Raw genomic sequence first — 57,482 nt, 5'->3', positions numbered from 1 at the left:
GGCCAGCCCGACTCCTCGGAATGGGGTTGGGCGTGCAGGGTCCGGGGTGGGAGCTTCGGGGCACATGGCGGTGCCAGGGAGTACGGGCTCTGCAAGCCTGGGAGTGGACCAAACCGCCTCGCCCAATCCCAAAATCCCGTCCTCCCCCCGAGCAGCGCGCAGTGTCTCGTGGGGGTGCAGCGAGCGGGGCTGCAGGTTCAGCGCACAAATCCCCTTGGGTGGCAGGTCACTCATCTCACTGGAGTTGTCCTGCTTTGGCCCAAGCTCCCAGAAGTACTCCCGGAGCTGCGGGGCAGGGGCAGAGCAGCATTTTGAAGTGTGTGGGTTCACCCTCTGGATTTTAGCAGCACTAAATAAGTAAGCAATTTGTTGAAATAGATGGTGTTTTTGAAAGAACGGACTTGAAAGCACAGAGAACACAAGGAGGTCAGACACATTCCCATCCTTGCAGGACCCTGCTAACATTGTGCATTGACACCATGGAATTGCACTGAGTTGCGTGGTAGCCACACGTGTGCTGTGGGGAAGGCTTCCCACAGGGCTTATGGGAGGTGGCAGGTCCTTCCACAACCTCTCCCATGCCAATACTGTGACATTACTTGTGCTAGGGATGGCCTGTGCCTTTCTCATGACTGTGTGTATGGGCATGGAAGTGGCAGCGACCTCCCTTCTCAACCTCCTGTGTGTGGCCATGGTGGTGGCTACAACCTTCTCCTTTCTCATGGCCATGCCTGTGGCCCTCACTGTGGCAGTCACCTTCTTTCTCATGAGGGTGGCGTGGTGTCTGTTTCACATGCTACAGAAAAGCTGAAGCAAAAAGGGAGAGTATTAGATCGACAAGTATCCTATAACTCCTGCTAATCCTCTAGCTGCTTAGAATAAGCCCTTCCTGCCTTAATGACTTAAACGCCTGATACATCTAAGAACAAAAATCTTTTCCTAATGCCAGGGGTGGGTGACTGACGCCTCTCCAAACTCAGCAGGAGGGAATTTCTGAGGACAAGCTGCAGGCAGAGCCGGTGTCCCAGAACGATGATCCCTGCTGGGCTGGGCCGTAGGGGACCAGCCCGCTTTCCACAGCCTTAGCCACAGAAATGTTGCTTGCCTGGTAGGATGAGATACGCTGCGAGGAGCAGCCGCAGAGTAGCTGGTATTATGTGGCCCAGCAGGAAAGGCTGAAACCTGGTATCTGCTGAAAAGATTGGCTGGCATTAATGTGATGACAAGGACATGGGTGTTATTTCCTTTTCTTTCTTCCCAATGCTAAATAATAACACGTGCAGCAGTAATGATAATAATAAAGCCATGAGAGGATAGTGGGAATAGGCTAAACTGCAAACATCCCACCGCTCCTGACAGACAGCTGCATCCTACAGGTTTTAGTTTGGCTCAGCTCAATGTGTGCACTCCTTGTCTGTGAAGTGGGGGTGATCACACTTCCTCACTCCCACAGCTTGGCAGGTTTCCTCTCTGGCCTGCAAGGTAATTGACACATGGATTATTATTTTTTTAATTGCTCTTACCCAGGGACTAGACCAGGGCTTCTGTTCCCAGCTAGCTGTGGAGCACTGTGCGCGGCAGTCAGTGGGGCTGCCCGTGTCTCTCTCAGGGCTGCTGCTACACGGCCGGGGCTGAAGCGGCTGGTCAGTATGTCACATTGGCTTCTTTTCGTTCTTGGGGAGTGCATGAGCTGCTAGCATCAGACGGGTCCAGCTGGTCCCTGGTGTCCCTCCAATGCGAAGGAAGGTGGAGAAGAGGGAGTGAGAGGGACAGAGATGACAGAAAAAAGTAGAAGCAAAGAGAAAGATAACAAAAAAGCGAGGTGTACGGTCAGGAGTATTAAAAAAGCTGTAAGACAGCAGTGGGGATGTGTGGAAAAGAGAAAAAAGCTGGTGAGAAGAGAAAGAGGGAAAGGTAGGAAGGAGAGGGAAAGTATATGACCAGGTGAATGGGACAAGGGTGCGCTGGGGGTGATGTAAGATGTGGCTGAGGGGTGAGGCAGGCTTATGAAGCTGCTGAGTTGCAAAAACCCCTCCGTCATCCAAGACAGCAATTTTCTGCTGCTGACCCTGAGAAACTTGGGGGATTCAACAACTACTCCTCAGATCATGAGAAGTATCCAAGGGCAGAAAGCCTGCTGGCTCAGGCTTGAGCTCCCCAAGCAGGGCTTGAAACCTTTGCTAAAGCCTTAGGTATTCACACATGGAAAAAGGTCAGAAAGCACTGCTCCCTGGAGAGCCAGGGTATCCACCTCTGCACTACTCACAGGGCAAACATCTCCCCACTCATCCCCACTGTCTCCACAGAAGGCAGGTTGAGGTAGGAAGGCTGCCAAGGGAACTGCATAACAAAGCCCCAGGAGGAGAGCTGGCTATTTTTGACATTAATTGTTATTTGCGGCAATTGAAGACAGGTTTCTTACCTCTCCTGCTTGATCTGTGAAAGATGTAAGAGAAAAAAAACTTCACATTTGAGCTTTGGTACATTTTTACTTGAAGAATCACTTCTTTTTTATAGCTTACTGCTTCTCCTAGCCCTCCTGCTCACCATCCACTTGCATTCCTTTCATAAACACAAAGCAAAACATTGTCTCTGCAGCTCTCCTCTGTCTTGAGAGAAATCTGAATCAGAAGTGAACACCACATTTCACTTGCTGTCTGTGCAAAATGCCCCCAGTTCCTCCCTCTCCCACCAAAGCCAATAACAAGGCTCCCTTTATCTTTAGGAGTACAGGCCAAGCTTTAGGAGTATGAGCCAGTCATATCCTTAGAGAAGTCTAAAAATGTGGAATAAGGCTTTAACATGATGGGCTGGCAGACCTGACCGAGAGCATGTCCCAATGGATTCGTTCTGTGCCGCAGTCACAGTTCCGTGTGGCTCATTTCACAGTGCCCTCTCTTAGCACGGTTCCTTCCAGCACAATTCATTTCCCTTCACTGTAAATCCACATTCCCCAAGTAGAATTTGGTTATGATGTCCTGACTCAGCGTTTCACCCTGGGGTTGTGGCCCGCTCAGCAAAGCCCATGCAGCACCCAGGCAGGGCAGTGTGCTGGAGCGTGGCAGTCCCAGGCTCGCCCTGTTTTGCAGTCCCTTGGCTGGTTGGTACCGTTTGCCATCAGCTATTTTGGCTCGGATCACTTCGGTTCCTCTCCACTGATGCTGTCACACGATAATCCCCCGTGTGCTCTGCCCTTCCTGCTTTTTCTCCTCTTCCTCTTTGGATCATAAGGACAGGCAGCGGCTTGTCCACGCAGATCATGGGGTATCAGCTCCTGATAGCCCACTTCTGCTGCTTATGCAGTGCTAGCATCGCCTCTGAGATAATTGTGTCTCTAGGACTGACATCGTGGGTCCCTGAGCCTCCACAATGCCTGCTGCTACACTACAAAAATATTCATTTAGCATAAGGCCTTAGCCACTTTCTAGCAAGGTGGACCTACAACCTGCTGTTGAGTCTTGGGCATTGGTTTTGGCATCTGTTTCTCTCTCTTGCTGCCCCAGGAGATGGGGTTTGGCCTCTTTCCAAGAGTAACCAGGCTATTTTGTGGTTCTGAACTATGTAACTACTTGTTCAACAGACTACACTGCCTGGCATCCCTGGGATGGCAGGGTGAGCAAAGATGATACCTGTCCCTGGAGCTACATGTACTCTTCTTCCCAAGGCTGCTAGCTATTTTTAGCCCCTATCTGACGTTTGGCTCCCTCAGAGTAGAACAGAAAGGAAAACTCAGCGTCAGCAGCAGCCTGCAAAAGCAAGCCAAGCCTTGGGCAAAAGCTGAGAGCATCTCAGCAACAGCCAAAGGGCCCCAGACCTGAATCCGTAATGGTTGTTCAGTACAGGAGAGGACCAATGAAGAAAAATAAGAATAGGACAAAGGGAATAAAAAAATGAAGCTGCTTTTACTGCAGTTGAAGACACTTCTTTCTCAGCCCCCATGTGTGCACGTGACTAACACCAGATGCTCTGTGCCAAGGCAGGTCCTGTATGCAAAGAAGCTCCTCTTTGCAGAAACATCACCGAGCTGTGCACGAGCACACGGCTGGACTTTAAAACCAGAGAGAGCTGTGATGGTCACCTCCTCCTCTACCACACAGACCATCGTATTCCTACCAGTCGCTATGTCGATAAAACTGGGAGCTGCTGCGCTGGAGACGCACGCGGGTGCTGCTCAGCTCTGAGTGGAGCAGCTCTCATCACTCATCAGTTGCACGAGCCGCAGGACAGGCAAAAACTCTGCTGCTCAGCAAGGGGTGCTCGCCTTGCACCCAATCCACTTAGAGCCCTGGGGCTTTAAAATACCCATTTTCGTGGTTTGGTGGATACCCCAAGCAGCTGGGGCAGGACAACGAGATGGATATATTACCTGCACACTGGTAATTCTCCCTGCTTGGGCAAATCCTCATGGTTTTGCTTCCCTAACTTAAGCGATTCCCAACAAGCAGCACGAGCATGTACACACCACATGGTTATCCCCCCGCTGAGGCATCTCCACCAGCCGGTGCAGCCATGCTGCACAGTAATGCTCCAAAAGAAGCCCCTGCCTTCCTGGCCAGACACCCGTGTTCTGCTGCTTCCCCACTCTGCTGTGTGTGTCTGGCTTTGCGAGCAGCCAGTGCCAGCACAGAGAAAGAAACAGCAAGTCCTGCAGTCCTTCTGGCACCCCACACGAACAGACTGTGCAGATACAGCTACGTTCGTGTCATGCCATCCACATCCAAGGAGGAGGCTGGCATGGGGCAGGAGCTTCTCTTACACCTTTGCCTGGGCCTGCTGCCTGGGCTCACACTCATCTGCAGTCAGGGCTGGGAGGGAGTGGCTGTGGTGGCCAAATTCCTGGAAACCAGGAGTCCCTTTCTTCAAACCTGCTTGGCTCCTGCTCCTGCACTGGCAGCGAAGGAGCTACATGGACACATCAGCACACACCATTGGCCAGAAGCTGTTGTCCCCAGTGCCTGCTGCCATCTAGAATCTTGCCACTCTGTAGCCTCTCTGTGCTTGGCCAGTTTGGGACTGGTAGAGCAGACCTCAGTGCCCTTCTAGGAGAGGCGTGTGCTGATCTCAAGATTCCATCCCCTCATGGAGAAAAATCCAAGAGTGAATAAGAAGGAGAAGCAAATGGGTCTCCCAAAGTGTTTTGGGGACATAAATGAAGCCAAGACAATTCATTCAAGCTAAGACCACCCTTAATCCAGAGGAATGTTTTCCACAGTGCCTGGCAAACCCTGACGGGTGAGGCAGCAGGATGGAGGCAGAGTGGTCTGGATCAGTCTCTTTGGATGCAGATACATCCCTGCCCCTCTTGCTGCAGGCAGTGCTACCCTGGGTCTCAGGAAAACCACACTGAAAGCCTACTGTTTGCAGTGGTGACACCACCAAGATATTTTGGACAGTGCAACATCACTCACTTTATGAGTTTCATGGACAGCCAAGTCCTTGGAGCCACTGTGGTCAAGGTAAGGCTGGAGGTCACTAGCCAGCTGCTTCAGTTTGCATCAGGCTTCTGGTTTCCAAGCAATGTGTAAGCTGCAGTCTCGCAGATCTGCAGCCAGCTACATTCAAACCCTGGCCTGTCACTGCTCACTGGAGCAATAAAATAGCAAGGGTATTTTCGCTCTGCAAAGCCAGCGACAGCGTGCCAGACACTTCCCGTGCTGGAAGATTTCCATGGGTACAGCAGCAGCAGTTCTGGCCTCTTCTGCTTCATAAACCTCTGTTGTCCAGCCCGTGAAATTGCTTCCTTAGCCGGAGTCTAGGCCCATGGCGGGGCTGGTGCTGTGTTAGCAAATCGAGCCCTGCTCACCTCCACTGTACAGAGCTTACTTTACAGGTGAATGTAGCCACCCACTTTCCACAACTTCAGGAAGGTTTAATTTAGAGATAGAAATGTGCTTTCGTCATGGTTTGAATGCCAAGACCCGAGTCAGACCTGATTATCTGAACAGCCACTTACATCTCGTGGAAGGTGCCCCTGCCCGTGGCAGGGGTTTGAAACTAGTTGATCTTTAAGGTCCCTTCCAGCCACTCTATGATTCTATGATCTAGGCTGACACTTAGGCCAAAAATGCCAGTGCTGGTGACTAAAGAGAAAGACCTCGATGCATATGTGGTCTCCCTTCGAGAGCCGGTCTGGTTTGCTGCTGATCGGCTGTGCTGGCAGCTTGGCACAAGCAATGCTGTTGTGCATAGAAGAACATATGTCCCTGCAGACACTTGCACTCAACAGACCACATCTTCTTCCTCCTCGCAACTCCACTTACATGAGTCAGATGACCTGGTCCATGATTGCCTTTTTCGGGCTTGTAGGTGTGCTGATGCTGGGAATTCTTAGAAATATAACTACTGGACAAGTAAGATTTAGTGCCTATTTATTCAAAGCCATTTGTGACCACTCTGTCCTGGGATGGGCTTGGAGGAGCTGTCACCTTCCCAAGTTTGTGCAGAGTTGTTTGTGGCAATAGGAAGCACCCTCCACAACATTTGCATGAAGATTTCAAAGGGACTGAGGAATCAGGTTTGCAGGGCAATTTTAATGGCCAGTTATTATTTCTGCTGGTCACGTGCCCAGGGTGTGTGCTGGAGCATGGCCCACACACAGCGCAGGAAGGAGGGGTCCATGCAGGGCTCTTTTCTGTGTCTCAGAGTGACTGCAAGGTTCCTCCAGTGCTGGAAACCTCTGAGTGGCTGTTGACACAATACCATGGGCTGAAAAGGTACCAGGCATATGGCAATTATCTTTCTGGGCACCAGTATATTGCAAACTGAAGCAAATAAGAGATATGATGAGTTTGCTGTGTGTTTGAAGGGGCAGGAGGCCCATGGAGACCCAATTCAGAATTGCCTTGGCAGGGAAAATCTCACTGTAGGTATATCGGACCATTTTCTGTGGTGCCTGGTGCTGAGAGCACAGCCACATTTGCTCTGAAGCAACCCATATGTTCGCACCGTTTCCCAGAGTGATTGACAGTGAGCCAGTTCCCTCAGAGCATCCTGAGATATCCCAGACTAATTCCTCCTTTGCGTGTAAATATTTTTCTTATGAGGATTTGGGATGTTAAGTTCTCAGCCTGAGGAAGGCCACAGAAGATGTTGGGATATATCAGTATACCTTGACAAACCATGTCTCTTCCAGTATCTTCTTTAGCTTTAAAAAGGTTTGAAAATCACAGCTGACTTTTAGTGGAACTGAGGATCTTGCCAGCAACCTGCACAGCCTGTTCCTGTCAGGACTCCACCAAATACTCGTGTAAGATCAAGCACTTTGGGTGGGAAAAAAAAAAATCTTATGAAAACTCCTCCAATTACCCAAAGTATTGTTAGGTGGAGGTAGATACGCCCTTGGAGCCTTGTGTCCCTGCTTTGCGTACAGCCCTTCTGTGTCAGCAGGCAAAAGTGTTTGCGCTCACAATTTTGCCGCAGGGCCTCCTCCGAAGGCAGCTGTGTGATGCACCCCAGTGCACACAGCTCTGCTGACCTGGAGGTCCCCCCTTTCCCAGCTCACTTACTGTGTTCGCAGCATTGCTCGCAGGAGGTAACAAGTGCTGCCGGCTCCTGCGGTTTTGTCTGGTAGCTTTGCAGGCTGATATGGCCTGTGTTATCACCACTCGGCAAACACAGCCGAGGTATCAGTTTCCAGGAGACTCTCAGCCTGGCTAATCTAATTTTTCAGTAGGGAAGTTTGCCTGAGAGCTCCAGGGAGTATTTAACTGCCTTCCCTTCTGCTTCAGCCCTGTAAGAGAGGACTCTGCTGCTTATTTAAGGCTTATTTAAGGGGTTCCTGCTCTCCCTTTCTTCATCTAGGTGTGTTAAGGCAGTGCTAACAGATTTAAGGGCAGTAGAAAGTCTCCAGCCTGTGTGAGTCTGTCCATGACAAGCAAAAGAAAATCAGATGAATAACCACTGGTGTCAGCTAGGAAGTTTTAACATGGGAGAGCTTTGTACTGTACAACCTTACTGTGTTGTTCTTTATCTGGGTGAGTCTAAGCTTTACCACGATGCCTTCAAACAAGGAGTATTACCGTCTTTCCAAGGATGACTTTCAATTCCAACAATAAAAGCTAGCTGGGGAAAGCTAGTGCAGGGGTGGTTTCCCTGAGATCAGTTTGGTGGCTCTGGCAGGTTGCTGGACCTTTGTGAAGGTGATGATCAAAGCTGCCATTGGGAATAGGACCAGGTATAATGAAGGACAGAGCTACTCTGAAATACAACCCTAATCCTGGCTGTTGAACATAGCCCTAACACGGTCTTCCTCCCCTCCAGGAGAAATTCCTGCCTGTGCAGGACTGGCAGATCCCAAGACATCCCATCCTTGCGGTGCTGAGCTGCCAGCCCCATTCCTGATCATTGTTTTAATTGCTGATCAGAGCTGAGCTACTGTTAACTCTCCTCCCGTAAGCTACTTAGTGCTGCTGGCACAAACAATTTCCTGAGTCCTCTGAGCCGTCATTGACAGAACGCGGGCAGCAGCAGATACCAGCCCAGACCCGACGCATTGCATGGCCATGGCCATCGCAGCCAGAGAATTAACCACGAACCAGTCCCTCAACTGGTATTCAGCTGTGAATTTGCTCTTTTTACTTCATAATAACAACCCTAACCCTACTCATACCACAAATAATAGCTTTACTGCTGGATACCACAAGATTATAGTTGGTCTGGCTCCTGCACGGTCCCCTGCAATGGGAGGAAGACTCGAGTGAGCAGAGCTGGCCATAAACTGCTGATCCCTGCCTGTGCCAGTCTCATCTTAGCTCCACAGGAATTGCAGGATTCAGCAAGAACCAAGCTTTCCTGTCCCAATGACATCAGAGCCAGTGAGTGAGTGTCATCCAGAGATGACCCAGTTGACATTTTGGAGAGGAAATTGGCCAAAATGGCCCATTTCAGGAGAATCAGAGCCAGGGGGAAATGAAAATCTTGTTTTGGCTCAAGAGCAGGTAGGAGAGTGGAGGGGGAAGGTTCCATATCTCAACCTGGTTTCAGAGACCTGAAATGGCTGCCCAGAGAAAGTAAGAACAGGGCAAGTACATCTGACGGCTCCCCAAGTGTTTTGCAAGGAGGGTTCTGAGTGTGGTGTGTCCAGTTAGGAAACCCCGCAGGAGTGGTCTCCTCTTGGACCTCATAAATGTGATTTCAATTTATCACAAGCTGAGCCTCCCCAGCTTGTGCAAGTGTTGAAATAAGGCCAACGTGGCTTAAATTCTGACCACAGCTGGGAGAAGGACCAGTGTCCCCAGCCGGGCTTTAATTTACCCTCTTGAAGCATGATTTCCATCCTGGTTTATTTGCAATTTCAAGAGTTTTCTGCCACTTGAGTGAAGTACTCAGCCAGCCAGGCACAGTGCAGCAAGTGTCTGCAAGCGCCTCATGCACCTCCACCCTTTCTCTCCATCCAAGTATTAATTATTGTTGAACTGGTCCTTTAATACTTAATTGCCACCTTGACTCCTCTTTTCATCTCCTCCCTTCTCAGGTGTCTCTGTGCGGGCTGTGCAGCCTGGCCCTTGCACTTTCCCTGGGCTTGTTCACCAAATCAGCTCCGCACCTTAGCCCTGCGCAAGAAAAGCTCCCAGCGGGCTGAGCCCAAACCGAACCCGTGCAGCATCTGTGCGATGTGACGCCGCTGGAGTCCATGAAGAGTCTTCAGTCCCGTTCAGACTCTGGAGCCAAGGTTGGTCTCTGGAGTTTGCTTTTGAATTCTGCTGGAAAAGGGGAAGTGAGATGGTTTGTTGGGCTTTAATCGAGCTCGGTTGGGATGAGAGGGACTCATGGGCCTGCAGAACAGCCGCTGAGTTTGCCGCTTCTTTCTTCTTGCATCAGACTGAAAGTGGGTCATGTTGTCACTGGTGTGACAAAGTGACACTGGTGTGACAAAGCAGCCATGTGTTGAATAATTTTGACCTTTTGTAGTTCAAAAAGGGCACATGACTGTGTCCAGAGCCCACTGGCTCTTGGCATGATCATTTGCAGCTTGTGCACAATTTACAGTCCACTGGGATGCCCACGTCCTCCTGGAACCAGGCTGAAGCCATGGGCTGGAATGGGAAACCTCCCTTGGCCCCTGCTGATGATAGCTTTCCCTCTGGGTGAACCAGTTGCTGTCTGCAGCTCTCCATGCTTTCCCCAAGGACTGCATTTCCATAAAAGATGAAAAGAACCTGCCTGACTGGCTGTCCCGGCCACTTGCCACAGCCGGGTACCCTTCCTTAGGCTGGGTCGTCTGTCCTGCATCTGAAGGCTGGGGTAGCAAATGGGGTCAGCAAACCTGTGTTTGGCCCTGCTGTGCATGTCTGAAGGCTGGAGGAACTAAGAGGAGGGATCCTCTTGTCGTTTGCTCAGCCTACACCTGCCTCAGAAGCCCTACACTAGAATTACACGTTTTTCAGGAGCAGAAAACATCAGGTGAGGTGGTGAGATCATGAGTTATTCAAGGTGGCATTAAACACAGGTACATACAGATCTTACCCACAGGATTTGGGGCAAGAGCCTGCGGGCTGGCATGTGCAGGGAAGGGGAAAAGAGGGGACAAACTTGTCCCCCAATGGGAACAGGGCTGCTTTGCACGGCTGGAGGGGTTCCTGTGCTGGTGCTGGCTGGTATCGCTGTGGGAAGGCAGCCCCTTAGCACCAACAGGCAGCGGTGACCCTCACTGATTTTACGCAGGACCAAGCTGCCATTATACCCTTTAACTAGCTTTGGTAGTTTTCATTTTAATTGCATATTGATACATTTAAAAATTAATGTCTCAGCAGTCCTTTGATCCCCATGCGTCTCTCCAAAGCCCATTTAAGGTTTCTGGCTGGTCCCTCCTCCCCGTCTCGGGAATGTGCTGACCTTTCTCCCGACTGGCTGGAGGAGACGCCTCAAATGCCTTTTTATCCTGGAGTTGCAGCTGGCCGAAGGGCCAGAGCCGGGGATAAGCAAGGGCGGCAAAGGAGGAGTTTGCTTCCTGCGGGGAAGTTGCGCTGTGGTTCATATGCAAGATGCCTCCAGGCCGCTGGGCAACTCTTTGATAGACTGCATGTTCCCATCCCGCCCTGTATCCTGGGCCTGGGGAGGGGTTGGTAGCTATGCTCAGGAGCCTCGGGCAGCGGGATGTGTGAGGACACTGCTGCATACGGCAGCACGCGGGAGCGCCTCGGAAACCTGGCCACGCCGCTGATCTGCAGTCTCGAGAGACGACATAAAACCAGCCTCCCGAAACTGCCAGATTTCAAGCTCCTTCTACATTGGGCTTTTTGGCAGCCGGCTCCGAGCTCTCCCAGCAGTTACCGAGTGCCATCTGTTGACTAAACAGCAGTCGTGCAAAAAATGGAGAGCAGCCAAGATGAAGACGGGTGAAGTGCGCTTGGGAAAAGCGGCAGCATGGGACTGAGTGGCCTTGGAGGAGTTTTACAGCGTGCAAAAGGAAAAGGAAGGAGGGTTTCAAGCCCAGGTGGTTCTTGCTGGTGGAAAGGCAGATGAAGGCATGCCAGGAATGCTTCTCGGGGCAGTCAGGTTTGGGTTTATTGAGGGATCAGCTTCTTTTCCTTCAGCGTAAGGCAGAGGGATGGAGAAGAAACAGTCATGCTGTCAAAACATGGGGCAATATTTCCTGCAAGCTGCTGAATGCTGTCCTGGGGTGGTGGCGGGGTGTAGAGTCCTGTCAGAGATGGTAGTTCGTGCTGAAACTGGTCAGGGAGAGGCTTTGCAGTGCACAGCTCGCACAAGGGACTATTTTACTGTCACAAGCACAAAATGGACAGGTCATTGCCCTCATTTCCTTCCTTTGCCCCAGAAAAATCTCCAGCAAACTTTGCTCTGAGTGAAGAGCAGGGCTTCCAAGTAGGCAGCTGGAAGCGGTGCTGAAGGGAGGTCAGCTGAGACTCTGCGTAGCTCAGCCCCAGCAGAGCAACCCTGCAAAAAATCCCTTATGTCCTCTTGATTCCTCCAGCTTTCAGGCTGTCCTGAAAGCAAGCTGTTGTCCACTCCAGGATCTGCTCCGTCAGAGGTTGCCAGTAGTCAGTGAGAGCTGATCCATCCCCTTTCCGTGAAGCAGAAACCTCAGAGCCAACCTGGGATATCTGCGCTGGGTACGCTCCACAGCTTCTGCGCTGAGTAGGCTTTGGAGATGGCACAAGCCAGTCCACAGCAGCCAGAGCACAATAAAGAGCCCAGAATCAGGCCATGCTGCTTATTAAAGGTCTTCTGGCGATTTTAGAAGAATAAAGGGATTAACTCTGGTGGTGGTGGGTGAATTCTTGGGTGATGAACTGAGCTGGTTTCTCCAAGCGTCCTTCCTGTCGCAGATAGAAGTCACGTACACTCGCTGTCTGAAGTACCCTGTCAGGTGTCTGCATGCTGGGAAGTAGCTGCCACCAACTGCCTGAGAGCGCAGTATTGATGTGCTTCAGCCATCAGGGTGGGGGTGCTTGTGTGGAAAGGATTTGGTGTGTCCTGAGGTCCTGCAGAACCCCCAAAATGTCATGCAGCCAACATGCTCTTCCCACTGGAGCAGGAGACTGGGGACCATCTGGGCTCCTCTCCTTCCCAAGCACCAGACCTCTGGGTACTGGGGCTCCCTGGTGCCAGGATGATGGTCCTGGAGCGCCCTTACCCCAAGGTAGGCACGGACCCTTGGGAGGGCAGTGCTAATCTCAGGAACGGCACTGTGCTTAAAGAGCAAATCAGAGTTTTTGACAGTTTGGAGCAAGCCCTCAAGTTGAGGACAGCCTTGTTGTTACTGCAACCCTTTCCGGCCTTGACAGAGGTACAAGCAAACATATGTGCATGTGTATAGCCCCATTAATCTCAGCATATTTATAAGAATCTGAACTTTGTGAGAGTCCCAAGAGCACAAACAGGTCCCCAGACCAAACTGTTCTGCCCCACTGCAGATGCTGCTCCCTTGACTGGGCCCTTTTACCCCTGGGTTTCTGTGTCCGCAGCATAAACTGAGCATTCATCTTCTCATTGGTCTCAGATGACGATGCAGAAGTAGATACTTGTCATTTATGCCACTCAGACATGGTAAAGGACAGCTGAGAAATGTCAGCTGTTTGTGCTGAGGGCAGTGGAGAAGCCAACGCTGCCCCAGAGGCAACTGCATCTCCGCAGAGACATTAGCAAAGGTGTGTTGAGGCTCTTCATTCCGGCTCATGGCACTGCTCATTGCTGACTTAGCTTTGACAACTTGGGCATGACTTGGTTCCTTAGCTACTGCGATCCATGGGTAGCACCACGGACCCCACTGCACATGGCGCTTACCCTGCACTGTACAAAGACCCTGGCCTTGGTATTTGGGATAATGGGGCGGGTCTCTGTGTTAAGCTGGACCCGGGTGTGAGTAGCTTGTGCAGGCTCCCCGAGCCCAGGAAGATGGCCACTGTACAAACAGGATAATGTTCTGTGTTTCCATGAACACTGACTCTGACTCAGCCCAGCAGCATCTGCCAGGACTGACCTTGTCCCTCTGGCCACCAGCCCAACCAAAAATGGGCCATCACTCCACCCTCACAAAGGACGGTGCCAGCTTGGGAACCCAAGGCAGCACCATCCTCCCAGGATGTGTTCCCAGGGCAGGGAAAAGCTCTGCATGGCTCCACACCTCCATCACCAACATCTTGACAAGCATTTGCGCTCTAGCAAACGTCTTGTGTCTTTTTCCCCATTTTCCATCCACAGCAGGGTCTTCATTTCCTTCCTCAAGCCTGAATCCAGAGGCACTGCCTGGGAAATGGCTTCAATTTCCTTTCATCATTTGACTAGCTCCTAATTAAGATGGGTCAGTCTTTCCCTCTAAGTGCATTTACTACACCATGCTGCCAGCTCCTTTAGTGCCTTAGCCCTGATTTCCAATAGACTTGTGTGCAGCGGAGGGGCCAAATCCAGAGATCTTCAACATCTTTTGAAGACTTTCCTTGAACGATGCTGGATTTTGGGTTGAACTTCCTGGGTTTTGTGAACAGTTGACCTGCTCAAAGGTCTTAGTGGGGATAGGTACCAGCAGCAGACCTGCTCCTTGTTTAATGCTACCATGCAGGGACACAGCAGGGCCCTCATTGAGGTCGGGGTGGGCAAAAAAATGTTCTCTTGTGCTTTTCCATCCCCTGTTCGGCTCTTGCCTGACCTGGGTCCCTGGGGGGTTGAGGGAGAGGGCAGCCAGTCTGCGTGGAGGAAGGTCAGAGCAGACAGCCAGGATGTGGTGCTGAGATGAGGGTTGGAGTGTGGCAACCTGAGACCGAATGCTGCCCGGTTTCTCAAAGCCCCACTATTTGTGACTCTTCTGGGGGTCATTTTGGCAGCTCTCAGATGAGGACTTACCAGGGGGGTAAGTCCTTTGACTACATGCTTTCTGCTAGTCATGGTGCCGTGTGGGATTGCCCACCCCACAGCAGCGTTCTGCTCTCTCCCTGAGAGAAAGTTGCGCTTTAAAAGTGGGGAAATCACTCCCAGAGATTATTGAAATCAAACAGAAAAAAGGCAGGTCCGGCACTGTTTTTCCCACGAAGGCTCTTGCACATATTCGCACTGGCAAGACGCTCAGGACCCCAGGTCTCGCCCCGATTCCCTGCCAGGCGTGCAACTAGCCATGCATAACAAACACCACCACCCCATGAATGGCCACGAAGTGAAGTCAAGCTGTTCGCCTGATCCCTTCTGCATTGTTCACCCGGCTTTTCCCACTTTGAACGAGGGCTTGTGGCATCAGGAAGTTAAAAGGAGTCGGGAGGGGGGGGGGAAAGGGGGAGTGTTTCTTTTAAAAAGAGAGTGAGATTGGAGAGGAGGACACAGGCACTCAAAACCCTGTCTGCGCTTGGTATATTAGGCAGCCAGTGCTCTTGGCTGGGAGCCCAGACGAGGCTTTTGTAATCAAAACATGATCTTGTATGCTGTGCAACCAGTGCTGAGAAAGGCCGTCTGATGGCTCTCCTCTTTTAGCTCTGCTCTGGAATCCACCGGGCTTCGCCGCCGACGTCCAACATGCAACGAGCCGTGAGTGCTGCCTTTGTGGGGCCTGGGAGGGGCGCGGGGCGGTGGGGTCCCTCACCCAAAAAGGCCAGGAGGCGACTTGCGCTCGCTTCCTTCAGGGTGGCCTTTCAGTGGTTATCGCTTTGTTGTGGGGTTTTTTCCCCTCGCCTGGCTTCCAGCAGGCACCGGGAGCAAACAAGCCGTACCGCATCGAGGGGGAGAGCTGGGGGGTGGATTTTGGGTGCCGGGGTTTGCATGTCCATCGCGGGGGCAGGTTGCAGTGGCTGGCTGAGGAGAATCCACCTCCCGGGAGGGTGGGAGACCGGGGTGGTAACAAACAGAAATCCAGGCTGGATGTTGCCTTTCCTGGCAAGGGCTCCGGCTGCCGCTGTCAAGGCAGGGGATATGCCTTAAAACCAGCGGATGCATTTGCTTACGCACAAGAGTGCTGAGGGCCCTGCTGCTCTCTCCTCTTCCCTCCCCCCCACCTTCAGTCTTTCTTGCTTTTCCAACCCCGGTGCCTCCAAGGTTTCTTGCCGTAGAAGCAGGAGAGCGTACAAATATGTGGGAAAACACAGCACGCAGAAGCAGCCTGAGCGAGGCGTCCCTCCAGCCCCCGATGAGCTGCGTAGCAAGTGTGTGTGCCACTTGGGAGTGGGGGCATGACAGAACGAGATGTCGTCATTTAATTGAAGCACGAAGCCGCTCGCTCTTCATTCCTCCTTTTGTGCCATGTTTATTTGCAATAGAGAGGCCTCTCATTCTGTGGCTTCATCGCTCTGCCCTGCTATCGAGGAGGCAGCGGGCATGGCTGCTGATTCAAAGCCATCGCACGTTTGTTCTGCCAAAGCCATTTATAACTCTCCCGTCGCTGTGACATACGGGCACCTTGGCTCCCCGGAAGAACTTTACTCCAGGGAGGGCATGGGGTAGCTGCTTTTCATCCAGAGCATCAGCCCCGCATGGGCTGGGGCTGCGGATTCATTCCAGGAGCAGAGGAGAGGGCACATCCCCCTGTTATCGGCTGGCTGGGAGCAGCAGCTGACGAGCAAACGCTGACTTGGCTTAACCGTACAATGGGTGAGCCCCTGCGAGCCGGTGCGTGGGCTCGAAACGCTGCTCAGGGCTTCTGTGCACAGCGAGCCTGCTCTGCGGCCCTGGGGTGTGCGGGTGAGGGACCCCCGCGCGGCCGCAGCCCCCGGCGTTTGCTGAAACAGATGGCGCAGAGAGAAATACGTTAATGGCTTCATTAATAAAGGGGAGGAGAAGTGCTGAATACCAGCAAAACTTTCCTTCCAGGGACTTGTTTCCAGCTGGAAATGGAAAGACCCCCCTCCCCCCCACAATAGCTGTGTTGCAACGTAGACAAAATGCTGACAAGCGTGCAGTCTCACGCGGAGAGGGAGAACAGCCTGACAGGTCTTTTCCATCTTTTGCCTTTGAGAAGAGCAGAAATATAATCTCTGCAGGAATTTTTAAATTCTTCCTGAGCTAGCAGCTCTGTCGGTCCTCCTTCAAAGGAATTTGGAGATGAAAGGGGTGTGTTTGAGGGCATGCACTACTTTGATCCCACCCTCAAGCAGCCAACACCCCAGCACTCCGCAAACAGCAAACCTGCCAATTAAGTGCTAGTGGAATAGCTTCTGTCCAGGTAAACACTGAATTCGGCTTTAATCAGCCCTGCAAAATGGCCTCGACAGTGGATCCACCCACATGCACAATCCAGTCACCTGTCGCGCACCCTGTTGCTTGTTGGCAGTGGAAAAGCATATTTCGTTCTCCTGCAGACCCTGACAAAATCCCACTGTCCAGTGGGAGAACGCGAGGAGGCAGTTGAATGCCCTGTTGTTCCACCTGAACATAAATGCGTGTCTGCGGCCCGGCAGAGCGGCCCTCGGCAAGGGCTCTTCAACCAGCACCGATACGTCAGCCCTCGCTGGCGCAGGGGTGAAGACACTTGTGCAGGATCTGAGCTCTCCTGGAGCAAACCGGTTCTCCTGCCCTTCACCTCTCTGCTTCTGACATTCAGCCCACCTCCTCTGTGCACATTTTCAACCTTTAGTCCCTTTTCTCCAAGGAACACCACATATGCAGACTTCTCCCCCCATCTGTCGCCCTGTTATTTGCAGATCAAGCACAGATCTGCTTGATCAAAGCTGAAATGTCGTTAGCTTTGGCGTTTTTTCCTGTAAAGCCCTTAGAAGAAGACCTAGCACCGCAGGGGCGCACGGTGATTCAGCAGCTGGATCCCTTCCTTGGAAGGTGAGCGCTGGCTGTACACGCAGGGGATGATTTGCAGCTCTGGTTCCCGGGAGATCTGTGACACTTTTGGAATAGCAGTGATCCTAACCCCTGGCTGAATTCCCACGAGCTGCCTAGAATTATTTTCCGAAGGGCTAGCTGATGAAATGTGCCCACATTCCTTCTTCATGTCTGTATCCCAGGTGGCTGAAAACCTTCCCATGTTAAGGAGGTGATTCCTGCAGCTCCTCTAAAATCCTGTGCCTTCAAATGGGCAGGATTTTCCCATCCTGTCGGAATGTTACATGGCACACAACATCCAGGGTCAGGTTCAATTCTACCTCATTCGATGCACTGGTACCCTATAAACAGGTACATCCTCAGGAGGCCAGAGCCCCTGTACATCACTGGATAGAACTGGGAACGTGGAGCAGAGTCAAAGGCTTTCCCTCCCCTGGGCCATAGCATTTGTGGTTTCACTCTTCACCTTCAAGCCCCGCACTGCTTGCTGCATTTTTGCTCAGCTGAAGAAGTGCTGTGTTAGACAGCACCCCTCCATCCCCTCCTCTGGACCTTCACAGCTCCAGTTTTTTCTCTGGTGAAAGGACGAGGCAAAAGGCAACTGAGGTTTCCAGGAGAAACCCTCCCTTCCCAGGAGAAAGGCATTGCCAGCCCCATGGCTCCGGCTCGAGGCTGGACCCTGGGGAACCTGGCTGCCTGGCTCACTGCCGGCAGGAAGGCACCCGGGGCATGGCGGGCATCAGGCCCAGCTCCCCTGTCCCCAGCTGCCCTGGCTGGCCCCAGCGAAACCCTCCCTGAAGGAGGTCACACCTGCTATGTCATGACTGATGAAGGAAAAACCCCTCCTGCCTCTGCAGAAGCTCTTCCCAGCTTTGGCCGCTGTGGAGCCCACCGTGCAGGATGCTTCCGGGGATTTTGTCCTTGGTATGGGCACAGCTGGTGCCCACGAAGAGGTGAGGGCAGCACAAACCCTCACTCGCAGGGATGCAGCGGTGATTCGCCCCTCCCCTTGAAAATGGGGAAATAGACAGTTGTCCTGAGTGTCTTGGTGTTTTTATGAGGAATTTGATGGGAAGCCAATGCGGATGGGCAAAAGACATGCCTTGCCCATGCATCGCGAGCAAAAACCACTTTACTGTTTTGGGGGATTGTGATCAGTCTTATTTGCCAATTAACCATCTATTGACAACTGATTCTGGTTTAAAGAAAAATAAAACCAAACATACCCTTAGGAAAAACACCCCTGATTCCATCCCGGCACCACTCCCACCCGTTTTGTTGTTCTCTCTCCCCTCAGCACGGGACACCCCATCCCTTTGGCGAGGCAAGGGCTGTGCTGGGGGTTGGTGCCTGGAGGCTGCCCTGCTGGCAGCAGCCCCTCTAGTGTCCCTACTCAGTGGCCCATCTCCTCCTCCCTGCAGGGCCTTGTCCTCCCCTCTGGCCTCCTTCTCCCTTGGCTCTTAAATACTTCTCCACGGAGCCACCATTGCCTCCCCAGAAGGGTGCAGAGGCACCTCACGCCTCTGATGGCTCAGGGGCCCCACAGACTACCCCATTAGTGGAGTTTCAGCGGGAGGCCTGTGGGGGAGATGGCTGGGGGCAGTTGGTGGCCTGTTCCTTCACAGGGTACCCCACAGCCTCCTCCTCACTACCGAAACCTCGCCTGTTATGCCCAGTATACCCATGCAACTGGGGTGGATTTTGGACCAGGCTTGTAGCAGCTGTCAGGTTAATACTCGGCTGGGGCTGGGGAGGCTTCCAAGGCCGGGGTTGAAGGTGGGGAGCAGCTTTTCCCCGGGCAGGTCCCCCTCCTGCCCCCAGGGTATGGCTGGAGGCTGAGGTGCCCTGGAGCAGGGTCTGATACGAGGCCCAGGGACCTCGACAGGTCCAGGGTGAGGATGGGGCTGGGATGGCCATGTGCAGCACCGGAGCTGCAGGGAGACAGTGCTGGCCCCAGAGGACACTGGCACACACAAACCTCTTGCCAGCACTCGGGACCATCAGTACGCCTTTCCGCAATGCGCTGGCTGTTTCTGCTTCACAAGGACCCAACCCTCAGAATCACCCACAGGAGCCACACCTGGTGGTAGTGAGATGGGTAACGGTGTCGTTACATTTGCTTCTCGATCCCTCCAACCCTTCCCGGCGCTGTGGGCAGTGTGCACTGTGCGTGGCAGCTGGGCTTGCTGCAGCGCTCCTGCGGCAGGTTTGCTGCGCAGGGCCACATGGCAAAGGCGTTGGGGCTGGGGGTAGCCTGTGGCGGTTAAAGTTGCGATGTCAGCAAAACAGGTATCCAGGCATGCAGCGTCTGCTCAGACATTCGGGGTTCCTTTCCTCCCCTCCTCAGCCTCACTTTGTCTTACCCAGCTCTCCGCGTGAGTGAAGGAGAGGGAGTAGATGGTCTCTGCACCATGCAGGTGCCATGCTGATAAGGAGAGCACAAAAATCTGTTTAAAAATAAACCTGTAGTGCCTTGGAGAGCTCAGCTTCTCCACCTTGCTCTTCATGCAGTCTGGATGATACGGATCAGCTCGCTGCAGTGAGTTGATATCAGCATTAATTTTTGCTAGACACTGCTGTCACTAGAATTTAAAAAATCCAATTTGTTATCCCCTGCGGTACACAAGGCGCTCTCTGAATGGAAATGGGGGAACTGATGTGCCTGAGAACACCTGCACCAACCGTAGGGAGAGGTGTCATCTACTGCATGCAGCTCAGCTGTGTGTTACCTCTGCAGCCTACTGACAGCCATGGTGGGATATCAGCTTTTTGCTCAATCTTACTGCTGAACAAGAACTGTAAGAAAAGTAAAGGTCAATTCTGTCAGGAAAAAAGTCAGTTTACAAGATAAAGTATTCTTTTTAATGGAGGACCAAGGGGAGAAGTGGCGGGGAGAGACTCTTCCACTTCGCACCCTGTCCAAACAGAAGGAGCAGGTTTTGTCCTGTTGGTGTGGTGACTGAGAAGAGTTTCGCTCCCTGTGTTTTCAGGATGCTGCTGTGGATGATGCAGTGTTACGGAAGAAAGAGCAGAAAGATGTTGAACTCGATAAGAAAATCCTGGCGTTGCGGAAAAAGAATGAAGCGCTTATACGAAGATACCAGGTGAGTCTGCAGGTGCTGACCTTCCCCAGCTCCGTTTTGGAGTTCACAACTCACAGGGTAAAGGAAATGATTGGCAGTGCCCAAGTGACTTTGTTATACAGAGAACATTTACATCGGAAAGTGTTCGGAGCAGATGGGCCTTTAGCTACAGCTCCTGAGTCGCATTAAAAATCAGGCTCACTGATGCTTGCTGTGCTGCTGCAGCTTCTCCTCTTGCCCCGCTAACTTTCTCGATCTCTATCAAACCTTTCCCACCCCTTCACCTCATATTGCCCTGACTTATTCCCCATCTGTCCTCCCCAGTGCCTTATGTCTATCCTCTTGGATGCATAGGAGGTTGCATCCTCAAGACATTTGATATATGTGTTTCAGGAAATAGAAGAGGACAAAAAACGAGCGGAGCAGGAGGGAATGGCGGTCACCTCCAGGAGACCCAAGCAAGACGGACTCACTATTACCATCACCAAAGCTCACAACGTAAGTGCTGCCTCTCCTTCACCACTGGCCAGCTCTCACTCCAGTCCTACCTCAGCAGTGACATCTCTGAAAGAGTGAGCCTCTTCAGCAAAGCTTTTTCAGGCATGGGACATAGCTCCTAAGCCCTCACAAAAGGATATAAAAACTCTGTGGAGTTGTATGCTCAGAGTAACTTTAACTGCTCAACATAAATTTCCAGCCATGCGCAGGCACCTGTACCCAAGCACGCAGAATTGAGAGGCAGAGGAAAGAATGTGAAAGGAACACTTGGCCCTGGATGCGTCCCTGGTGTGAACATTGCAGCGAACACGTAGGCAGAACCTGTCAGGTGTATGTGTGTCTCTGGGAGCACCAGGAACGCCTCTGAGGATGGCTGGGCAAAGTCATGGTCTCCTTAGGCTTTGTGAGTGAATGAAGCAAGCAGCCTTTGGTTGCTTTGGGGCTTCCCACAACTGGGGCAAATGCCGCAAGTCCCAGGTTTCCTTCCTAACCAGACCAAATCTGTGTCTGACACGTGCTGTCCATCCCTCCTGGCAGTGTGGGGTTTGGTAAACCACCTGGCCAGTCCTGCTTTAACCCCTGGGTGAAGCCCTCTGCCAGCGCGAGCGTGGAGCTTGCTGAGTCAGCCCACCCTCCTTCCATCCAGTCGATGCTCCCGGGTTGTTAGATCCAGGGTAGCGCGTTGCTCACGTCTCAACCACGCCCCGGCCCGTGCTCTTCTCTGGAGGTGCACTGTTGCACACATTTTTCTCTCATACAGGACCTGAAAGATGCAATTACCCAGACTGAACACTATGGACAAGATAGCCCAGCCCTCTCGATGGTGAGCACGACCCTCAGGAGCCATCCACTTGGCTTCCAAGGCCATCTCCATCAGGACTTAGGCTTTCCCGATCTAACTCAGAGTGCTGCAGAAAGAGATGAGGATGACATTTGTTTCCTTTAACTCTGGCATTTTAGACTGAAATGTCAGATTTGTAAGTGCAAAGGATTTTCCAGACCCGCTGTAGTTGTGGGTTTCGCTGCTGAGCAGACAACGAACCCCTTGTTCCCTAGGAATGTCACGGCACCGTGCCGGGCACAGAAAGCTTGCCTGGGGCAAGGCCTGCTTTTCCTGTAGCTGGCCTCCCCACTCGCGTGCAGGTGTTTTTGGGGAAGGGAATTGCATTGGTGAGCTGCAGCACCTGGGTTTGCTAACAGAAGTTACTCATTTTCCAGGACAAAAGGGTGGTGAGTGAGAAATGGGGGAACCCTTGTCCTACGAGCCCTGGGTTCGGCATTGATAGCGAGGAAGAGGAGGAGGAGGAGGAAGCAGATCATATGTTCACATTCAGGATGGGAAAGAGGATGCAGCTGGCTGTTACCATGGACAACAAAGCCAAGGTGAGTAGAAAAGAGGATTCCTCTTACACTGCAGCCTCTTGACTTACAAAGAGGCTTCTGTTCTGCCTCTCACTTGAGCTTTCTGCTCAGCATGTTGCCTGGTGTCTTGTCTCCAAAGAGAATAGTTCCCTTCCTGCTCCTTCTCTCTCATTTCTCAGTCATTCAGCATAGCCTCAGTCTTCACCTCGAGTTGCCGCGCGCTTTCCTCCCCACATCTGATTCACAGGAATCAGCCCCCAAGCTTTGCTAAACCTCCCAGGGGCTCCAGCCAGCCATGCGTAGCCAGTGCCCTTTCTGAGAGATCAGTCACCTCATTGCCCTCCTGGGCCACCAGCAGGTTTGTTAAACTGTTGCTGTGCCTGGAAAGAGGATGGAAATAGGTGGGAGCTTGGACAGATCTAGCTGCATTTCTCCCCAGCTATTCCCAGGGAGGCAGTGATGTTTGGGGATAAAACCAGCATCATTTCTCCCCGCTACTGTGTTCCAGAAAGTCCCAAATGCCAAAGAAAACAGTGTGATGTGAGTATCTGTTGCAGCTGCCAACGTGATGGGCAGAAAATGTGACCCAGTATTTGCAGGCTTAATTAAAAACCATGCAAAGAGGCAAAAGTAATTGAAAATGCTACTTCGTTTTTTAAATCCCAAAACATCCCCTCCTGGGTGCTGCCCCGTTCCTTGCGGTGTCTGTGCATCTGGATGGAACGATCTGATGGCAGCTTTGGCATGTCAGGACTTATTTGCTGAGAAGGGTTTGATAAAACTTTGGCAGTTGTCATTGGCAGCTCGTCCAAGGAAGTACGTGCCTGTATGAGCTTCACACTCTATTTTCTTCACTTGGGGTGTATCTCGGTATGATCTTGTTGTCACTGGAGTTAGTGTGTTTGACCACTGAGATAAATAGGAACAAGGATCAGAATTGCCACCTTCCTTGGAAAAATGTGTATCAGCGTGCACAGGTGCACCCGGATGGGAACTCGGGGAAGCTCTCCCGTTAGTGAGAGATCTCTGGAGGGAGATGGTTGCTGCAGGTGATATTTGTTGCTGTTGAATGAATACAAGTGGCAATCTTACCTATTTATTGATGGGGACTAAGGAGACACCAGTGAGATGATGGGAGGCACAGCCCCTTTGCGCTGACCATGTCAACGTGGAGGGGACGGGAAGCCTCAGCTGGCCCTGCACCTCGCTGAGGCCTGGGGGTGGACAAGGCGAGCTCCTGCCTCCATCGCGGCAGCGCTGGGAAAAGGAAACGGTGGCAGCAAATGCTGCTCCCCTGGGTCCCCTTTCAGGCAGAGCAACATGCTTGGCCCACAAGATGAGAGCAGGCTTTTTTGAACCGAGGTCCAAGCCAAAGAGATTCCCCAGGGTAATGAAGCAAAACCTCACCCTTCCTGCTAGCCTGGTGCTTTGGGGTAGGAGTGCTGAAAACCTTGGCTCTACACAAAAGGCAGAGACATTTCTCCCTCTGATGCAGCTTGGAAATATTTTTCTGTGTGCCTCGAATGCCTTTTTCTTTCTGTTTCTCCGTGACCTAGTTACCCTTTCTTTCCATGAAGAAATAGACCACAATAACTGCGCCACTCTCAAGTCATTATATGTTACCTTGAAGGAACGGAATCATTTAGGAAATAATGCACCTTTCAGAACAATTTTTCAGGAGAAAGGGCCTGAGGCCTCTCACTGCCTGTGTTCCAGATAGATTACCAGTAGCGCGAGCATCCCCTTCAAACGAAATCTCATTCCAGCACAAACAAACCACCTCCTGATGTAAGGGGAAAAATTCTGGTTTTTCTTAGAACAGAGGGCACACAGCAATCTGACCGTCCTCATTACTGACGGAGCTGTACCAATACAGTCCTTGAGAGTCTCCGCAAGGTTTCTCCTGGCTATGGAGCTCTGCACGGGGCACTTATATTTGAGGCAATTACATCCGCAGAGCGAGCGGCTCTTGCAGACAAGCTGCGTCCCCCGTAGCCATTTCCATAATCTATAGCTCAGAATTCAAGTCCAGGATGGGGATTTGTATTAGCACAAAGCACTGGCAGCTAAATCGCATTGCTGCCTTAAACTCTGTGCCAGTGTTTTCCAGCTTGGCCAATTAATAGACCCCTGAGATTTTTCTGCTGGAAACGCAGACCTCTGGAAATTTCCCGTAAACTTCACGTCCGATGGTATATACACATTTGCTGCATTAACTGCCTTTCGCAGGCCTTAGCAGTCCTCCACGCTCTCCTGAGTGTTGGTGTAAAGCACAACCCAGCAGCCTGACTTGATGACAGAGGAAAACTGATTTATTGGTGAATGTTCCAGTGGCATCAATCCAAAACCTTCCTTGAGTTACTTTAAATATAGTTTTCAAAATGAGTGAGTAGGAAGCGCGTGGGACTGTAATGGGTGAGTGGGAAAAAATATTAGGATTTTGGACAAAACTGTGTTTGATATCATGTGGAGTACAAGCTTATTTGTTGCTGCTGCCCTGTTAAAGCATCCTCTGGGCAGCTGAAGGTTAAAAGAGGGTAGATAATTTGCTTCAGCTTCCCCCTGAGCAAGGCTTACCAGGTGTCCCTGGAGAGACTTGCTTGGTGGTACTGGGATGGCTAAATGGGCCATCACCATCCTTCCTATGACCGTTGCAAGGTTCCAGCAACAGAGTAGCTGGGCTGGGCAGAAAACCATTGCCATTCGGTCCTAACTATCACACATCACTGTAGAGCAAGAAGCCCCAAAGGAAAGACAGCTGGAAAATCACATAAACTGGACATTAGTCCAGGATTTCCCCTTGTTCTTTTTCCTGCCCCTCCTCAGACGGGTATTTTTGCAATCTGAGACATACCTCAGACGTCGGATGGGCACTTCTCAATTTATGGTTTGTCAGTGGATTGCGACAAGGGAAGCAGCATAGTTTTGCCTGACTGCAGCTAAACAGCTAAGTGCCAGAGGCTCGAATCTCCCGCAGGCCGAGAGTGAGCTGGGCCGGGCCCTGCGGAGGGGAAGAGGTGGCTCTGCCAGGCACTGCCTGCTCTTTGGGCCCCACTCTCTGTTCCCGTTGGCTCTGCGTGGGCACTTTCCTCATCTGACATCTCTCACCTTGGGAGCAGCCCACTGCGGGCCAGGATTTCCCACTGTGGGATAAGCAGTCTAGGAAATCACTCGTGTTCTTAAAATAATAAGCAAGTGAAAGAAGACACATCAGTATTTTGAGCAGATTGTGCCTTCAGGCGTTGCATCTTAGCTGGAAGCAATATGGGGAGCAAGGAAGGGAGGGAGAGAGGGTATTGCCTAGAAAAGCTGGTGGTCTCCCAGCCTGTATGTCTGTAGCTATCACAGCTCTGCTAAAGAGATATTTCCTGTGTCAGCCTCTGAGTTTTCCTTGCCATCTGCTCAGTAAACTGCAGGGTTTAATGGCTTTGCCAACGTGCCAGCCTTCCCCCTGTGACTTTTAACATCTGACAGCCCAGGGAAGGTGCCGCCTCCCTGTAAACCCAGCAGTGCTTTTGGGGCTTCCGTCCTGCTCACGCTGGTCAGGTACAAGGCCCTCTGCGATGCTTTGCTGGTTTTCGGGTAGCAGCTTTGCTGCCGCTTACACTCAGGGCCCGTGTCCCTCCGCAGGATGGACTCTCTCCAAAAGCAAGCGATGAAACCACCTTCCAAACACACCTGCCCAGTGCTGGGCCTTCCTGGCAAGAGTTATTTGTGGCCATGTTCTTTGTCTAAAGGACAGGCCGTCACCTCCTAAACAGTGAGGAGCTCTAGGGAACAGCTGTTGACTTAAGCTAGAATTAATGCTTGGTGTACAAGTTAGGGATCAATAGCTTGCTATTCCCTTGCTAAGCCATCACTGGCCTTACTTTCTTAATAACACCACCCCCCCACCCCCATTAACTAGAATGCTAAACACCTCCTGTTGGTGCTCTGGTTAGGGTGGAGCAGCCTTGTATACACCAAATCCAAAACAGGGGACCTGCCTTTGTCCCTGTCGTGACTCCACTCACATTTCTGGCGTTAAGTCACAGACCCATGTAGGGGGCCTCAAAAAACTGCTAAGCATTTTAATTCCATGTCTTCAGGCATAAGAGTTCAGTTTTCCTTATCAAGGGGAACTGTGAAGCACACACAAGGATGCCGATCACTTCATCCTTTCTAGCTGTGGGAGAAGGTTTAAATAGAAAGGCTCAGGACTGGTTTTCGTTACCTCTTCATCGCAATGGGAAGTGTTTTGGAACACACGTGATTCAGTTAGCATAACTGTGCAAGCTACTGTGTAAGAGGTGTCCATTTACAGTCTTTAATGAGAGAGTTAAGTAAAACTGCATTTTCCTGTCTTCATCACAAGGTAGGAGCACCGGCATGGCCTGCTAGTGCTGATACACAGTAGCTTCCTAAAATGACCATGTTGATACTGCATTTCTGAGCTACTAGATCATTTCAGCATAACTGCCGGCATGAATGAGACCAGAGGATACTCTTGTGGCCACAGACATTGCCCCATGAACCCAGAGGGGATGGCAGGAGAAATTTGTAGCTTCCAATTATCCAGCCCAGCTCTGTGGTCTGACATACAAGACCAAGATAGTCTGTTCACAAGGTTAATTTTTACTTCCACCCGCATGACTAATACTGATTTGACATGATGGAAAACCACACTGGTTTCTTCGACTGCAAGCAGAAGTCCTACGCTGACCGTTCTAATTCGTCTCCAGTTTCACTGAAATTTAGGAATAAAATACATTAATCATAAAACATAAAAAGGACTTGAAATATCCATTTCATTTTAAAACATCTTGTGTTTGTGTTGGCTAATAGTTCTGGGAATGGAACTATGTCACCTTTGGAAGTGATGTGATTCAGTCAGTCAGAAGCAGGTGCCACTTAAAAGTGTCGTGGCTGACGGCTCCTGAATTCTGGTCTGTACTACTTGGTTCTAGTTGTATAAAAGCCAGAGCTGCAGAAAACAGGCAGAATTACTAAACCTGTACTTGTATATTAAATCCACTACTTGCATACCTCTGCACACGTGCATGCACTGCAGGTGAGCTTTGGCTTTCCTGACTCCATCCCTGCGTGCCCAGGTCCTGCTCCTGTAATATTCCTTGACAGCCAGTCCCTTTCCACCTCCTACACACTCGCTTTTTGCATTTAAGTTCAACCAACAGCTCCCTGGCTCTTTCCACACCAGCTCATTTTCTTGTACAACAGCTTATGTCCTTGTGCCTTGTCCATGAAAACCAGTCAGGTCTCCTGGGCTCCTTTCCCCTTCAAGACACCATCCTGCAAGATCCTGCGTTCCAATTCCCTGAACAAGTCAACGTCTGCTCTCCAGAAGCCCGTGGTCTCTAGTCTGCTGCTCACCCTCCTTACTGCTCTCAGGCTCCTAAAATCCGCCGTCTTCTGGTCACTGCTGCCAAAGCTGTCGTCGACCTTCACATGTTCAACCAGTTCTGGCTTTATTTTAGGAATCAGGCAGTCACTCGCTAAGCTGCAGTAATGCAATCACTTGTAACGTCACGACTGCAGTGGGATGTGGAATTAAGGGCAGTTTAGCATGCCCTGTTCGTGGAGGGGGAGCAAAGCTAGGCTTTCACAGCACGTCACATTCTGGTTTTAAGTTTCTGTCTCTGCCTGGTCCCTGATAAAATCATCTCCTTCTTAAGACAGATACAGAGTCTGAAGTCTTTAAAAGAGCTCACAGAGGTTGTAGGTATGGGGGCTTTTCCAGGACATGTATCCTGGCTGCAGGTGAAAGTACACCTAATCGTCAGGCTGTGGTAGATGCCAAGACAGTTGTACTCTGTACTTGTGTGCCTGTTCTCCGGACTATCAGATTTTACTCTCTCAGGAGAAAGATCTTGACATGCCTGGGGCTGGCTCACAGGTGTTGGTCCACAGCAGCAGTCAAAGCAGGAGGCTGCACTGACACCAACACAGGGAACAGCACAGAAGGTACGAGAATGGCATTGACAGATTGGCAGCAGATCCTTGCTTTGAGAGAACATGTGGCTTCAGTTATTTCAAGAAAAGCAGAAATAGCAAGGGTCCTGCTAAGGGCAGCAAAACTTGTCAGGAGGTACAGCTGACACCTAAACCAGAGCTGTATGTACTCAAGGGAGCGTATGAAAAGGTTCCCACCACGTCACCCAGCTCTGGCAGACAGAACCAACGGCAGGGCAGGGACCCGCTCCTCTCATGTGCTCCACGCTAACTCAAGAACTATCTCTGCTGAGACAGCAAAATCACACAGATGTGGAAGAAGAATAAACAAGTGACTGCAGGCCTGATGCTGGAAATGTGCCAGTACCTCCTAAAACATTTAGCATCTGTTAGGAAGCTCAGTGACTGGACAAGTGATAAAAAAGGTCCTGCTGACGGAGGCTGTCTGCAGCAAGGCTCCCTCCACGCTAACATCTGCACTTCTGGCAGAGCCAAGTGAAGACGGGGCTGATGCGAGACATCTTGATATCATGTGTCACGGCAGATTCACTGGTGCTTGCAAGACTTTCACATGAATCTGAGGTCAGTGTGTGCTGTTTGTTTTTGAAACCAAGCAACAAAGAGTTCCCAAGTTTTACTCGTTTATTTGCGATTTTAAGCTCCTTTGGAATCAAGGTTCCAGTATGTGTAGATGTCCAAGGAGAAAAACACAGGAAAATACACCATCCTTTAAAAAGGGCAGCTTCTGGGGTTGTTCATCCCTGGTGAAGTCGGGCAGAGGAATCATACAGATGGAGAGGGAAGAAAAAAGGTCAGCGATAAAGACGGGAATGACTTGCTAAGTCTCCCATTCCCCTGTAAGGCAAAAATAAAAAGGCACATGATGGAACTGAAAGATGATACTTTTAGATGAGAAAAAGTATGTATTTTTTGTACAAAAGATGTGCTCATTTTATGGAAGCGAGGGCTGAGGGCACTGGCAGGAGCTTAGCCAGCAACAAAGATAATGAACAAAATAAGAACCAGATGTAAATCCATGCAGCAAAGTCAGGAACTGATACAGACAGCTGGAAATAATATCTGCAAGGGGCAAACTGCCCTTGTTCAAGGAGTTTACATATCAGTTTTCTAAACTATTCCACTGCTCAATAAATCATTCCAGAAATATGAAGGCACAATAGATGAGGATGATAAATTATCGAGTGTTGATACTCTTCAGGGTAGTAACTGCTTTGTGGGCAAGGTTGGAGAGAAACCGCTGCTCCCTCCTCTTTCACCCACGAGGTTTCTGCTCCAGTGTAGCCTCACATTTTATTGGGACATGTTGTTGGTGACAGGACAACTTCACGTCTGTTTCAAGGACAAAAATGCAAGAGGAGGTTACCTGTCTAAAGCAAACTCGGCTCTCGGAGTTCATGCTGCAAAGCATCTGAACAGGGTAAACCCCCCCACACCTAGTTGTGCTCTGATAAACACGCCTGTGTAACACTACGTGTGCCTTAAAGTAGGGTGGCAGCCTTATAAACCAGGAAGACTCTCTGGCTCATGTTTCTGTTCTGCCACACCAAAACCCTTTGCAGTTTTGAGGACGGCCACTCTCCGAGGAAGGGCACTGCACAGGGCTGAGGGAGGTGTCATTAACTCATCCTGTCCTTTGCAGGGCAAGCGCATCGTCAGTGAGAAACGTGCCGAGTGCTTCCCTGGCCCGGGCAGAGTACCAGACCTGAGCGAAGAAGAGACAGACCATTTGGTGGCTTTCCGCCGGGGGAGGAGGATGCAGATTGCCATCACCATGGATAACAAGGAAAAAGTAAGTGCATTGCGAACGGCTGGGCTGCAGCACAGCAGGGGTGTCCACTGATTCTGCTGGCATGAGAAGGGCCATGGGGACAGGTTAGGAGCTTGCCCAGCACCAGGACACTGGGAGAGACTATATATTGATAGTGTGGAGCTTATCACTGTAAAACTCTCCAGCTTCCATCTGCTGTGGGAGAGGAAAGGCTTTCCCCTCTCTGTGATCCTAGCTAGAGCTAGCAGGCTTTTAAACAAACTAGCACCATAAGAAATGTCAAATGCTGGCTTGGGTGGATTGATGGAAGCAGTGCCTGATATGGGGCAGCAATCTCGCCTCCTGTCTCTTACCACCACCTTTTTGGGACCCTACAGCAGATTAGTCAGGAGCGCTGTCCTCTTGGCTCACGGCCCAACTTAAAAGTTAACAGAGCTGGGCAATATCTGCTTCTAAACCCACCTCCTGCTGTGCCAGGCCATAACCTTCTGGGTGAGCTGGCTGAACTTTGTTAATCTTTGAAACATATTTCAAATACCTCCTTGCAAATACCCTCCTCTTTACACACTCAGAGGCTTGTGATATTTTCCTATTTGAGAGTTTGCACAGATAAGTAAGAATGCCGGCAGCAAACAGGGTCAGCAAGGCTGTGAAGGAAAACAACACTTGGCGTAGCTGCCAAACACACCCAGGAATACTGGGAGACCTATGCAGCACCCTCTGGGACAGCAGCCAACCATCTGCTAACTGCCCACGTTAATCTTCAGCTTCTACTCCTCCCTGGAGCTTACCTAGGTTCCAAAAGCCCATGTGCTCCTTTCTCATGGCTACCACACAGCCTTTTGAGTGCCGTAATCCTCGGACGGGCTGTCTGATAGCGCCACCAGTAACTATCCGTGTCTGGACCTGATGTGGGACGAGTGACCCCGCCATGCCCATGCTGTAGCTGTCCTTGCGGCTGTCAGTGTAATTCCGTCGGGTGCAGGGCCAGTCTCTCCACTTCTGCTCTTGCTGGGCTTGGTTAAACACTTGTCTCTGAGGTCACTGAGGCTGGGACTGTGCTAGGAGAGAGCAGCAGGAGTGCCTAGAATTTGGTTGCAGATCCTGAGCCCTGCCTTAAAAGTGTATGGACAGCCCTGGAAAAGGTAATATCCACATGCTTTTATTACTGCCCATGAAATCTGAGGCTGAGGGTCCACAGATGTGATTTTGGCGATGCCTTGATCCCCAGAGCAGTGAGATTCAGAGCGTGCATGCGAGCAGGCCTGCAGCTGCACTAGCTTAAAGCCACGTCTGCCTACACCTTTTTCCATGAACCACTGAAGAGCTGCTGTTTGAATAGCAGGCTGGCAAAGAGGGTGTGAAGTCCCTACGGCCTGGCAGGTTTGATTTTGGTGATTCAGCAGAGGTTGGCGTCTTGGGTTTTGCTCCTGCTACTTTCAGTTCCCGCTGTGCTACCATTCGTTTAAGCTCACTGATTCCCAGTGAATGCAGTTACCTCCATAAAGCAGGTCAAGGCGCTCACATCACTCCATCAGCCCTCCTCTCCTCAATTGCATGCAGTCTCAGTGGTCTTCACACAGCTTGGCCTAGAAGGTGATCCTGATAATCCCTAGGAATGCAAATAACTCTGCTGCTCCTCCTCAGATCCAAAGTTCATTTAAAGTCTTCCCTTTGTTTTTCCCTCAATCCAAACCCAGTCACTCGGTTGGCAGAGGGCAGGAGTGAGGCTCAGTCACCCTTGTAGCATAGCGGGTTGTGAGGAGGCCTGAGCCTGCTGCTGGTGAGGTCCACAAGGAGAAGGGCTGTGGAGAGCCATGTGGTGCCATCACACCTTGGCTGAACGAGAGAAGGATCTCTGTCAGGAGCACAGGAAAGCCAGAGGCTTCATATAACTCTAGCTACCAAACAACAGGACTGAGGAACAGTATATGCCTTCAGGATTGCTTTAGACTGAAATGAAGATTCGTTTTGCTTGGCCTCCTCCTCTTCTGGCTGGACAGATAGCCTGGCAACAGCAGCCTTGGACAGCGTTACTGGCAAGGCCCATTTAGCGACAGCATCATGCTTCTTGCTGGCACTGAGAAATTGAGTGCTGCTTTCCGTTACTGAGCTTAGAAGTATACCTTCCCCTGCCTTTGGAAGCTCATGGAGAGCAGGGTGGGCGCCTGCTGCTCCCTGGAAGGCAGGGCGCTTTCATGGACCACATGCTCTCCCAGGGAGCAAGCAGGGGGCTTGCCACAGAGCACACTTCCCACAGCTGGGAATGGAGGGACTGGAAGAAGATGTTAATGAATTTATGTTAAAAATGGGCTTTTGTGGAAGTATTTATTGTTGTTCTTTGGGTTCCTCTTATCACTTAGAAAAAGTGTCTGAAACTCTGATTTACAATACCTCTTACCAGCTGGATATGTTTCAGAGTCCAGCTGAGGTCAGGAGATTTCCTTATTCCTGGTGATTTCCCTAGACTGATCAGGCCCCGTTCCATCCCCAGTTAATGAAGATATCTTCATATAGCCATTTTAATTGTGCAACTTCAGACAACAGCTACAGCAGCCGAGACAAAACCCAGCTCTCACTACACAGACACCTTACAATGCGACAACCGGATGTGGCTGTAAGAAAGCGAAATAGCTGGATTTCACGGTCACCTCTGTGAGCCTCTTTCGTCCATCTGCACTTGGTCAACCTTTTCCCAGGATCAGTGACAGAAGCAGATGGGGCCTGAAGTGACAGGTCACATTGGCATGTCGCATCCTGCCAGCTTGGGCTGATGGAGTCGAGGGAGATTTGCTCTGGCCCCCTCTGTCACTTCAGCTGTTCCTAAGCTGCGTTAAGGATTAGCGTTTTAAACAAGTGCTGCTTTTTACTGGTGCCGGGAAAATGGAAACCAGGCGAGTCTGGCTCACATGCTGTGCCTCAGAGCCGTGCGTTTCTCCAAGAGGCACTGCGAGACTGCGGTGCAGAAAGCAGCTCAGGGTCTGTGATGCCAAAATGTATAAAACGCAGGATTAAATAACTGTAGCCTGCAGAACTCAGTGTGTGTCACAGGGACGTTGAATACAGTAAGTCATTTTGGAAATGGAGGCTGAATCCCACCAGTGCTGGTGGGATCAGAGCATCCACAAACCCTGGCAGCCCTGGGCTTGTTCCCGCTGCGTAAACAGGGTTACAGCATGCCTCTGCCATTCTAGCTGCGACAGGCATGTGAGCGATGCCAAGCGGCTCGCGCTGCATCACTTTGGGGAAGCTGGTAAACAGGGAACCAGCGGGTAAACAGGGAAGCTGGAACCCAGCGCCACCCCAGCGCTGCAGAAGAGCCGGGAACTGCCCCGTGAGGGCCACGCTCTAACAGGGGGGTCCGTGCGGCAGCGTTTGCACCCACAGTTTGCAGCAGCAGCCAGCAGCGCAGCGTCAGGGAGAGCCAAGGACCAGGGAAGCCTGCAGACATCCCTCCCCTCCGCTCGCCAGCCCCCACGTTAGGGGCCCGCTCTGCCAAGAGCAGCATTTTCCTCCTGGGCGGGCTTTTCTTGCCTCAATTCTGATCTTTTTGTCTTCTGAGTTCACCTAAACTTTATCCCCCACATCATCTCCAGCCAGGAGCTGCGATGTGAAGTGACACATCCCTTTTCCTTCAGTCCCGACAGCTCTGTCTGACGTTCCTGCGTCACGTGGAGCAGCACGCAGACTGTCCCCTGTTCACTTTCCCAAAGCACAAACGATTTTACCGACCCATTTCACATCTCCCTTCACCCATCTCTTCTGCAGGCTTAAGAGATCCTATTTAGAATGTTTGGTGAGGAAGTACATCCATATTTCTGATTGCTCTCATTACCCCTGTTTGTGCCTTTGTTACTTTTACTGTGTTCTTTTAATACATGAGGACCAGAACTCTATGTGGTATTCAAGTTGCGGGCTCTTGTGGGTGTATCAGCAATGTAACTGTGTTTCCAGCTTGTTCTCTATTCTTCTCCTAACAACTTTGCATTTTCTTTGCTTTTTTCCTAAATAATTGAGCTAGCATTTTCAGAGAACTAGTCACAATAACACCAAAAATGTCATTCCTGAGTCTTAATCACAGTTCAGGCTTTATTACTCTGTATGTGTATAAGAAGGAGCATTTTTCTCCCTGGGAGTTATTTTGTATTATTGATATTGAATCTCATCTCTAATTTTATGATGCAGGCATTCAGTGTCAGGAGATCTTTTGCAACTCTTTCCTGGCAAATTACATTCTTTGCCCTGGATGATTTAGTGTCATCAGCAAACTGTCATCTCTCTATTCAGCTCCTTTTCCAGACCATTTATGAGCATGTTGAGCTGTGCATGTTCCAGTGGCACACCCCTGCTGGTCTTCTCCGTGGAAACTGGCATTTTCTTGCCACATTTGGTTTCCTATCCTTTAATTAGTTGTTAATCCAAAAGAGAAACGCTGCTGGCAGAGCCTGATGGGGTATCTGGGTTGTCATTGGAGTAGCTGTGTGTTAGGACCTGAGCTGAGGCCCCCCAACTGGAGTGATAGCTTTCAGCCTCCCTTATTACCCAGCACAGTCCATCCTTTGGGTTTTGTGCCTTGTGCTGCAGCTGGTTCCCTGTTCATTCTGGGTTATTCGTGTTCTCCCTCCCAGAGAGACTTGTGGTGCCTAGGAGAGAGGATCACATCCGTCACTCCCCTTCGGGAACATCCCAGAGCCTGGCCTCCTCCTCTATGCACTTGCCAAATTTATCCTATTAAAGCATTTGATGGGCACCCTCGTTATCCTACATTTTTCTCTATTTTTATTCATGGTGAAATTCAATAAAAAGAAAAAAGGAGGAAAAAAACCCCTCCCAATCTTGCTACCCTCGGTGCTTCTAGCTAGCACCACGTTGTCAGCCCCAGACTGCATCGCTGCTGGCAACACACAGAAGCTGCCCAGGAGGAAATGCAAGATAAAAAAGCTGTTCTTGTGATTTTCTCTTCTGAAACACCCCCTTATATTACCCTGCCATCTTGGAGCCTGAGTTTTCCTACCCAGGGAACAACTCCCTGTTAGCACAGGGAGCTGGGGGGACCAAATTATCCTGCCTCCTTGCAGAACGAATTAGCCTGAGCACGTGGCTCTACGGACGCAACTTGCCAGTGGTGCTGCCTGGCTGCCCTTAGGTCTGCAGCAGGGCTCTCCCTGCAAGCAGGGCCGGGGATGGTGCCTCATGTGCACCAGTTTTCCTAAAAAGCCACTCCACGCTCTGGCAGCGTTTCAGGGTCATTAATACATTAGAGCTGCAAGCTGGCAGTCCGGGACCAGTGGAGCACAATGGTTAATTAGCAGGTTACAAATCATCTTTTAAATGGACAGTTGATGGGGCTTCAGGGCTTTTAAATTGTTCTTTTATTAACAGACTTGCCCAGGATGGTGTATCAGAAATGCCTGTTTGTAATCAAGAGACACAAAATCTGCTTCCAGGGACTCATGCGGATGAGTGTGACTCCCGCGCTTGCATGGGAGAGGAACCAGACCTGTGGTGGGACAAACACTTTGCAGATGGAAGGGGAAAACAGGCAGAAAGGGTGGCTAAAAAAGCTTTAGATCCCTTCAGGCAGCAGAGTTAGTAGGCAGATGTTTCAAAAGAGGTAGAAAAAGATACCCTCTCATGTACTAGTTTCAAAGATCCTGCCCAGTGGGGGACCCGAGCCCTGGGAAACCAACTTTAAGCTCTCACAAAAATTTCCTCCTGCAGCAGAAATTTTTAAAATAAGAAGATAGTGGAGTAACCCAGAGACGTGGAAACCTGTCAAAGCTTTTGGAATGGAGAACTGTTACTACCAAACGAATCTTAACACGGTGGATAATGGCACCAGCATCCTCACCCTTAGACATTAACTTTAGCTGGGTATAGGCACGTCGGGAGGTCAGACAAACCCGGAGTCAGAAAACATGTGGGATCCTAGGGCCGTGTCCTGGTTAGGAGTGAGCTCAGCCCCCTACCTTCCAGACCATTCCATGGCTGAGAAATAGAGAAATCCTTGTGTAAATCTCAGGATAAACAAGTGTAATCTTCCCGGTCTACTTCAGGGTTTTGTTCCCTCCTCACGTCTCCTCCCCTGCTGTGCAGGAACAGTTAAACTACGAGGTGATAATGTCATTGTCATATTTCATAATTTTGGGGGCGGAGAGGAGGAAGGAGGAGAAAAACATGTTTTGCTTCCCCGTGGCCTGGGTGTGTCATAACAGGCCAACAGCAGCTCTGGGCAGCACGGAGCGGGCATGAAAACCTGCTCCTGCACCAGCGCGAAAGCAAAGCTAACTGTGTGCTCTGAACTGCATAGTTCAGACCTGCTTCCCTGCTAGAGAAGAACTGGATTTTTTTGGTCCTCCCTGTTTTCCACAGTGCACTTTGAGAAGCCAAAGTAGAAGCAGACTAAGGAGAAAGGCAGCCTGGCTTTGAGCAAGAGGGACGAAGGGATGGAGAGCTGGACAGTGTCCCTGTCTGTGGCATGCATCGAAGAGCAAGAGCCCAGAAGGGCAGGGCTTCGGGGATGCAGGTCTCTGGCATGGACCACCTGCAGGAGCTGTGTCTTCTCCTGCGTCTCATGACCTGCAGCACGGTCCCACAGCCGGAATGTGTGTCCCAGCACATTTCCTGGGTGCAGCCTCGCTCTTCACTCCTCCTTGGGAGAGACAGGGCCGAAGTGCAGCTGCGCTGGGCTGCAGAGACACACTGCTCCCCCCGCAGCTTATGCACGCCCTGGCTCGGTGCTCCGGCTGTGCGGATGCTCTGGCTTTCCGGTTCCTGTCTTCTGGGACACAGTCAGGCATTGTAAAGGCTCCAAACAGAATCATTCTTTGCATGAGCTTGCATGAGAAATATGCAGACTCGCATGAAACAATAAGCACGCCCATGCGGCTCCCTGCCTCAGTTTCCCCATCAATCATGAGCTGTCTTCAGCATTTCCGATGCAATCCGGCTGCTTCTCTCCTCCCACACAAGGTTTCCCCCAGGGACAGAGGGGCTCCAGCTCTCCTGCAGCAGCTGGCTCCTTTGTACTCTAAGTGATGAGTTTCTTTTACAGCTGCTTTAAAGGCCAAACATCCATCTGCACCCCGCTCCCCAGCCAGGCTCCTCACATAAGTGAAGTTTCCAGGTTTCTGCTGGTTTAATCTCTCTGTAAGTTCACAGTCTCAGTTTGGGGCTGCAGAGACTTGTTAGATCCCTTGCTATGAGCTCTTCAAATGGGGCAGTTGACTTTGAGCCTGGAGGGAGCATTTTTGGTTCCTTAAGTTTTCGCAGCAACCTTTCAAAACAAATACCCAGCATCGTCTTTCATCATATCCTGGTCCATTTTGCAGCAGGCCAGGTTATGATGAGGGACTGGCTTCTCTGAGTGCAGACCCCCTCACATTTATTCCCAAACCTTCACTTAAAAACCCTAGGACAACATAGCTAACGTCTTCCTCATCATTCCCCAGGATCTGTTTACACAGGCGTCCACCGGTACTGGAGTACACCAGCTGGACACCAGTCAGAGCAGTGAAGCTGTCGTGCACCGGGAGCAATGTCCATGAGCACACTCACCCCCTGTCCCAGATTTAACACATGCGGACAAGCCCCCAAAAGAGCAGCCCCAGCTCGCTTCCTGCAGCATCCAACGGGTGTGCAGGAACAGGCTGCAGCCGGGATGAGTTGCTTCAGAGGCTGAACCAGTGTTGAGACTGGGATCCCGAGTTTCCCACATCCAGCCCCATAACACTGGGCTAAACCTGGGGCTGGCAAATGACTGGAATAAAAGTCCTGTTTCCAGCCTGGGTTGGAGCTCACTGCGCTGACGCTTTCTCGAACGGCTGAGCTCGCACTTTGTGCTGCAGCTTTCCTCTTTGTGCTTCAGTTTTGCTTGGCGCTGCAAAACGGCAGCACAGTACTCCGAGTTTCCCACATCCAGCCCCATAACACTGGGCTAAACCTGGGGCTGGCAAATGACTGGAATAAAAGTCCTGTTTCCAGCCTGGGTTGGAGCTCACTGCGCTGACGCTTTCTCGAACGGCTGAGCTCGCACTTTGTGCTGCAGCTTTCCTCTTTGTGCTTCAGTTTTGCTTGGCGCTGCAAAACGGCAGCACAGTACTCCCAGACCCATGCACTCACCCGCCCTATAGCACTTCAGCAGGTGGGAGGGGAATTTGAGGATGCCTCCGCTCCGCTGGGCAGGGGCAGAAAACTGCCTGGCCCATGGCATGCCCTGTGTTTAGTGGCTGTAGTTCATTAAGGTAGAGGGGCTAATTGTCCCCTCCTGACAGGCACGGGGATGTCTGTACTAATGCAGAGCTTGCCAGTCTGGTGGCAGCATGGGAAGCAGGGATGGGCCCCGGTAGAAGGGCACGGTGTTTGGCAGGGGCAGAATTCCCTCCTGGCTTTACCATGCTGGCTTTTAGCTGCGTCTTAGACGGGCTCTCAGCTGCAGCTGAATCGTATGCTGGGTCTTTGGCCCAGAAAGGTGTCCGGAACTTGGTCTGCCTTGGAAAGAAATGGGACCATACAGGTCACCCTTCTGCCTCCAGCTTGGGAGGAAGAGAGATCTGTGGGAATACATCCCTTTTTCCTGCTTTTCTCATATATCCCTTAACTTTCTGACTTCTTTTTTTCCACATTGATTTGATTTAGCATCACAGAAACCAATCTTTCCTCTTTGGCTGACCCTTTCTGAGCTGTTCTCACATGTCCTGGTGGGCACAGGGTCAGGCACTGCCTCCCCTGCCTGAAGCCCTTGCTTAATCCTTGAAATAATTCTTGTGTCTGTGCTCTTGCAGGCAGAGGAGAGGAGAACGGCAGAAAAGAGGAGATCAGACAGTGACAGAGGCCCAGAAAGTGAGCACGGCCGGAAGGTGAGTGAGGCCCCGTGTCCCTTTAGGGAGGACCCTTGTCCTGAAAGGAGAAACCAGTAGGATGTGCCTGTCCACCAGTAAGAGTTGCCACAATCCTAAAGGAAGCAGCAATGTGCACTGATACGTTCCTCACTGTTCATCCCTCTCGTCATCCAAGCTTTGCTGAGCAGCTAACACACCCGAAGCAAAGCAGCGCCGGGAAGAGGTGACAGGAGACCTGCCCTTCACACCATGTCACGGCTGCTGATGTCCCCAGCACACAGCAGGGCTCTTAGAAGGGTAACATGCTCAGCCACGTGCCAGCGCAGCCCTAGCTGGTCTCTCTCCCAAAACCGTTTACCTGTGGGTTGAAAGGCACAGGACATATTAGCCACAGCTCCTCACTTCAGCAGAAGCTGAGTAGGATGACGGTAAATTAAAGCACGGGCCTTCCCACTGACTGTTTAATGCAAAGCCTGGAGGACATGCTGGCTCCCCTGAGCCTGCAGATGCTCTTAATTAATGAAGCACAAATTGAGTAGCCCCACCTCAGTGTGATTAATTAGGAAGACACAGATGGGCTCTTAAACATTAATTCCAGCTGAGCTCCCTGCTAAGCAGAAAAGGGGAGCACGATAGCTTTGTGGTTCAGCTTACTGCAGCTATGCTGCAACTGAGGTGAGTTCTGGGACAGGGACCAGCCTTTTTTCCCCTCCCCTGAAGCCCCCACAGCCACCTCTGTGCCTGCCCACGTGAGAACAAAGGAACCAGCCTCCGTGTTTCCCTTTGCTAAGGGTCAAGGTAACAATGCAGGGCACTTCCCTCATCGTCCAGCTCTGGAGCTGGAACCCTGCTCTCACTAGCTGTGTGCTGTTCATGTGCTTCTCCTCCACGATTCATTGTGGACCTGCTGTGATGTGGGGCTGGGAGCTGTGGGGAGCATCTCCAGGCCTGCGCCCCAACCCCTTGCTTTGCCCTGGTGTGCCTTGCCTTTCTGCGGACCTCATCCCTCCCTTCTTGGGGATGCAGTCTCAGGTCCCCAGGTCCTGCCAGCTAACGAATGGAGGAGCAATTACTGCCACCCCATCTCCGGCCCACGCGGGTGGGTCTCCTTGGTAACAGGGCTTTCAGTCACTCCTTCCCTGCTGCTCCGCTTTTATCAGCAGTGCAAAGCTGAGGAGTTAATTCCCACTTGGGGATGGGGTGAGGGTGGCTGGCATGGAAGGGCACGTGTATGAAGTGATGTATTAACCACTGGTAATTAGCACCCCAGCACTCAGCTCTACACTAAGCTATTCTCTAGGCAGTGTTGCTTGACAACGTGCCATGGCCAGGTGACTCCTGTTTCCATCACATCCATAGCCTGACAGCTGGGTTACCCACCTCTCCCTCTTCACATGCTCCACCAGCTCCAAACCACCTTTTCATTAGGCTTTGAATTTGTGAACAGTGGTAGCCCTTAACTTTGGAGGAGGGAGGAACCAAGAGGCTGAGAGCAGTGAAGGTGAAAAGCCCCTCTGCTCTGAGAACACTGTGGGCTCCCATGGGTGCCTGGTAGTGACAGCAGCTTGTGACCTTCCTTCTGGTCTTCCTTCTCAGCCCTGTCAGTGTGAAGGATTTCACAGGCATAATTTTAAGTATCCCAAAGCCTTCAGGTGGGGAAACCAGCCAGGTGCATCTTCTGTGAGAATTCAGCCTCTCAGACTCGGGGTGGTGTTGCAGGCACTCCAGGAATGAATAATATGCCATAAGTAAACCTTAGCAAAGTGCCTTTTCCATGAAAAATTGAGGCGGTTTGGATTTAAAACCTTCAGGTGAGCAGGGGCAGTGGAAGTGAAAGCCCCTGTCAGTTGTGCCTGCAGTTAAGATGACTGCAAGTACAACTGGGGCGGCTCAGTCCTGCAGCCGTTTGCACGCGGAATGACGGGGCGTGCTGTACAAGTTTGTAATCTGGGACGCCATATCAAGAATGAAAAACTGTGTTTTATGGAAGCTGCTTCCCAGATCAGGAGGTTTGACATGGCTATGTGAACCAAAGAAACGTGCCTCAGGTTATGGAAACAGCAGTGAAGCCCCATATCGTTAAAGCAACAGCAATGTGTTCAGGTGGCAAAGTCCAGGGGTTTAGATGGATGGAGTGGAACAACTTTTCAGAAGAATGATGCCACAAATTATCACTATCACCCTTGAATATCCCTGGGAGGAAAAGGTCACTTGTTCTGATTTGACTATGGATTTACGCTGGGACTCTGAGCAAGCCAGGCAACTTCTTCCTGCCTCAGTTTCCCTTTCTGTAGAGTCAACCAACCCTGGCACCAGTATTTTTAGGCTATGGGTAAAGCAGAGCCCTTCTGAGTGTGCATCCCTTCAGAAAGAGAGAAGCTGACCTTGCTCCAAGTTGTTTTCAATATTACTGAGCATTTCTGGAGGTGACAGTACAAAGTACACCAAATGCAGCTGCTTCTGGCGTGTTTATTAACAAGGAGCTCTTTTGCCTCTACTAGGATGGCGGGAAGTTGGGGCAGAAGAGCCCTGGAGACCTGAGTTTCCCCATGACTGGACGGGAACGCTCAGAGTACATACGCTGGAAGAGGGAGCGGGATCAGATCGACCTGGAGCGACTGGCGCGGCACAAGAATGCGAAGGGCGAGTGGCGACGGGCTTGGGATGTGGAGAAGTCTGAGCACATGTAGGTTCCCCACTGTCCCGGGGGGGTTTGCAGCAGGCCATCTAAAGCCAGCGAGGAGATCTTGTGCAGACACTGATCAAATCCCACACTGTCCTGTGCCTCTTCCTCACCAAATCCACATTGCTCTTTCTCTTCCTGACCATGGCTATCAGAGGGACCAGATACCAGAGTGATTCTGCTATCTCCTTTCTGACACGGGGTCTCCTGCCCTGGAGTGCTGACAAAGATTGCCTGCCTTTGGTCCCACCAGGACACAGACTGTGGGAGGGAGAGGAGCGGGAATCACTGCTCAGTCTACATCCGGAGGGTCTTTCCATCTCCACACAGACAAATCCAGTGGCAGGAGGGTGCAGGTGCTATTCTAGAAACAGGGATGGACAGGGCATTGCTAGCCCACAGGTTTTGTCCCTGCCCTGCTTGGTTTTCCTTTTCAATCATAGGACAGGCCAACGTGCCCAAATCCTCCACACCTCATAAACCGAGCCTGCTCAGGCACTGCGGTGCCAGGGGATCCCTTCACAGGGCCCCTATGTGACATGGGGAAAGGCTGGGGACAGTGATGTGGGAGAGCCCTTAATGGGTCTAACGCTTCCCGGCTTTGAACACTGTCCCTCCAACTGTGCTGTTCAGCTGGGTCACACCAGCTAGAAAGCTTTGAGGATGACAGCACCTGCAGCAGGATAAGGTCTGATAGGCTGTGGCGTTAGGGGATGTTACGTAGCTCTGCTGATAAACCACATTTGTACAGGCCAGGTAGATGGGACAGTCTTTTGGCTGAGGCAAATCATGATGGCAAATCACCAAATACCTAGATTTTCAGTCACTGAGACCCCAGTAATTAGAGGTGAATTGACTTAAGTGGGTACTGAGTGTAGCTGGCAAGACAGCTCTGAGCCCTACTGCTCTCCTGTATATCAATTTTTATGAGAAAAGCCATAATACAAACCAAGCAGGATTAGAAACCAACCAACCAGGTTGACCCACAGCTCTGCTCTGAGCTGACAAGTCCCGAGGCTACTTCAGATTGTGTTTAGAAGCTTGGGAGGCTGCGTTTGAGTCTTGCACAGCTGCACAGCAGGCATCTATAGGCTTCACGGGTGTTCCTAGAATTAAGTATACACAGATGGGTACCAACGTAACAGTGTTAGAGGTTCTTCTTTGGGGTAGAATTGCCTCACAGCCTCATTTCTCCTGGTTACTGCCCGCAGTTTCAGCTCCTGCTGATAAACCTGCATGTATTTGCCAGTGGGTAGGTGCAGAAGGGCCGAAGGCTGGAGCCCGCGTTGCCTCGAGGTCTCCTGCCCACGCTTTCGCATACTGGAGGAGAACGATCAGGTCTGACGATGCCTGTTTTTAACCTGCAGGTTTGAAGAGGACTTTGTTAAGGATGGGGAGCCAGCCTTGGATAATCCCAGCAATAAGAAAGGTTGGCAAGGGACACCTAGACTCTGTCCTGACGCTAATGAATGCTGATCGTGCGCATCCCAGTGCCACAGCAGCTGTCGTGGCTGTCAGTTGTGAAACTCTGCTTTCCTGGGCAAACGCCTCTGAGCCCAGTGTTGGGGTCTCAGCCCTCTCAGCTTTGCAGAGTGCTCAGGGGATGGGATTGGAGCGTCTGGGTGCTAGTGCTTTTCACCTTCCCAGGGCAAGCAGTGGCTTCTGTAACCTTGTACGACACTATACGGAGGCTCAGAACTGCCTCCTTTCCCAAACACTGGTTTGAGAGGCAATCCTATTCCAGAGCACATCATCTCTGATCCCTGTGGCACGTGCTGGCTTCTTTACTAGCATAAGTCCATCGTGATTCCTGTTTCTCAGGAGATGGACTGGCAGAACAAAGCTTTCCCTTGTGACACCCTATCTGAACGTCAGGCTTTGTGCTGCGTGTCTGTTGCAAAACCTCGCTCACTTTTGTGCGTGCTTTGCTCTGTCCTTCCAGGGGGAAGAAACGCAAGGAAATTCCAGCACAGGTCCTTTCCTCCCGACGGGAGAGGTGAGTAAGCCACACGGCTTGGCTGTGTGACTCCTACAAACGTCAGCACCTCTGATATGCCCTCGTGGAGAGAGTTCTCTCCGGGCACTTGTGCAGCTTGGGAGTGCCTTTTGGGGACGTACCACGTGGCTGTTCTCATAGCTGTGTGGTACAGTCTGTCCTGTGTGGCAAGGGAGAACAAGTCTTCCAAGAGCAGCACAAGGGAATCTGCATCCAAGGAATAAGATTTAAAGTTTTAATTGGAATTTGGAATAAAAAATGCAGAAGAAACACCCCTAAATTCTCAATTTAGATTTATTACTTTAGAAAATACACGCACAGTGTGCATACAGCGTCAGGGGCTTCCCCCCTTCCCAGTGATACAAGGATGTTGGCCCCTTCAGTGGTCCATCAGCTGGTTCTGCCTGCTCCTTCTCAGCATTTCCAACCTGTCTTCTAGGTGGAGGACAGCATGGAGTGCATGTGAGCGATCCTGGTCCGAAAGCAGTGAGCAGCCGAGCCAAAGGAAAGGACAGACTGACGGGCAGAGCCAGGAGGTGAGGAGGCTGGCAGCGGTGCCGCCAGCGCGTGTCCGGGAGATCGCGTCTGGGTCTCATTCCTGATTGTGTGGGAGGGACAGACAAAACCAGATACTGTTTCACAACGGCATCTTTCCAGATGAGTTCGTGTTAGCTGGGACCATGTCTGGCAGGACTTCAGTTGGTGGGGTTTGTGGTACCTGTGGGGCTGACCCGCTGCATCAGCTCTCTGCAGGACAGCCCAGGGGGTCGGGGTTCCTCTGTGACCAGATTTGGGGGCGCTGGCACATGCCCAGCAAGCTTTTGAACACATCTAATCTGACTTCTGGGCACAGAAGATATGGAGGAGCAGCCTCCAAAGAGAGTTTCCAACTGAACCATTAGTAATTCTGGGGTGAAAAGCCCTTTTCTTCTTAAACAACTGTTCTTAAAGATGTGAGGAGGGAAGTGGCAGCTCCCGCCAGCTGTGGGCAGCACACATCAGTACAGGGATTTGCACAGAAGCCATTTCAGAACATCAGTAAAACGCAGTGCATTTTACATCCCCCCCAGGGCCCCCTCCCCTGCTGTTCTCTGTAACTAAATTTCAGGGCAGTCTCCAGTCCCCTGGAGCCACGCTGACGTTGTTTAATAACAACAATTGGCTCCGCAGCCCCGCCGTGCCCTTTAGCCGGCAACAAAAGGATGAAGAGTTGATTACGTACCCAAAGCCTCTTCATGTATCCAGAACACAAAACCACTCCCGTGGTTAATGTTGGCGTTTTTCAGCCGTCCACGTGAGTTATGACTAAGCAGTTACGGCGATGCATGAACAGATAGGTGCTGCTTAGGGGTTCAGCGCTGCCTCACAGCATCGCCCGGAAGAAACCGGGTAGCCGGAGGGCAGCTGCTACTTGCTGCTACTTGGCTGAAGTGAGGAGCATTCGGCAGGGTCGGTGTGCGCAGGGTTCTGCTGCGTCAGGCCAGCAGTAGGGCTGACACGTGGAGCCGGGCACTGCGTTAGACCTGGAGGGTTTTTAACGTTGCTTTTTTGTCTGATGGCTGTGCTCTGGGGAAATGCACCTGAGCAGCCAAAACTCTCAGCTAGCTGAGCTGTGGACTGGGAATTTACTTACAGCATAAAGGTGGGTTATCCCGTCTTCCTAAGCCCTGCTAATCATACTTTCAAAAATTAAATTTAATTCTGATAAACTGATGAAGAATAGGATCAACACCATGCCAATAAGCAAGTTAGCTTTGTTTTTAAGTAACATTCCACCCCTTTCCATTCTTCAGCTCCATCCCCAGTAAAATGTCCTTGGGAGAGGGAAGCTGCTGAGCTGTGCTCGTGCTGCTCTCCCTCAGCCGCTGACTGCCGTGCTGGGGAGTTCGGCTGTTCCCAGAGGATGCGCAGTGCCGGCTTGCCAAGGGATTCGCTCCAGTTGTTGCTTTCTATGAATGTCTTAGAAGGCTGCAGGCGGAACATTGCTGCTCAAAAGAATGAAAGATGCTGTGATTACACAGTTCTGCCCCGCCTGAAGTTGCCAACCCACCAGGCCAAACCAAACTCCCAGACCTCAGCAACTACCCTCAGTGGTGACACTGGTTCTGCTTCTGAGCTTTGCCACTGCAGTTTGGTTGTTTGTGACAGTAAAAAGAGGCCAGTGAGAGATGCAGAAAGAACATTTCAAACTGACAGGCTACAGGGCAGAGAGGGAAGAATTGAAAAACAGGGACAGGACAAGGAGCAGGACAGAGTGAGACAATAATAAAATTGAAAAAGAGGCTGGCTACAAGGCAGTGAGGGAAGAACTGAAAAATGGGAACAGGGAGGTGGACAGGGAGAAATCTAGAAAAAAAATCGTGCACAGGAATTACATCAACAGCTGCACTGGAGAAGAGAAACAGAAGATAAAAATACATCCACCTGATAGTACATCTAAGGAGTTAAAGCACAGGTAGCTGTCAGGCAGACACTACCACTCCCATGCTGGTTGTACGGTTTTTAACAGCCACAAAGGACCTGACTCTAGGTCATGATCCTTTCTAAAAGATGGTCCTTATGGAGTACAGCCTTCCTGACATCACACATCTGTTTTGGGCTAAGCTGGGTTCAGGGGGAAGGCTCCTGATGCAGCATTGCTCTCTACTTCCCTCTGAACTTAACCGGGTCAGTTATTAGTTGGGTAGATCTCCTCCAGGAGAAATTGTAACAGGGTCTTGAGCTATTTCTTCTTCCCTCTACGCTGAGCTCAGAGCCATGACCAGAAGGAATGCCCTGGCTGGCTGTCTTAGGGCAGAAATTCAAAGAAACCATGTTGGGGTTTAATGTTTTGTACAGACTGCCTCAGAGCCTCTGGCTGGCCGATCCTCTGTTGATCTAGAAGGGATCCTGGGATTCTTTGGCCATGTAATCTTGACTCTGAAGCTGGAAGAGCATCCTTTGTTCCCGTGTTGTTCTTTGGGAAGAACCATTCCTGAGGCTTTTCCTCTCATTTCAAACCTCAGCACAGGGAGCCTTGGGGGTGCTGGGTATTCCTTACCTTCGCTTGTATCTGCCCTTTTATCTCTTGGAGACTCCTCGCCCCTTTGAGTCCAAGCAACCCAACAGCAGTGGCAAGACCTGTTTGGAGCATCTGATGGTGACTTCCAGCAGCACTTTACTCCCTAAAGAGTTTGGAGCTAAGTCCCCGTGAGCATCTCTCACCGATAGCACTAGCCATGCTAGGGAACATGCTGAGTATTTTCATTGCCTGATAGTGATGAATAACCCACTCCGTGTTTGCAGGAGTGATGGGGAGGAGAACATGTCAGGCGAGATGCTGCATATTTCAGAATTGCTGTCTAGCTAGTTTTGGCTGTCTTTAGAGCTGGGGAGGAGGCTGTTCTGGGCTGGCTCTGCAGGAGCCGTGCAGTGGGCGAGTAGACAGAGCCAGGAGAAACAAGAAACCTGCAGTGAGCAAGTCATTCCTCCGTTCACGTATCTGTCTGGGGAAAGCAGCCACCGGTCCCACCAACGCTGAGTGCAGAGGGGAACTATCACAAGGGCAGCCCACGCTGAAACGTAACACTAGTGACTCTTAAGATGAGCTCTGCCCACACAACCCGGCTTCCAGAGCTTGCAGGGCACTGAAAGTAAAAGCCCAGTGGTGGGGGCTACTTCCAAGAAGAGAGGCCCTTTTGCACTTTGAGCTGGCATGGCTGGTGGCAGGGACACCTTGTATTCAGGGCAGGAGTTTGGGTGCTGGCCCTGTCTCTGAGCCCTGTGGGACTCTGCCGAGCTGCTTCGCTCTCTGGCTTCAGGTCACACTCTGAGAGAGGCCTGAGGTGCTCGCAAGTACGATTTGCTCCTGGCCCAAGGCCTCTGCTAGGCACAAAGGCAGTGTGAACCAGCTTAGTGTGACTGTATGGTGGAGCCTGTGATGATGGTAATTCCCATACGATTTTCACAAGGGCACGTGGAGTCACTGTAACACATTTGGAAATTGCTGCTGGAAAGGCCTGACCCCGCAGTCACCTCAATGTGCACTTTTTGTTGTATCTTGGCCCACATTTGCCAAATGCAGAGGCCAGTAAGCTCAACAGAGTCTGCCTAGAGAAGAATGAAGTCTCACACACCTTTGCACGTGTTGTGTTTTAGACTATGGGGCAGGGTGAGGTACGTATATATTATATACGTGTGTGTATGTGTAAAATGTTTGTGAGGTAACTCACAAGCCCCACATACAGAAGGGTAACAGTTACGAAGACGCCTCCCTGCCCAATAGCACTGCGTGGGCAAATTCAGATTTAGATTCGCCCCAGCAAATTCAAACAAGGAAAAGCAAGCAGTTTGCCATGCAGCCTTTAACTACGCTGCAGCTTTGGCACAGGAGGTTGTAGCTGCTGCAAATTTATTATAGGATCAAAATGCACTTAAATCCTTGGAAGAAACTGTCTGCTAAGCATGACTCAACAGAGATACCATCTCGGGCTCCAGAAACCCCAGAGCTGCACATTTCTGGAAGCTGGACAGGGCGCTGGGGAGCCCTCCTCTCTGCCGGTGATGCTGTGAGGGGAAGGGAGCTGGGCTAGCGGGACCTTCAGCCTGATCCTTGTGGCCCTTCTTGCAGTCTGCTTACACATCTCCACGGCTCCAACCTCCTAAGCTGCTTCGAAGCAGTTTTATCCTTCACTGTCTGCCTTTGTGTCTGCTGCTGTGGGGATCTGGGGCACCGTCAGGCCAGCGGGACAAGACTCTAGCAGACATCAGCATAAGCAAACTGTGTATCTTACTTGTCTTAACGACAGCTGTCCGTTCTGGCAATTGGATTTTATGTTTTCATTACATTTAGAATTATAACAACCAGTTCATTAAGATTTAGTGGTATCAGATGAGAGTCTGTGGGTGGGCTGAGTGCTTTGGAGGTGCCAAACTGGACCGGTTACATCTGCCACCTTTATCTCTCATTGCCTGGTCGAGGGGCTCAGTCAAGGAACACAAGGCCCTGGTAGAAATTCCTGACCGGTGTCAGGAAGGGAGAGTGGCTTTGCCATATGAGGACTTGAAGGCCTAAATTCTTTTTTTTTCTTGACAGATGGGATGCAAAAGAAGGCGAGGACATGCCTTATCTGAAGGATGATCCTGACGGCCAGGTGAGTTCATTGGTCAAGGCTGGCTGCTGAGTTTTCTCAAATCAGCGCTGTCAGGAGCGCTGGAGGCCCTCAGGCAGTGCAGAGCTGGGAAACCTCTGCGTTGGGGTGAAGGTACCCCCTCTTAGCACTGTCCAGCTGGCATGATGTGAGAGCAGCTTCACTTCTTGCACTGACCCTCTGCCAGCACATCCCCATTTATTCTCGACCCTGAACACTTCTCCACCTACACCCTTTTACTTCCTTTAGTGGCCTCCACAAATTTTCCTCAAGTTTTGGGAACCATCACAGACAAGGAATACCATGGACTGGCATTTTAATAAGCTGAACTAAATATCTCCTTCTTTTCTCAGAGGAGCCTTGGTACTGACAAGTGGAAGAGCCGAGGTGAGGAGGGGGCGGAAGAGAATTGCACAGCTGAGCTGGAGCAGAAGGTGAAACAGCCAAACTTCCAAGATCCTGGGGCTTCCTCCTCACAAAGGCTCCGAAGCGGAAAGGTCCAGTCTGCCCACAATGGCCAGAAAGAGGAGCGGAGAGGAGTGAAGGGCCTCGGCATGGAGGTGTCTGTGCCCAGCCCAGGGGACTCAGAGCCAGGGCCCAAGGCAAGTAAGGAAGGCTTTGGGGAAGATGCCAGCGGGAAGCCTGGCGCTGCTGATGTCTCCAAGGAGAAGGAGAGCCCTAACAGCACTGCTGCACAGAGCAGCCTTCCAAGCACTGTGCAAGCCCCCAGGTGTGGCAGCGAGGAGACCTTGCCATTGCCTGTGGGAGCGAATTCAGATGGAGCTGGCTTAGAGAAAAACATGGCTTCAGAACAGGAGTCCACTGGGGACTCTTCAAACGGCCACAGAGGAGAGCTTGAACTAGCAGCGGGAGACAGACTGGATGCAGGTGAAGGACAACTGGGGAGAAAAAGAGGGGAAGAGGTGACCCCCGACATGGCCCTTCAGGGGCAAACGCTTGCACTGGAAGGTGAAGACACTGAAGGCACCGAGCGTGGAGGAGAGCCTTTGCCCCCAAGGAAAGCCAGCTCTGACAAGACTGTTGTGTCTGAGCAGGACACAGCAAACTCGCAGTCCGGGGAAGGGGAGCAGCCTGTGGATTGCAAGGACAAGGACAGTGGAGACAGCCCCAACTAGCAAAGATCGCACCGGCTTGCCTGAGAGAGAAGGTGAGTTGCTGACCCCACTCCCCATGGTGTGTTTGTTGTCCCCTCAGTGCTCTCAGCATAGTACAGGTCCAGAACTCCTTTTTCTGCGGCCATGACAGCGTGGTACCAGGGAACTGTGCGGAAGTGTTCACTGACGGTGATACAGATCCCTCAGGTAGTCTAAATCTGGGTGTCACAAAGACCTGACCTGTAGTGGGTAGAGAAACAAAGGAAAGTCAGACAGGAGAATTCAGACAGAAAACTGGACTGCTGAGTGTGGTGGGTGACAGACGTTAATCGGGACACAAGCTGAAACTATTGCTGGGAAGGGATAAGCTCAGCAAGGGCAGCAGGATGAATTTGTTTCTGGGTGATCACAACTACAGTAACTTAGGGTGAGCGTGGTCCCTTTCCCCCAACACTTGCAGAGCTGTAGAATCACAGAATTGTTCAGCTTGGAAGGGACCTTAAAGAGCATCTAGTTCCACCCTCCCCCATGGGCAGGGACACCTTCCACCAGCCCAGGTTGCTCCAAGCCTCATCCAGCCTGGCCTTGGACACTCCTAGGGATGGGGCATCCACAGCTTCTCTGGGAACCTGTCCCAGTGCCTCCCCACTCTCTCCAGGAAGAATTCCTTCCCAATGTCCCATCTCGATCTCCCTCTTTCAGTTTAAACCCGTTACCCCTTGTCCTGTCACCCCCTGCCCTTGGGAAAAGTCTCCTTCCAGCTCCCTGTAGAGGCCTATGTTGTGGACAGTGGGTTGAAGAAGGTCGACTGCACATGGGATTCTCTTCCCAGTACAAAACCTGTGGGTGCTCCTTTGAATTTTACATGGGACAGCACTAATGTGCAAGGCGGTGTATAAATACAAAGGGTGAGATGGTTCCTGTTGGAAAGGCCTATGAGCCAAACAGAAAGGAGGAAGAGCAGATCCGATTATTTAGCAGAGTTTACTCAGGGTTTTACTCAAGCAAAGAAGTTCCTTCCAGAAAGGCAAATGCAGGAGAAAGAACAAAGGCAGGAAAATAAGGTAGAAATGAGGAGGAAGGGGCAAGGAGAGAGCAGAGGGGCTCTTTGGCGGTTACCTTCGTAAGGCACGCACAGATCAGGGTGTCGCACCCACGGGTGCTAGATCAGATGGGAAGTCAGGATGTGATTGCACCGCCAGCTTAGGGGTGAGGTGCACTTCACTCCACCTAACTCGGGCACAGCAGCACCTAAGATCTGGGCTCTGTTTCTCTTCAAGGAGAGACGTGAGCACTTCCAGGGCGCAATCCAGCTTGCCGAACGCCTCTCAGGGTACTCCTGCCTCTACCCTCTCAGTGGGGAGGCACAGCTGTATGCTGTGAGTGGGCGCTCCAGGCAGGCAGCTGCTCAGAGCCAGGCAGGCAGATCGCCCCCACCAAGCGCCTTTCCCTCGCTCCAGCAGGCTTTCCTTCAGACCCCGACCCGGCAGCTTGTCACCGCGTATCGCTTACCGTTCATCCCAGAGCCACAAATGAGCTTAGGGATGAAGTGGTTAAGCTGCTAACAAAGAGACTTTCGCTCTAATCCGATCCTCTACAAAAGGCATGGAGAAACGCGAGCGTTACAGCTCTTTAAAAAAGACAAAACGCCAAGAACCAGCGGGAGCTGGTTCTGTGCTTAAACCAAAATTCCTTCAAGTGAGGGAAATTAATTCCAACCGCATTTAGGAAAATGTTAAGAGACACCATAGCGGGAGCTTACTGTCCAGGCCGCACCTCTCCAGTCGACCAAAAATCCCCCCAAAAGTAGAGGATGGAGGAATTAGATTTATCTTAAGTGAGAAAAGTAGTCATTAATTAGACACCAACTAAGAGGAAACAGAAAATTACTGTGGTCCATTTTCCTCTCAGCAATGGAGATTCCCATGGTTTGGTTAATAGATCCGAGTCCACTTCAGCATGGCTCTTTACTCCATCGCTCCTCGCTGAATTCATTAAGGCAGGCTTAATTATAACACAGCCTTATGTCTTGGAGAAGCGGTGACTTAACCTGGTGTTTGCACTTCAGCACTCACATAACTGCTTGGCTCAGCCGGAACTTGAGACCAGGATTGCTCTTGGAAAATACTTACTGCTTGGAAAACTTTTGCAAGGGCAGGGAGTGGCAGGACAAGGGGTAACGGGTTTAAATTGAAAGTGGGGTGGTTTAGATTAGATATCAGGAAGAAATTCTTCCTGCAGAGGGTGGGGAGGCACTGGGACAGGTTGCCCAGAGAAGCTGTGGATGCCCCATCCCTGGGAGTGTCCAAGTCCAGGCTGGATGAGGCTTGGAGCACCCTGGGCTATGGAAGGTGTCCCTGCCCGTGGCAGGGGGTGGCACTGGGTGGGCTTTGAGGTCCCTTCCCACCCAAACCAGCCTGTGATACCTGTTAAGTGTAGTGACGCCGAGGGAAGATGAGGGCTGGACTGGTGTCCCAGTCACCCTCTCCCATTTCATCCTGCCGGCCTCCCATCTATGTCCTTCCTATCTGCAGTGCTCATTTTGCCTCGCCTGATCGTGCCCCCACAGACAGCATGTTCCCGCCTCCCTTCCCTCTTTCCCAAACAGTTTAAGGTGAGTTTCCCAGTGTGCCTAAACTGGCACACTCGGCATCAGCTGCCACCTTGTGAATCAGACAAATTAAAGCAAGATGGGGTCCTTTTCTGATATTTCATGTAAGGTAGGAGATGTTTGGGGGCAGGATGTGCAGGATATGGCTGGCAGTCGTGCAGGGAGAGCCGGCCTTTCACCAAAAGCGGCCGAGCTGACCTGTGTTAGGGTGACAGGAACAGGCACAGCTACATCAAGTCTTACACCGAGAGAATGCATTTTCATTCTTAGTCCTTAAAACAGTGGCCAGTCACTAACTGACAGCAAAGACATAATGACTGCTCTCCGAGCACAGTGTCTGGGATGGCTTCATTGGCAGGTTTCTTCCTCTGAAGCCTTTCTCACTGGCAGGGCACCTGTAGAGGTGCCAGGCTGAGCCCGAGCAGCCGTTTCTGTGTCCCCCATCTCAGCAGTGGGCTTCTGGTTATTTTTCATTCTGTCAGCTGCAAGAGCATTTAGGGAATGAGAACATGAGTGCTGCTTGGCTGTTAGTCTTTCATGATGTCCTGGGGCATCATTGTCACCTCCTCCCTGCTGAAGTCACCACGAAGCAATCTGACCTCTCCCTTTGCACCAGTGACAGGCCACTATCAGGCTCGGCTTTCCCAAACAAGGTCATTTGCGGGCAGAGTGAATCCTGCCATGGTTTTTTTGTAGTGGGGGAAGAGCCAAGAGGAAGACAGAGGGACCTGTCTTTGTCTGCTCCCTGTGTCCCGTTTGTCGGGAACATCCCTTGGCAGACAAACATAAAAAAGCAAGATTTGGATTTCTCTGGCAGTAGCTCAGCACAAGCAGAACGTTCCTCTTTGTGGGCTGACAGTAGGGCTCCAAGGAGCAACAAACGGCAATGATGACAACCACCAAAAAGGCAGAAGCTCATTTGTCTCAAGTTGGTGAAGTTGTTGGTGTGTTTGGAGTGAAAAATCTTGTGTCTATTCGTGCTGCTGATTAGAAGTTCCCGAATGAACGTGCCAGGCGGCGTGGTGACACAGACGGCCGTCACAGCCCGGCTGGTAACTGCCACTGCCCTTCTCCCTCAGCTTCTGTCTCCTAGTGCTCTACAGACAGGGCCGTTTTAGATCACCACGTGTACAAAACCCTGCAGAGTTCTGCTTTATTTTCACGTAATTTTCCCTAAAGTGTTATTCCACAGCAATTTTTGGAACCGGACCCCCTGGGACCGCCCCCATTTGAGTTGTGTTTGAATCCTTGGTGGGCTTTTCCATTTGTTTTTTTGCCTTATTGAGCCTGCTGCCTGCAGCTGATGCTTTAGGGAAAGGATTGCCCAAAATGCAACCCCGGGGAAACCTGCCTTCGGAAAAGCCCTTGCATATGGCCCACACAGGGACTCGCTAGGTGTGGCCACCCTCGGGGGCAACACTGCTTCCCCGGAGTCCCTTCGGGAACGTACCCACGTGTGCTGGGTAACGATTCCGCCTTTTTCAGCCTATCTAATAAAATTATCGGGCAGAGCTAGGTTTAGCAAGAACCGAGAAAAGCGCGTCAGTCAGGAGGCGGAAAGAGCAGGAAGGTCAAACAGTAGACAAAGAGCTGCACTTTTATGTTAGAATGCAAAATTCGGAGTGTATTTATTCCTTTTGTGTCTAGTACCGTGAATGCAGGTGTCCAAACCACCTCCATTATTTGCTTCCCTTCACGCCTTGAGTCTAATCTCTAAGAACAGGTAGTCCCGAGCGCATGGCCCGTCATCCCGTTTAGGAACCCGTGGGCTGGCAGCTCACACGCAGTTTTTACTGGCTCCAACACCGCGTTGCGGAGGTCGGTCTGATGTCATGCCGACACAATTCCAGGATCACCCCACTGCAGCAGGGGAAAGAGGGGGTGTTTCACACCCTGAGGAGTGTGAACAGTGATAGCACAAGTTCTCTCTGGATGAAGGACTTCGTGTGGCAAGGTCAGTGTTGCTACGCAAGCCTCCAGGAGGTCCTGCGCAGCTCTGTACCAGCTGGAAACCTGTGCTGTGTTCTGTGTCCAATGGACATTATACCAGGGAATGACCTGAAGCACCTGGTAGGAAACACGAGAGAACTCTGTGCCGCGAGTGCAAATTATCCCGAGTCTGAGTGACTGCTGCCTCGGAGGACAGAGATTGTAGTGAAAGAGGAAGATGCAACCGAGACCCACATGAGAGATGACCAGCATTAAGGAGAAGCGTCTGGAGGGTTGTTCCTCATGGCTTGTTGGGACTGGGTAATGGTTTCCTTAGGAGGTACCAGGTCACTTCCCAGTGAGATTTATTATTTTTTGCTGTGAAAATACAGATTTGACCATTGGCGTGCATGGACCGGAAATGTGTCTGCTTCAACATCTTGTACTTCATAAAACCCAAACTGGAACCTCGTTAAACCTTCCAAACCAGAACATTTGAACGTTCTTTTTTTAAATACTAGTGGTTCAGTTTTGATACGGTGCGATTTTTGGAAAATCAGCGTGGAAACAGATGGTACGATTTAGCGATACACAGCCTAACAAGCCCAAAAGGAATGTAAAAATATCATTCCATTACGGAGTTTATAGTGTGGAATTTCCACCGAGTAGAAGATCCTGTACCAGGTCCCTTTGCCTGATGCCAAGGACGTGCCCTCTGTTCACGCTCTCACGCAGCCCAGAGCACGGCAGATACCTGTAGCGGCAGCACATGTCAGCACCCCCTGATGACAACATGCTCCTGAGCCCTGTGGGGCCCATCTCCCCCCAAGTTAACGTGCAGACCGCACTCCCCACTGCAGATGCTGCTCACCCACGTCTGTCACGGCAGCTCCTTGCAGCAAGCAGCCGCCGTGCGGGTTTCACGGCTGCCACTGCTGATGTCTATTTATGGCACTAGAAGTCTCCAGCACCTTCAGAACGGTGGGAGATGCTGTACAGAGTGTGGTGGGGCTTTCATCCTCTGCTTCCAATAACAAGGAATAAATATTTACCCAAAGTGCAGGACTGGAATCCCTGGAGAATGTCCAGCAAGTCCCACAGAAGTAAACGATACAAAAAACCACAGAAGCTTTTCCCTGAATTCCCTAGAGAAAATTAATCTTAACATCTTTAGAGAAAATGCAGCTGGGGGTAGATTTCCCGAGCAGCTCCAGGGATCTGACCTTGCAGCTCTGGCTGACGTAAACTCGAGTGGGGCAGGCAGGGCCTGTGTGCTGCAGGGTCGAGGAGGTCAGAAGAAGTCAGCTTTCTGATGCAAGCCAGTGCTGAAGGTTGGGGCAGGAAGCACTACGAGCGGAATCCAAGACTTCTCAACACGGTTACGGAGCTACCGAAGTACACACCAGTTCCCTGAGGGTTCAAGAGACAAGAAGATTCCGTCTGCTGTTGGTCTTGGAAGTTGGCCAAGGATTGGCAGGCTGAGGTCTCAAGGACTTGAATAGCATCAGCCTTGCTGCTCCTTCCTGCAGCTCACAACACCCCCTGAAGCCCACCGTCGGGTTGTGGGCATTGCCAGCTCCCTGGGCACATCTTAGCACCACAGACCGCCGAGGCGGAGAGTTTAGTCCTCACACAGAACGAGGGAGTGGTACGGCTTAACACAGGACCTGATGCAGTTACCTGGAACAATGAGAAGCTTTTCCCGTGGCACAACATGGGAGAATACTATTAACATTGGAAAGCACAAGGATTATGTAAGAATGGTTCAAGAGGAATGTACTTGGATTGGAAATCACAGGGAAGGAGTCCAGGGATGTTTGGGGAATGGCTGTTGGACTAACAAAATGAAGGCAGAGAGTGATGGAGTCAGGATCTGTGTAAATACCGTGGGGTAGTAAGCACTGAAGGAGAAGTCTTCAGGGGCTCTATGTGCATCCAGACCCAGGATGTGACATTTAGGCCTGTTGGTGGCTGTGAAGGTCACCCCAGTGACATCTTACATCCAGCCAGGCTCTGTCAGGCTGGGAAATACAAGGCCTTTGGGACACACCCCCAGCGATCTGCCTTAATCCTCCCATGTGACAGTGGCACAGGCAGTGGAATTTGGTATTGTGTCCCCTGGCTAAATCTCCAACCGGCCCTCAAGGTAGGCATGGAAAAGAGGATACAGTGTGGAATGAGAGAAATGCTAATCACTGTGTCTAATTACTGAGAGAATAATGACTTTAAAGCCCACCAGTGTCTTGGCTGTAAAGACTCACTCATGCACAGGAGGAAGGTGGCTGTATTGAAAGGATAACTGCGAAACAGGAAAGGGAATTGTCTACCGTCACTAATAGCACCGGGCTGCCAAGGAGACTTTTGAAGCATTAAGAGTAAAATAGATTAAGAATAAACAGGGCTAGCTCTGGCGTCAGCTCAGATGCGTCAAACTGATTATCTCACAATACTGGGACCACCGAGCACAACTCTGAAACTCTGCTTCCCGTCCCTTCCCGATAGCGTCACATCCCGGAGGCGTGCTGCTGCAGCACCGAGCAGCCCCTGGGCAGCAGGATACGGGCAATTCCGTCTGCTGCACACATACAGGATGGAGGAAAACATCTCCAGCAGGAGCCGTTGGATCTCCTCTCTGCTGCACGTAGCATCGGTCGCTGCAGTACCTCGGCTGTGATGGCAGTGTGGTTCCTACTACATACCCGTGGCTGTGTCCTTTAGAGGTTTCCTCATGTGAGCCAAGCTTACTATCCTCTGCCTTCATGGCACTTAATGTTTTTCTTCTCGTGTCCCCCCTCTGCCCTTTCTTCTGAGCTGTCGGTGCTGGAATCTGCATCAACAAAAGGCAGATCTGCACATTCAAAGGTGGCTGCAGGGAGAATGCCAGCTCAGCAATTCCGAGCAGCACCCAAGCACCTGGCAACTGCAGGGAAAAACCAAAAGCTGCCTTTCCCAATTAAAATCAACACATGTAGGTCTGGAGGCTGCTACAGGACAGCAGGCTCTGGTTAGTGTTTCGCTGGAGAAAGGCTGATGCACCCCTCGGCCCTTGGCGAACCCAAGGGCTGCACCCCCAGGCCACGTTTCACAGGAGAGAGCCACAGAGCCGTACCCCACATCAGCTCCCCCTTGCAGCAGGTGCCGACCGAGCACAGCCAACCACGTAGAGATGATTGTTGCTGAGACAAAGGGAGAGAGCCAGGTACTCGCAGCTAACCCAGAGGAGGACTGCAAAGCGTCTTTCATCCAGACTCGCGTGCCGAGTTCACCTCCCGGGCTGCGGAGCCCCC

At 51.3% G+C, this 57,482-nt stretch overlaps 1 protein-coding gene across 1 annotated transcript; it reads left to right on the top strand.

The window, feature by feature from the left end:
• Window positions 1-20,201: 20,201 nt before the first annotated feature.
• LOC104507339 (uncharacterized protein C15orf52 homolog) lies at window positions 20,202-49,676 on the top strand (the record flags this gene model as incomplete). The annotated part of the gene is made up of 11 exons (XM_010148584.1): window positions 20,202-20,315; window positions 20,688-20,792; window positions 21,553-21,615; window positions 22,011-22,175; window positions 29,764-29,913; window positions 38,676-38,750; window positions 41,234-41,418; window positions 42,783-42,844; window positions 43,851-43,947; window positions 48,486-48,543; window positions 48,894-49,676. Coding segments are annotated over 11 exons (1,857 nt in total), but the record flags the coding sequence as incomplete, so codon positions are not given.
• Window positions 49,677-57,482: the final 7,806 nt, after the last annotated feature.

Source organism: Eurypyga helias, unplaced genomic scaffold, assembly GCF_000690775.1.
Source record: "Eurypyga helias isolate BGI_N326 unplaced genomic scaffold, ASM69077v1 scaffold22403, whole genome shotgun sequence".
NCBI lineage: Eukaryota > Metazoa > Chordata > Aves > Eurypygiformes > Eurypygidae > Eurypyga > Eurypyga helias.
Note: the sequence above shows the minus strand (reverse complement) of the source record. Positions and strands in the feature narration are given on the sequence as shown.